Below are 72089 nucleotides of genomic sequence, written 5' to 3' on the forward strand. Positions count from 1 at the left end.
CCATACCACTCTGCACCTTGGTCCGAGTCTTATAACAACAATCGTGACAGAAGACCCCACCACCCACGGACCAAGCAGCGTGCCCAGGAGGAGCAGGGATCCTGGGCCTGGGAGGACATCCTGGACTTGGGACGAAATAATGGGCGGAGACAAAAGCCTGCCAGGGAAGCAGGTGGAAGCAGCGAAGGAGGGACAGCAATGACACCGGGTTACGCGGCCACGACGTAGGCCCAAGAAGCAGCCTCAAAAAATTTGGGGGGCACACGGGGTGGTCTGTGGAGCCGAGGGGTGAAGAGTCTGGGAGAGGAAGGTGAACTTGGAGGGGAGTGAAGGGAGTGAATCAGAGACAGTCAGTGAGTTGATGGGAAAATTGGAGGAGAGAGTTATGAGAGAGCTGTTGTGTTGGTGCATGAGGCACGACATTCGCCCTAAGGAGCGTGTCCTCAGTTTAAGGATACTAGAGACACGACACCACATTATTATTTCCTCATTAATGACGAGACTGCAAATGGAAATGTCAGAAATGTTAGAATGTTAGAAATATTGACGTAGTTGGATGTGACAGGCGGGAGACTCTGGCAGCGCTGGACAGGCGGGAGCACCTGTAGGGAGTAGACAGAGAGACAGCCTGGTGCGTGGGGCTGCCAAAGGGCCCACCAGGCTGGGGAGACCTACAGGAGGCCTGGTGCATGGAGGAGGCACCAGATGGACCGGGCTGTGGGGGAGCACTGGAGCTCTGGTGCGCAGCCGTGGCACCACTCCTCCAGGCTGGATGCCCACTTTAGCCCGGACCCTCCCGAGTGCAGGCACAGGTTGAACTGGGCTGTGGGTAAGCACTGTAGCTCTGGTGCATACCACTTGCACCTCTCCCTTCGGTTCAATACCCACATTCACCTGGCACGGGCAGAGCGCAGGCATAGAACACACTGCACCCTCCCAGCGCCCTGGAGACACAGCATGCAGCACCGGCGCAGGATACCCTGTACTTAAACGGCGTACTGGAGACCAAACACGCTGGGCTGGCACAACACACCCTGGCTGGATGCCTACTCTCGCTTGGCTCTTGCATGGCACTTGCGGGGGGCTGGGCGCGTACTGGCGACACCGTGCGTTTGACCGCATAATACGGTGCCTGACCAGTACTGCGCTTCTTCCGATAAGCACGAGGAGTGGGCTCAGGTCTCCAACCTGACTCTGCCCCACTCCCCGTGTGCTCCCCCCAAATCTTTTGGGGGGCTGCCTCTCGTGACTGTCGCGCTAACGTGCTGCATTCCCCTTTTCGCCGCCGCTCAGCTTTCGCTGCCTCCAGCCTCCAGCTCTGCCTTGGGGAGGCAATATTCCCCAGCCTGGGCCCAGGGTCCCTTGCCGTCAAGTATCTCCTCCCATGTCCAGGAGTCCGGAAATCGCTGCTGCCCGATACCACGCTGCTTCGTCCTTGGTTGGTGGGTGTTCCTGTAACGGATCTCGTCCTCTTCTGAGGAGGAGTAGCGAAAAGGATCGGAGGACCAAACCGAAACAGTCCTGTCTGGCGACATACACAAAGACAGAAAATAAACACCCACAAAACACAGGTGGAAAAAGGCTACCTAAGTATGATTCTCAATCAGACAACTAACGATACCTGCCTCTGATTGAGAACCATACTAGAACCATACAGGAACCAACATAGAAAAACAAACATAGACTGCCCACCTCAACTCATGCCCTGACCATACTAAAAGAAAGACAAAACAAAGGAACTAAGGTCAGAAGGACAAGGAGGTTGTTGGGTTGGTAGCAGGAGTGCCAAGTGATGTATCTCTCTGTGTCAATCTGTGCCGGGACCTGTTCCGGGACCTGTTCCGGGACCACAGGTGGCCTTTTTGAAGACTTGTGCCAAGTGCCTGCCCCCTCATCACCTATGGGACTGCACTATCGACCTACTGTCTGGTTCCACCCTCCCAAGGGGGCACATTTACCCTTTCTCTAATGCAGAGACCGTCCACCTCTCTGGCTGCCTCCAGCTTCTTTTTCGTGAAGAAGCAGGGAGGTCTCCGCCCCTGTATCGATTACACTGAATACGGCTACTGTTAAATTCAGTTATCTCCTGCCTCTCATACCCAATGTGATCGTACAGGTGCTAAGTACTTTACAAAATTGGATTTACGCAGTGCCTACAACCTGAGTCCCATCAGAGAGGGGTATGAATGGAAGACAGCCTTCAGCATCAGCACCAGTCTCCTTCATGGGCTATCGAAAATCCCCAACGGGAGTGGATATGGAATAGCAGAGGGTCACTGCGGTATGGTCGTGGCCTGTTCCACTCAACATCAAGGCGTTGCCTCGCTTCCTTTGTTTTTCCCACTATTTCAGGTGCTTCATTAGGGGTTTCAGCACGGTGCTGGCCCCTCTCACCTCCCTCCTGAAGGGAGGTCCTCAATAGCTGCGCTGGACTGGGGAGGCCAACGAAGCCTTCCATGCGCTCAAGGAACGTTTTACTAACAGTCCTGTTCTGACTCACGCTGACACGTCTCTGCACTTCGTCGTGGAGGTGGACGCCTCTGAGGTTGGAGTAGGGACTGTTCTCTCCCAACGCAACGGATCGCTGCCGAAACTCCATCCATGCGCCTTCTACTCATTTGAAGCTGTCTCTTGTGGAGTGTAATTAAGATGTGGGGGATCGTGAGTCGAGAAGGCGCTGAAAGCATGGTGACACTGGCTGGAGGGTGCTAAACACCCAGCAACTTGGAGTACATTCAAGTAGTGAAGAGGCTGAACCCGCGTCAGACCAGGTCGACCCTATTCTTTGCCAGGTTTGACTTTATTCTCTCCTACAGGCACGTGACAAAAGAACATTAACGGACATCCGTCAAGCCCTGCGACAGGAGCCCTCAACTGCCCACTGTTCCGACGGGTGTATATATGTTTCCTCTGATGTGCAGACCGTCCCCTTGCCTGGCACACACAGCACCTGTGTCGGGGCACCCGGGTATAGCTCGTACTATCGACTATCTCTCCGCCAAGTACTGGTGGCCCACCTTGGCCGGGACATCCGGGTTTACGTATCTTCCTGCTCCACCTGCGCACAGAGCAAGATACCTAGACACTTCCCCTTTGGCAAACTCCACCTGCTGCTGGATCCACAACAACCCCGGTCCCATCTCTCCATGGACTTTGTCACAGACCTTCCCCCATCAGAGGGGCACACCATCATCCTGGTCATTGTGGACCGGTTTTCCAAAGCCTGTCGTTTAATTCCTCTGCCTGGTCTCCGTACGGCCCTGCAGACAGCGGAGGCTATTTTCTCTCACACCTTCCAGCACTACGGTATCCCGGATGTCCTCAGTTCACTTCCCAGTGTCTGCAAGGCCTTCATGGAACGACTGGGGGTCACGGTTAGCCTCACCTCTGGGTACCATCCCCAATCTAATAGGAAGGTGGAAAGGGTAAATCAGGGACTGGTTAGGAACCTTCGTAGTTACTGTCAGTACCAGCAGGGGAGTGGGCTGTGTTTCTGCCTTGGCTGTCAGCTGGGCCTGGCACCCTGGCACTGGAGTCAGATCGAGGCTCCTACGGTGGACAATTGGTTCTGGCTTGCCGAGGAAGTATGGAACACAACGCCGGTCACACCAGCCTTCACTTTGGCTGGGAATTTTGGTTTACTAACTGAATTGACTAAATGTGCCCCATCTCTGATTGTCAAAATGTTCTTGATGACTGGTGGTTGATTTTTCAGTGTTGTGGCTGGTTGGTTGTTTGGGGCGCTCACCTCCAGGTTCTGATGATTTTTGTGGCTCCTGCTGAGGTTATTATTTTCCTCATAATTTCCGCTGTAGAACTTAGAATACACCTTGCAGAAGAAGCATGTCTTGGGAACCAGAAACTCCAAGCTTGATAGTGATCAAACAGACCAGAAACAAAACAAGCTTCAAGTATACAAATGACGTGATTATACTATTGGCCCTACTGTATGTAAACATACATACATACACACCACACCTAGCACCACACCTGATAATAGATCATCTTAACTATTTTATCATTAGAAATGCCCTAATCAATTTGAACATTTGTTGATTGTCAAAAGCAGCATTCTTTGCGTCTCAACGACAGGGCTGTGAGGGTTGAAAGGAGGGATGCTGCACTCTTTATAAAAGAAAGGTTTCTTGCTGTCTCCTCCTACCCCTCCTGAGATCTCCTACTTTGCTTCGACTCCACTGAGAGATGAAAGAAAAGATGAAGGAAGGTGCAGGGTCGTCACTGAGTTGTGACTGATCTGTTTTTTTGTTTTTTTTGTTGCCAGCATAATGTGACTTGCAGGCATGATGTGGCCTGTAAACCAGGATATTCCTAACACCACTGTGTTAGTGTATAACTAGGCCCTCAAAGAAAGGCCTTATATTTGCATTGTCATATGTCATTAAAGGTTAATAAGGCTGGTGGAACTGTTCATAGATGGTTCTAGGGAGAACCTTTAGATGATAAATTGGTTCTTGGCAGAACCCTTCATAGACAATTCTAGGTAGGACAATATACACAGGGTTATTTGACAAACATTACGTTGAGGATTCTAGATAGAACCCTCTGCAAAGGGTTCTACCCAGCACCAAAAAAGGTTCCTCTATGGTTCTACTTAGCACCTTTTATTCTAAGAGTGTACCACAATTGATTTGTCTGAGATCTCTTCTACCACAGTTTAACATCTAGTAATCTAGTGATTACCATAGCTACCACTGTTTAGCATCTAGTCATCTAGTGATTACCATATTTTCCACAGTTTAACATCTAGCCATCTAGTTGTTACCATATCTTCCACTGTTTAACATCTAGTAATCTAGTGATTACCATATCTTCCACTGTTTAACATCTAGTAATCTAGTGATTACCATATCTTCCACAATTTAACATCTAGTAATCTAGTGATTACCATATCTTCCACTGTTTAACATCTAGCCATCTAGTTGTTACCATATCTTCCACTGTTTAACATCTAGCCATCTAGTGATTACCATCTCTTCCACTGTTTAACATCTAGTAATCTAGTGATTACCATATCTTCCACTGTTTAACATCTAGTAATCTAGTGATTACCATATCTTCCACTGTTTAACATCTAGTAATCTAGTAATTACCATATCTTCCACAGTTTAACATCTAGTAATCTAGTGATTACCATATCTTCCACTGTGTAACATCTAGTAATCTAGTGATTACCATATCTTCCACTGTTTAACATCTAGTAATCTAGTGATTACCATATCTTCCACAGTTTAACATCTAGTAATCTAGTGATTACCATATCTTCCACAGTTTAACATCTAGTAATCTAGTGATTACCATATCTTCCACAGTTTAACATCTAGTAATCTAGTGATTACCATATCTTCCACAGTTTAACATCTAGTAATCTAGTGATTACCATATCTTCCACAGTTTAACATCTAGTAATCTAGTGATTACCATATCTTCCACTGTTTAACATCTAGTAATCTAGTGATTACCATATCTTCCACAGTTTAACATCTAGTAATCTAGTGATTACCATATCTTCCACAGTTTAACATCTAGTAATCTAGTGATTACCATATCTTCCACTGTTTAACATCTAGCCATCTAGTTGTTACCATATCTTCCACTGTTTAACATCTAGCCATCTAGTGATTAACATATCTTCCACAGTTTAACATCTAGCCATCTAGTGATTAACATATCTTCCACAGTTTAACATCTAGCCATCTAGTGATTAACATATCTTCCACAGTTTAACATCTAGCCATCTAGTGATTAACATATCTTCCACAGTTTAACATCTAGCCATCTAGTGATTACCATATCTTCCACAGTTTAACATCTAGCCATCTAGTGATTACCATATCTTCCACTGTTTAACATCTAGCCATCTAGTGATTAACATATCTTCCACAGTTTAACATCTAGCCATCTAGTGATTAACATATCTTCCACAGTTTAACATCTAGCCATCTAGTGATTACCATATCTTCCACAGTTTAACATCTAGTAATCTAGTGATTAACATATCTTCCACAGTTTAACATCTAGCCATCTAGTTGTTACCATATCTTCCACAGTTTAACATCTAGCCATCTAGTTGTTACCATATCTTCCACTGTTTAACATCTAGCCATCTAGTGATTAACATATCTTCCACAGTTTAACATCTAGCCATCTAGTTGTTACCATATCTTCCACTGTTTAACATCTAGCCATCTAGTGATTAACATATCTTCCACAGTTTAACATCTAGCCATCTAGTTGTTACCATATCTTCCACTGTTTAACATCTAGCCATCTAGTGATTAACATATCTTCCACAGTTTAACATCCAGTCATCTAGTTGTTACCATAGCTACAACTTATCTAGCTCCCGTTGGTTATCTGACCTCACCACAACCACTCATCTACAATGACCACAACCACTAATCTATGTAAACCAGGTTAACATTCATTGACCACTTATCAACAAAAAGCGGGTGGCCACCTCAACCGCTACTACGCATATGCAGTGGGCTGGCTACCATATCTCAACCACTACTATGCATATGCCGTGTGCTGGCTACCTTATCTCAACCACTACTATGCATACAGTGGGCTTGGCCACCATATCTCAAGCACTATTCTACCTAAGAGCTGGCTAGACTGTTGCCTTTCCTCCTGTGGCAAGGAAGAGGCTAGTTACATCAGAATAAAGGGCTCATCAGGGTGGTTTTCATTGGGCACCAAATGGAAGTGAATGAACTGAATAAGGGAGGGACAACCTGGACTTGTCCTGTAAGACACAATCCTGACTGACATAGAAAGTCCTCCTGTTTAGTATCGACCCCTGTCCATGTCTCCACCTTTAATCCTGACTGAGACAGTGAGTCCTCCTGTTTAGTATCGACCCCTGTCCATGTCTCCACCTTTAATCCTGACTGAGACAGTGAGTCCTCCTGTTTAGTATCGACCCCTGTCCATGTCTCTACCTTTAATCCTGACTGAGACAGTGAGTCCTCCTGTTTAGTATCGACCCCTGTCCATGTCTCTACCTTTAATACTGATTGAGACAGTGAGTCCTTCTGTTTAGTATCGATCCCTGTCCCTGACTCCACGTTTAATCCTGACTGAGACAGTGAGTCCTTCTGTTTAGTATCGACCCCTGTCCCTGACTCCACGTTTAATCCTGACTGAAACAGTGAGTCCTGTCAACCAGAGATCGTAGTTACAACAGTCTGTCCTTGCCACCAATTGTAATCGTAGAGCCGGCCGATGAGATGTCAAGTTTCGGTCTATCAGTCTTAAGATCAAGCTTAGGATCAGGTTTACACCCCAATCAAGTCACCTGCGTTTCTCCTGTCTGTAAACTGATGCTGCTCATCACCTCACTAGATGGACCACACCTGACATGCAAATGTTTTCCACTGGTTATGACAACACAAAGTGATGATCAGTATAGTTGAAGAGAATATGCGTTGTAGATTGTGTTGTGGATGGATAGGGCACTGAGTTTTCTCAAATCAGCTAAGGTTAAAAGTTAATGAAAAACTCCAGTCGCTAGTTACACAATATGGCAGTCGGTACATAAGTATTCAATATTATTTAATGCAATTTTTTGACACCATAATAGTTGGACCTGATCATTGACTTTAAGAATAAGTATGTTGAATATTACTGTTTCATTTGTTAATGTAATTTTTATTATTATTTATTATAAATATACAGACATATCATTTATGTATCATCTTTAAAGTAGTCAGATAGACAGGGAGCACCTTAATAAGTGTATTTAATCACATCAATACAACAATATCTACATTGTAACTTTCAACGCAATCATCATCCATCATTTCAAGAGAAAATACATGTAAATGTTTGGTGCCATCTGTTTATGCATTAGCCAGCAGAATGGTATGTCTTTCTGACAATATAACATCACGCAAATATTAAAACAGAATGACACCAGCTCAATTTGCAAACAATATTATGCAAAACCATAATATTGACATTGAAAGGTACTTTCAGTGTAGCCGACATGTGCAGCGTTTACAATGAATGCGATCTCTGTGAACATGGTTCCGTTGCCTTTATAATCTGCATTGTCTACAAGCTAGATCGGTTTGAATCTTGGCCTATATATCTAAATATTGACAATTTGAAAAGTTTGTGTGCTGCTTTATACTGTGTGAGTAAATAAACTGCAGACTCAACATTATCAAAACTAAATCTACAGCGGGAGGAATCCAACCATCATTTTCAAGCAGGGGTTGGTACCAAAATCATTTTACAATTGTTTCGTTCTGAATAGAATCATATTTTTTTTGTTCCTATTCCACTTTTCCGACCATCAAAATAAAGTTCTTAGCAGGTTGGACTAAAAAAAGTTATGTTTTTTATCGTTAATAAAAAAAATTAAACCTCTGATTTGTAGAGTTGTTTTACATTTAGATCGACATTAAATTACTAAACCAATCAGTGCGGAGAGAGCAGCTTGCTATGGAGCAGGCAAACATCTGACATGTATTGGACAAATGTGTGTGGAAGGCGCGAGATACATCTGACATTTTGCAGGTATGGAGAGAGCGAGAAATGTTGCAGCAGGAGGAAGCTTGGCTTGAAGCGCTGTGCATCTTTTTGTTAAGACATGCATTATCTGAAATAGACCCACAGAATTATACCTATGGAGGAGAGGCTTCTATGAAGGAATTGTGTCTTTGAACTCCACAGAGTTAGCTTAACGATGCACCAGCTAGCTAACAAACTTTTAACAAAGCGCCACCCGAATTGACTATAAAACCCTACAAACCTTTTGGTAGTTAATGAATCCATTGTGAAACGTGATATCTACAGTATTCTTAACTAGCAATGAAATAGTTCATTCATTCTTCTCTAATTAAACATCTCTCTCCCTAAGCTTTGTTTTGTTTTTGCGGACATAATAAAAAAGAATCTCGGAATGTGAAAGAGCATTATTAATCAGTTCTCATGCTGTTTCTGTTCTAGAACAGTATAGATCAGTTGCGTTCCCGGTTTGGATTCTTATTTTTCTGTTCTGTTCTATGAACTGGTTCCAACCCCTGCTTTTTAGGTCACTGATTACATTGGAAATACATTCAGACACCAGGAATTGGAAAACAATGAAATCTGTATGTGAAAAAATCATACATTTCAAATCACAAATGATTATGGAAAAACATAAAACATAATTATAATGACATTTCCTACATTTTTAAAGGCACTAATGGGGTGAACATATTTTACTTTTTATCTTAAAGTCTTCTGATACAGGGCAGCTTTCCAACCCTTTGGAGGTAGAGGAAGGGCTGCACAAACCCAGAGATGACATGGAGGCAGAAACAAAAGGCCATGCCTGAATAAAAGTCCATTACAGGAATGTGACTTTGAGTCAGTGCCATCAATGCCAGTGGGAGTTGAGACACCACAGCATACACCAGGATAATCAAAATGATCTTAAAGGCCTTCATCTTAATGCTGTTTGTCCCCTCCCTGTCCCCATCCCCCGGCCCTGGACGTTTCAGAGCCCAGAGAACTGAGAGGCAGCAGAATGACATCAGAGAAAAATAGATCATTGTCTGGACAAAGAGAGAGTAAACAAAAGGTGGTGAAAACAACTCAAACAAACATAGACAGCAAGACCCAAGAACCATCAGCCAGACAACACTACAACACCCCACCCTGTATCTCAGGGGTTTGTACTTCAGGAAGACCACAGGATGGACCACCGCCAGGTAGCGCTCCACACAGATACAGCACTGGAACAGGGGACGACCAGAGAAAACGAACCCAAAAGAAAAATGAGAAGCTTTGTTGACAAAATCAGACTGGATGTAGAGATCAGACATGCTGAAGGCATTAAAGAGGCAGAAGATAATCTCAGACAGGGTCAGGTTGAGAGAGAAGAACTCTGAGGCCATTGTGCCTCCAGCTCCAGTCAGTATCAGCCACAGGATGTAGACATTTGTGGGGAGACCCAGGATGATGTTGATTGCATAGGAAGCAGTTAGGATGGGGACAAAATGTGCCACATGTACACCCTGTACACCTGGTTCAATGAGGAAGATAGTAGGAGGGGTGGACCTTTCATTGACTTCAGAAACATTCATCTCAATGATACATCTAAAAAAAGTTATTGTGAAAGTTCTTGAGATCTGTAAGGGGAAAGAGCCAAAGAGAGTGAGAGGGAGAGAGATAGAGGGATGGGGATAGAGCGAGAGAGAGAGAGAGGGTGAGTGAGACAGAAACAGAGAGAGAGAAAGGGGGAGAGAGAGAAGCAACATGATTATGCAAAGTATTTATTCTCGATATATAATATCAGTCTTTATACATCTTATAAATGCACATATAATCATTTTTTAACCACTGCAAAATCAAATCAAGTTTTATTTGTCACATACAACAGGGGTAAACCTGACAGTGAAATGCTTACTTACAAGTCCTTAACCAACAATTCTGTTTTAAGTAAAAAAAAAAAAGAAAATATAGAAATAATAAAATAACAGTAACAAGGCTATATACAGGGGTTACGGGTACAGAGTCAATGTGATGAGTCACAAGTTAGTGGAGGTAGTTGAGGTAATATGTACATTTAGGTAGAGGTAAAGTGACTATGCATAGATAATAAACAGAGAGTAGCATAAAAATGGGACACACACACAATGAAAAAAGCCCAGGTAGCCATTTGATTAGCTGTTCAGCAGTCTTGTGGCTTGGGGGTAGAAGACGTTAAGAAGCCTTTTGGACCAATACAGAGTAAAAATAAAAGTGTTAATTTAACTCCTGTAGAGTTGAATTCAACACTTTTTCAGACAACATTTGGTCCCAGCCAGAGAGAGAGAGAGAGAGAGAGAGAGAGAGAGAGAAGCAACATGATCATGCAAAGTTTTTATTCTCAATATATAATATCAGCCTTTATTCATCTTATAAACAGACGTATAATCATTACAATCTTTCAATCCTTTGTAGATAACATATTCAATAGAGATGATCACTTTGTCAATATCACGAAATATCAACATTTGTCCATATATGTGCATAAATTGCCAAAATTCAAATGAAATATATACTTGTTTTACATCTAATGTATTTGCTCATAAACCACATAATTCTATATCAATTGGGGTTTACATTTGAATTTAAAACGTTTTTAAATATGATTATTTTTTGTACAAAAGAAAGGTTTTGCTAACCTGTGTTGACGCAGCGTCCTTCTCCCCAGGGGTGTGGTGTGGTTGTGTCTGTCACTGGTGCTGTAATAATACTGTATATACAAATCTCTGCCTGACCCTGCCCTGCTCTGACACACCTGAGACACGTGAACGTCGTAATTTAGACTACGATGCATCCAAATTGACACCCAGTTCCCTATGGGGCCTGGTCAAAAGTAGTGCACTATAGAGGGTATAGGGTGCCATTTCAGACGTCGACTAGAGCACCAACAAGAGGAGTGTCAGTTTGTAGGCATATAAGATGCACTGTTGGTTTAAAGCAGGTATATGACAACTTGGTCACTCAAGACCCTCTTAAAAACCTACAAATAATAATAAACTAAAGAAGAAGCAGCACATTTCACTCCAATTAACAAATGAACAGTTAGAAAATAATTTATAGAGAAAGTGGAATCCAGGAAATATTGGAGGTAACAAACTAATGTGAAACTAAATTAACAATTGGAGGTATTTTATTGTAAGTATAGATTAAACAAGCTGATAAAAATCTAAATTGATTTACAATCAACGATTAAAGATGAACATCTTCAGTTTCTATCTGCTCTCGGTGGGCCTGATTAGAGATTAGACTCAGCTTGCCAACAGACCTGGGTTCAAATGCTAATTTAAATATTTTGCATGTTTTGAACTTTGCTCTAAACCAGGGCTGTTCAATTATGGTCCTGGAAGACAGAAACACGTCTGTTCTTTCTTTCTACCTGGTAGTTAATTGCACTCAACTGGTGTCCCAAGTCTGAAATAGTCCCTTATTAGAAGGTGATGATGAAAACCAGAAGTGTTTAGTTCTTTCAGGACCGACATTGAAAAGCCCTGATGTAGATGAAGGTGGGAGGAGGGTAAATTTGCTCCTAAACACTAATCTTGGCTCAGTTTATATTTTTTTCCAAAAAACGGTTAAGGTTAGGATTGGGGTAAGGCATGCTTCTCAGATTTCCCAATCTAAGTTTCTGTCTATGAAAATAATGAAGAGGTTCAAATAAATGTGAGACCTTGTGTCACCTCTTCCTCAGAGACCTCTGATACAGGGTGGTTTCCCAGTCCTGTGGAGATAGGGGAGGGGCTGCACCAACCCACAAGCACAAGAGAAGAACATGGAAACACTGTTGATGACACAGTATACATAATCCTTTACGTTTCCAAACAGGAAGTGCATGATGATGAACGGGAGCAGGCACATTCTTCCGCTGAGTCCACTCTCCTTCTCCCCTTCATCCTCCTTTTCTCTCCATCTCTCCCTGCCCGGACTCGGGGTGCTTCAAGATGAGGATGGAAGGAAAGGCTGCAGAATAGATCAACTATCACCAAGAGGATGTTTTATCCAGAAACAGGAACTCAGGGAGGTAAGTGTCAAAAACAGGTGAATGCTGCTACATCTCTTTGGACCATTGTCACCGACCTCACCGTGTACCTCATGGATTTGAACTTCTGGAAGACCACAGGGTGGACTACCGCTAGGAAGCGCTAAAAACATATACAGCAGTAGAACGGGGGCGGCTGCAGTAGACGACAGCATAAGGGAAGACGATGGTTTCTACCTAGTGCAGAAGGTCAGAGAAGAGAAGTGGACAGTGGTTACAACCAGAAATCACAGGCAGATGATGAGCTAAGTGGCAGCCATGTTTGAAATGAAGATCTCAGTGACAAAGAGTTGACAGTAGCGGTCAGCTACATGACGAATAAGAAGATGGGTACGCCGAGCACAAAGAGATGCTGATGGAAACTTAAACATGAAGATGGGTACGACGAGCACAAAGTAGACCATGCTGATGGTGTCATGTATTGTCATGTTGTGTCTTTCTGTCCTTTCCTTTCACCCTGTCTCCCTCTGCTGGTCGTATTAGGTTACCTTTTCTCCCCCGCTTTCCCCCAGCTGTTCCTTGTCTCCTCTTGACTACCTCGTCACCCCTTCTCCCACCTGTTCCCCTTTTCCCTCTGATTAGTCCCCTATATCTCTCTCTGTTTTTGTTCCTGTCCTTGTCGGATTCTTGTTTGTTGTGTTTCATGCCTGAGCCAGACTATCGTCATGTTTGCTGTAACCTTGTCCTGTCCTGTCGGAATCTGCCGGTCTATCTGAGCCTACCACAGTTTGGTTATTAAAGAAGCTCTGTTTAAGTTAGTTCGCTTTTGGGTCCTCATTCACTCACCGTAACAGAAGAATCCGACCAAGAATGGACCCAGCGACTTCGGATCCTCTCCACTCAGCCGTCGAGATCCAGGGAGCGATGCTAGGCAGACACGAGCAGGAATTGTCTGCTGCTCGACATGCCATTGAGACCCTGGCCACCCAAGTCTCCAACCTCACAGAACAGGTTCACCATCTCCGCCTCGATCCACCGGCCACTTCCAGGGCTTTCGAATCTCCGGAGCCCAGAATCAATAACCCGCCGTGTTACTCTGGGGAGCCCACTGAATGCCGCTCGTTCCTCACCCAGTGTGATATTGTGTTTTCTCTCCAGCCCAACACTTACTCCAGGAGCACTGCTCGTGTCGCCTACGTCATATCTCTCCTTATTGGACGGGCTCGTGAGTGGGGCACGGCAATCTGGGAGGCAAGGGCTGAGTGTATTAACCAGTATCAGGACTTTAAGGAGGAGATGATACGGGTTTTTGATCGATCTGTTTTTGGGGAGGAGGCTTCCAGGGCCCTGTCTTCCTTATGTCAAGGTAATCGATCCATAACAGACTACTCTATTGAGTTTCGCACTCTTGCTGCCTCCAGTGGCTGGAACGAGCCGGCTTTGCTCGCTCGTTTTCTGGAGGGTCTCCGCGCAGAGGTAAAGGATGAGATTCTCTCCCGGGAGGTCCCTTCCAGCGTGGATTCCCTGATTGAACTCGCTATTCGCATTGAGCGACGGGTTGATCTTCGTCACCGAGCTCGTGGAAAGGAGCTCGCGTTCTCCGTTGCCCCCCTCTCCGCATCACTACCATCTTCCTCTGCCGGCTCGGGAGCTGAGCCTATGCAGCTGGGAGGTATCCGCATCTCGACTAAGGAGAGGGAACGGAGAATCACCAACCGCCTCTGTCTCTATTGCGGTTCTGCTGGTCATTTTGTCACTTCATGTCCAGTAAAAGCCAGAGCTCATCAGTAAGCGGAGGGCTACTGGTGAGCGCTACTACTCCTGTCTCTCCTTCAAGATCCTGCACTACCTTGTCGGTCCATCTACGCTGGACCGGTTCGTCAGCTTCCTGCAGTGCCTTAATAGACTCTGGGGCGGAGGGCTGTTTTATGGACGAGACCTGGGCTCGGGAACATGACATTCCTCTCAGACAGTTAAGGGAGTCCACGGCCTTGTTCGCCCTGGATGGTAGTCCTCTCCCCAGGATTCAGCGTGAGACGCTACCTTTAACCCTCACTGTTTTTGTTCCTGTCCTTGTCGGATTCTTGTTTGTTGTGTTTCATGCCTGAGCCAGACTATCGTCATGTTTGCTGTAACCTTGTCCTGTCCTGTCGGAATCTGCCGGTCTATCTGAGCCTACCACAGTTTGGTTATTAAAGAAGCTCTGTTTAAGTTAGTTCGCTTTTGGGTCCTCATTCACTCACCGTAACAGATGGATACTTAAACAGGAAGATGGGTACGCCGAGCACAAAGTAGACCATGCTGATGGATACTTAAACAGGAAGATGGGTACGCCGAGCACAAAGTAGACCATGCTGATGGCTACTTAAACAGGAAGATGGGTACGCCGAGCACAAAGTAGACCATGCTGATGGATACTTAAACAGGAAGATAGGTACGCCGAGCACAAAGTAGACCATGCTGATGGATACTTAAACAGGAAGGTTACTGGCACGGAAATCCCAGCGTTTTCAGAGGAAAAGGAGGAGGCATTCCACTTGGGTATTAATATCTTCAGAGGAAGGACTGGAGAGAATGACAGATGACTTTAGTTTAGTTTCAGTATGCATGGCAGCTAAATGCTGAATACGTTTACATCAGGAAATCTAAGAAAACTAAATAAATCAAGAAAGGTAAGCAGATAGCTAATCAATGAAGTTCAGAAGTCATGGATGGATCATGGATCAGGGATGAAGATGGAGAGAGATAGCAAGTGAGAATTCTATACCATGATCCATTAGTGCAAATTCACATCACTGAAACTGTTTATTGGTGGAAGAAAATATCCCCCTTTCCTTCTCTGAAGTATGAAGATAATTTAACCCTTGTGTGGTGTTCGGGTCTGTGGGACCCATTTTCAATGTTTACTAAAAGACAAATGATACAATTAATGATTTTTTCAACCTGAGACTCATTCATCTTGGCTCATTTTCTGTGAACATGTAAAAGAACACATTTTCATTGAGTACACACTGTGCACCCTCCTACACATTTATATTACATATGTTGCCTTTGGGTCAACATATGGACCAGAGGGTATTAAAAGTGGGGAAAAGTATGTGTGTAGGTGAAAACTAATGAGAAAAAAAAAGGTTTGCTGTTGGCCTTCACTCTGTCTTCCTCCTTCCTGGTTCTGCTGTTTAAACATAGCACCAAGAACATGTCTGTCTCCCTGCTCTCTGCCTGTCTCACACTTTTCTCGCGCTCTTTACCCTTTGTAGGGTGTAAAACTAGAAAATGTCTTGCGGGAACTTGCACAATGTTAATACAATGCATTATGTCGACACATTAAATTTATATATTGTATAAAACAATCTGTATATTATTCCCTCACTCTCCAGCCAGGTGCAAATTGGGTGAGGGACAAAACAGTTAAATAGCTTTGCATGTGTGGCTCCTTACTACAGTTGGTCTGGCAAGAATTTTCTCAGCTCTGGGGGCCCAGAAGGAGGGTCTTCCACTTTGGAAGATGAAGAATTTTCCGAATATGAGAATCATGTCTCTTTCAATTCGGATTCTGACAGTGAGTTAGAACAAGAGGATGAGATTGACCCTCAACCAGCTCATCAGCAGCCTGCAGGAGGAGGAATATGGATGGTGAAATAGAATGGTCATCTTGCTCAAGGAAAGAGCCACCCCGCATGGCTGCCAACATGATAAGGATGCAACCAGGGACATTGCGGATGGCGGTTACTCATCTGCAGGACATAAAGTCTTCTTTTGAACTGTTCATCCCAGGCAACATCCAGAAACAAATTCTGGACCTCACTAATTTGGAGAGGCGATTCCAGGATGCTGGCCTTTAAGGCAGAGTTCCTCTGTCCAGTGGCTGTGTTCTTTTGCCCATCTTAATCTTTTATTTTTATTGGCCAGTCTAAAATATGGCTTTTTCTTTGCAACTCTGCCTAGAAGGCCAGCATCCCGAATACAAACATCAGGCAGGTCCCAATAATCATGGAAGCTAATGTTTTAATGCAATGGGTCCTGTTTGGGTTTGAATATTTCATAGTGGTTAAACAATTAGCCAAGCCATGTGCATTCATTACTGAAGGGGGACACATATTTGTTGACATTGTGCAATCATAAGTGAGACAGACAAGGACCTGAACTGTTGAATCAGATTAGCTTTAATCCACACTTCTTTTTAAAAAATACAGCAATACGTTTCAACGTAGAACACCACTCAATAGTTAGAGAAGCAACTGCTATGCAAGATGTAAAACAAGTTAAAATATTATTTAGAAAGATAAAATAGTGGTATATACAGTAATTAGGGGGTTACAATGTGTCAAAACAAGCAAAATAGTCAGGAATAGCATATAACTGTGAGCATGAGGTTATAGTAAAATCTCACAATTTGTCTCCCTAATTTCACAGAGATTAACAGCTATACAACAACAATTGAATGGCAATTTCACACACACATCAATCAACCCATTTACCCTTCTGTACACACTGTTTAATTTAACCATAAACAACTTATTACAAATGTCAAACCTCTAAATAGCATGAACAATATGATTAAAGGGAGTGGAACAGAATGATAACCTGAGAAATTCAAGACAACCTTTCCCCTACAGTGTAGGTATCCTTCTCTTTACCCCCCGATGCAGGGCAGTTTTCCAAGCCCTGCGGATGGATAGGAGGGGCAGAGTAAAGCTAACCAACACGCTGAAATTAAAAGTAAGAGGGGTCACAATTTAATTTAACTTAAGGAGATCAAAGAAGTTTAGTTTAGTTCAGCATCAAGGTCAGCAGGATGATCTGGATGGAAGGGAAGGCTCTCTTCTTCATCATTTTACCTCCCTCCTCTGTTTCACCCTCTCTCTCCTTCCCTCCATCCCCTGGACCAGTCCTGCTCATCATCGTCAGTAAGAAGACACTGCAGAACATGTCGAACCGGGGTGAAGATACCATCATTGAATTTGATGCTGCCATGGGTAGCACCCTTTGACACAAGGAAGCAAAGTGTCAGCAACCATGCTATGATCACACATGCCACCCTGTGCCTTAGGAGTCTGTAATTGAGGAAGACTACAGGCTGGACAACAGCCAGGTAACACTCCCCACAGATGCATCACTGGAAAACTGAAACCTTATGGGATCAGGAGGAGTTTGGTTCCTTCATTGCTGCATGTCCTCTGTTACTTTAGTCTCTGAATAACAGGAAGAGCTGCATTCTAAGATAAAGAGGGAGAGAGAAAAACAAAAGGAGAGATAATTAGTGGATCTGAAGAAGTAGAACAATTAGTGTAAATAAGTTTAATCATCACAGAAATAGAGGTGAAATACTCAGAGATAGACAATGTTATTGTTACGAACTTATAGAAGTTACTGGGGGTTTTCAAGAAAAGGTAAGACAGAGTTTTCACTGTACCTGCTGGGGCTTCATCTTATTGGAGGAGAATGAGTGTGTATACCTCTGTCCAGGGGTTAGGGTTTGGCTTCTACAGTATGCTATGAAGATCACTCCAAACAACATTATACTTATCTAGACTAGATCATAGTTGACTGATGTATTGACTTGGTATTGACGTGCATCTGCCATTAAAATAGCCACATTTACAGGGATAGTTCATGATGTTCTTTTGCTAGTTCCCGGGAGTGACATGAACTCATGGATAACATTTTTATATATCTGAGTCCAATATGAAGGATTTTAGAGCTAGTTCGGCAATCCAATGCTAACTTGCTAAACAAAAATATGGGAAGTCATAAAAATGGTATCCACGAGTTCATCTGACTCTCGGGAAGTAGATAAAGTGCCTCATTACCAAAATCTTGAACTATCTATTTTACATCAGGGGGTTCATGGTTTTTACCAATCTGGATGGAACCTAATGACTTTCTAGGAGTGTGCCCTGTCTGGGTTAGAATGTTCAGCAACGATGACATTATTTGCCAACTCTCATGCACTTTCAGTCCCCATACAATTGAACAACATTTTGTAATCTTTGTGACAGACAAGGAACCTAAATTCAATAGAAAACATACCATGATGAACAAAACAATCATGACTTAACGCTGATGCTAAATGATTGGGCCTAATTAAAAACCTATCCACCCAATCCTAATATACATTTTACAATTCATCAAACGAACCACATTCAATATAAATGCTAAATTAATTGTCCTAATCCCCTATCTAGCCATCCCTTCCTAATACTAATTGTATAAACCCAACATTCACTGTAAATGCTAAACAATTGATAAAGCTATAGTTAACAACAACTCTAATGGTAACGTACAGTATCCAACAAAATTATATTGCTACATGCCACCAGATAAAATAAACTAAAAACAAAAAAAGTACAATGTATTATACGCCTATGCCTTGTCTATGTTCAACCTACAGTTGCAGGCACAAAGAAGTTAGGGTGCGCCTCGGTGTTGCTAGAAGAATTGTAGTTAAATGCGTATTTAACACAACGCTCCACCATCATTTAGCCATTTAGTCACAAAAACCTGTACTTTTAGTGCCCACAACTGTCAGTCTAACGTGTCTCTGTCCCTCTTCGGCATGGCAGCCTTCCCTCTCTGTAGAGGTGCATCAGGGGTGAGACCATGACACTGAGGATGTAAATAATCATTAACAAGGGGAAGACATTGCAGAAGTAAACAAGACTAGATAACAGAGTGGTCCAACCAACAACCACCGGGATGGAGCTCGCCAAGATGATCACCAGGTTGGTTGAGACAATCCTAAAAGCTCTCATTTTATGTGGGTCTGTCGTTCCCTGTTTCTTCTTTCCCCCTCTGCCCCCCTCTACATCTCCTGGACCAGGCTGCTTCAGCACACGCAGGATGAAGAAGCAGCAGAGAGAAATGACGGCCACCCCAAGGCAATAGACACTACTGATTACATAACTTCCAGCTTCATCATGACCCATTGAAGTGACAGGAGAACATGCAAATGCGAGAGACAACAGCCAGAACATGGTTGAACACCCCACCCTGTACCTCCGGAGCCTGTATTTGAGGAATGCCACAGGTTGGGCCACCGCCAGGTAGCGCTCCAGACAGATGCAGCTCTGGATCAGGGGCCTGCAGGTCCAGACGAGGTAAAACAGTACATTAATATTATTCCGTAACATGACGTCCTTGCTGAGTAAGTAGGTGATCACCTCAAGGAGACACTCGACACAGAACACCAGCTCCACTGCAAACAGGTTAACAGGGAAGATCTGGGTTGGTTTGAGACCTCCAGAGAGACTTCCACTCAGAGAGAGCCAGAGGCACCAGACCAGAGCTGGCGTCCCCAGTAGGAAGCACAGGGCATGGACAGCATGGCCAAGCACTGGCACAACATAGCCCTGGTCCAAGCAAACATCCCATCTGTCAAAGTAAGTGTGATTTCCTGAAGAGGCATTCATCCTTTTGTAACAAGAGATATGAGAGAGGGGAGATCACACGATTCATGACTTATTGATTCAATATATTGTTGGCAAAAAAAAATAATTGATGCAAACATACATAAAAAATATTTTGATACATGTAAGTCTCCTCTTATGTCAGTCTAGACATTGTGAATTGTCTCAGAAAGTCTGAATGAAAACATGAAGAGGAGATGTAAAACATTTAGGCTCAATAAGGTTAAAATGTAAATGAACCTACCTTAGTTGTTTTGGTAACTCAGAACTTGCTTTGTGATATTTGTACTTCTCTCTCCTTGAGAACTGTGAGACCAACCCGATGGTACAACACCAACATGTATGAGTGATTTCAGCCAAAGCTCTCTGTCCTGTGTTCTTCCTAACAAGTCACGTGTTCTGTTATTTACATAAAAACGTTGATGGGAGTTGATGTATTGAGCACCATTGTATAACTCGTTGACTGCAAGTCATTTTATTTGACTAGAATTCCAATCAAAGCGTGTCATGAACAAAACAAAGAAATGCATATGCTGCACACACACACACACACACACACACACACACACACACACACACACACACACACACACACACACACACACACACACACACACACACACACACACACACACACACACACACACATGCACACACACCAACACACACACACACACACACACACACACACACACACACACACACACACACCAACACACACACACTTGCACACACGCACACACACACACACACACACACGCGCGCGCTCAGGGATTTGCATTCTGGCATTGTAGGAAATGGAAGCATCATCACTCAGCACCTGTCTGTCCCAGCCACAGGTTAACCCAGCCACCTGCAAGGCCTGACTCTTTCACCTTACATAATCAAGTCATATGGGCTCCAGACATGCACAGTATTAGTCTGTTGTTTTGATTCAGGATCTCTCTCTAATTGCATAGTGTAAACAGTATAGGTCAGGATTCCCCAATAGGTGGCCCACGGCCAATGTTCTTTATTTGTAAATATATTACGATGTTCCCATATATTCCCAATTACAAATAGAGAGACATATTTGATCCTATCCCGATCTAATCAAGGTTTGAAATGATTGGGTACAATTTTTGTTAGACGTCTTTCTCAAAATCCACATTAAATTATTTGACATAGTTGCACGCTATGGATCGCTACATGTTAGCTGTCCTCAAAAGATAACCTGACCAGCTGGCCACATTATTATTTCCAATAAAAGATTCTGCATCAGCAAATTAGAAATGTTGATGGGGAGGGCGGGGAGGGTAGTTAAACCAGTCAAGAGACTAATTGAGTCAATCCACCAGGAGGTGCAAGTTTAACATAGTACAGAGAGGTGATTTAGTAGAGACTTACAGTTTTTTAAGGCTAAGAAGGTAGGTATAGTGTAAGAGGCACTATGCATCTAGGGGCAGTTGAAGGCCTGACCAACTTTCCCTTGCCCTGAATCCTATGGGTAGCTTTGAGCTGAATTCAGAATTAAGCCTTGAGCTTAGTAGGTTATTTTGTTGCTTTAAAAGGTTGGTGAAATTCAGGAGGGTTGAATGTAACAGTTGTTAAAGTACTATGTGAATTTCACCAGGTTCATATATTAATATGTCATGTTGATTTGTTATTATGCATGCCTGCATCCTGGGAGTAGGGGAGTGTGTACTTACGTTTTGCCCTGCGTGCTCATGCTCAAATCATTTTGATGCACTATGAGAGGTAGGCACACTTTTTCTGTCTTCAGAAAAGTTTGATTCTTTAAATACAAAGTCATACACACGGTGTTTTGTTCATGAATAGTGATGTATATTTAGAGGTTACTCATAAGTGGATGGTATTGTTAAGATGCACTTGTAACTGTACTTTTTAGATATTAAAATTCTGAATTCAACATGTGGTTAATAGCTAGCTAAGGTATTAGCAGGTTATTGTATGTGTGAACGATGGCTGGCTCCTCGAATGATCCCAGTCCCTTGTATTGTGCATCTGCTGTAGAAAGAGGCGATGATTGGCAGAACATGTGTGATCTACAAATGTTTTATTTCCTTTTGGATGCAGATGCAGGATGCAGAGAGTGAATTCTGCTTAAAACAACCCGATCTCCAAAGTCCACGTCTATAGTCTCAATCAACCACACACAACGCAGAGCTACAGCGGTGCAGTACACAACCGGTTACACAGACAAAAAAATAATGTAAAAGAGCATTATTAATCAGTTCTCGTGCTTTTTAAAATAAAGTTTTTGTTCTGGAACAGTATATATCAGTTTCATTCTCAGTTTGGATTCTGTTTCTCAAAAAATGTCTTATTTTTCTGTTCTTTACAATGAACTGGTCCCAACCACTGCTTTTTAGGCCACTGATTACATTGGAAATACATTCAAACATCAGGAATTGGAAAACAACAAATCCATATTGGAATAAAATCATACATTTCAATTCACAAATGATTATGGAAAAACATAAATATAATGACATATCCTACATTTTTATGTCACTAATGGGGTGAAGAGATTGAACTTTTTCTCTTAGAGTCCTCTGATAAAGGGCAGCTTTCCAACCCTGTGGAGGTAGAGGAGGGGCTGCACAAACCCAGAGATGACACAGATGCAGAAACAAATGGACATTCCTAAAACAAACTCTACATATGGAATACAACTTCGAGTCAGTGCCATCAATGCCACTGGAAGATGAGATATCACAACATACACCAGGAGAATCAAAATGATCTTAAAGGCCTTCATCTTAATGCTGTTTGTCCCCTCCCTGTCCCCATCCCCCGGCCCTGGACGTTTCAGAGCCCAGAGAACTGAGAGGCAGCAGAATGACATCAGCAAAACATAGATAATTGTCTGGACAAAGAGAGAGTAAACAAAAGGTGGTGAAAACAACTCAAACAAACATAGACAGCAAGACCCAAGAACCATCAGCCAGACAACACTACAACACCCCACCCTGTATCTCAGGGGTTTGTACTTCAGGAAGACCACAGGGTGGACCACCGCCAGGTAGCGCTCTAAACAGATGCAGCACTGGAACAGGGGACAGCCAGAGAATACTAACCCAAAAGAAAAATGAGAAGCTTTGTGGACAAAATCAGACTGGGTGTAGAGATCAGCCACGCTGACGGTATTAAAGAGGCAGAAGAGGATCTCAGACACGGTCAGGTTGAGAGAGAAGAACTCTGAGGCCATCGTCCCTCCAGCTCCAGTCAATATCAGCCACAGGATGTAAACTTTGGTTGGGAGACCCAGGATGATGTTGATTGAAAAGGAAGCAGTGAAAATGTGGACATATTGTCCCACATGGTCACCCTGTTCACTCAGATCAACGAGGGAGATCGGAGGAGGGGTGGACGTATCATTGACTGTAGATACATTCATCTCAATGATGCATGTAACTGTAATGTGTGAAAGTTCTTGAGATCTGTAAGGGAAAGAGCCAAAGGGAGAGAGAGGGAGAGAGAGAGAGGGAGAGAGAGAGGGAGAGAGAGAGGGAGGGGAACAACAGGTTCATGCAACAGGATCATGCAAAGTATTTATTCTCGGTATAATATCAGTCTTTATTCATCTTATAACCACTGCAGTTTATAATCAAATCAAATATTATTAGTCACATGCACCGAATACAAAGATATAGAGCTTACATTGAAATTCTTACTTGCAAGCCTTACAAGCCCTTTTACCAACAATGCAGCTTTAAGAAAAAACAAGTTTGCTAACTATGAAAAAAATGTACTAAATATGAAAAAAATGTAGAAAATAGAATATTAACTAATAATTAAGCGCTACAACAAAATAACAGTAGCGAGGCTATATACAAGGGGGTACTGGTACAGAGTCAATGTGCATGAGCACAGGTTAGTCGAGGTCATTGAGGTAATATGTACATGTAGGTAGAGGTAAAGTGATTACGATTAGATAATAAGCAGTGAGTAGCAGTAGCATAAACATGTGTGTGTAGTGGGGGGCATTGCACATAGTCCAGGTAGCCATTTGATTAGCTGTACATGATTCTGATGGCTTGGGGGTAGAAGCTGTTTAGAAGCCTTTTGGCGCATAAGGGTGTTAAGTCGCTCTGCTTTTTGAAAAATATTTGTAAAACGTTGAGTACCATAGGCAGCTGAAAACCTGATGGAGCTAAATTAAGAACGATATTCTCTTAAAATCCTTTGTAGGTTATATATGCAAAAGAGATGATCGCCTTGTAAACTTGATGAAATCTCAAAATGTGTCTGCAAAATTGACACTATTCAAATAAATATTTATATTTTTTATTTTAATCTAATGTATTTGGTCATAAGGTACGTAAATTGATAGAAATCAAAGGTTTTGCTAACCTGTATTGATGCAGCGTCCCTCTCTCCTGGGGTGTGGTGTGGTTGTGTCTGTGGTGCTGGATCTAATACTGCATATACAACACCCTGCCGTGCTCTGGCACACCTGAGAGACACGTGGACATTGTTATTTTTCAGACATCCAAAATGGCACCCTATTCCCTGTGGGTCCTGGTCAAAAGTAGTGCACTACATAAGGTATAGGGTGCCATTTCAGACGTCAACCAGAGCACCAACAAGAGGAGTGTCAGTTTGTAGGCAAATAAGATGCACTCTTGTTTTAAAGCAGTGAAATGACAGCATTGTCAGCCAAGACACTCTTAAAAACCTACAAATAATAATAAACTAATAAAAGAAGCAACACATTTCACTCCAATTAACAAATTAACAGTTGGAAAAAGTATTGCTTTGAGAAAGAGTAATCAGGGGAAATCCTTTAGGCAACAAACTACAGTGAAATAAAATGAACAATTTGCGTGTTTTCTTGATAGTACAGGATAAAACAAGATGATAAAAATCAGATCATAAATGATTTACAATCACATCTTCAGCTTGTATTGTTGAAGTCAGAAGTTTACATACACCTTAGCCAAAAACATTTGAACTCAGTTTTTCACACTTCCAGACATTTAATACTTGTAAAAATTACCTATCTTAGGTCAGTTAGGATCACCACTTTATATTAAGAATGTGAAATGTCAGAATAATAGTAGAGAGAATTATTTATTTCAGCTTTTATTTCTTTCATCACATTACCATTGCGTCAGAAATGTACATACACACAATTAGTATTTGGTAGCATTGCCTTTAATTAGTTTAACTTGGGTCAAACGTTTCAGATAGCCTTCCACAAGCTTCCCACAATAAGTTGGGTGAATTTTGACCCATTCCTCCTGACAGAGCTGGTGTAACTCAGGCAGGTTTGTAGGCCTCCTTGCTCGCACACACTTTTTCAGTTCTGACCACATATTTTCAATAGGATTAAGGTCAGTGCTTTGCGATGGACACTCCAATACCTTGACTTTGTTGTCCTGAAGCCATTTTGCCACAACTTTGGAAGTTTGCTTGGGGTCATTGTCTATTTGGAAGACGCATATGTGACCAAGTTTATACTTCCTGACTGATGTCTTGAGATGTTGCTTCAATATATGCCCATAACTTTCCCTGCCTCATGATGCCATCTATTTGAATCACCACTCATGATGCACTAGTCCCTCCTGCAGCAAGCACCCCCACACCATGATAATGCCACCCCGGTGCTTCACGGTTGGGATGGTGTTCTTTGGCTTGCAAGCATCCGATTTTTTCATCCAAACATAACGATGGTCATTATGCCCAATAGTTCTATTTTTGTTTCATCAGACCAGAGGACATTTCTCCAAAAAGTACTACCATGTCCCCATGTGCAGTTGCAAACCGTAGTCTGACTTTTTTAAGGCTGTTCGGCAGAAGTGGCTTCTTCCTTGTTGAGCGGCCTTTCAGGTTATGTCGATATAGGACTCGTTTTACTGTGGAAATAGATACTTTTGTACCTGTTTCCTTCACCATCTTCAAAAGGTCATTCGCTGTTGTTCTGTGATTGATTGGCACTTTTTGCACTAAAGTACGTTCATCACTAGGAGACCATACGCATCTTTTTCCTGAGCGGAAAAATGGCTGCTTGGTCCCATGGTGTCTATACTTGCATACGATTGTATGAACAGATGTTGTTCCTTCAGGCATTTGGAAATTGCTCCCAAGGATAAACCAGACTTGTGGAGGTCTACAATTTATTTTCTGAGGTCTTGGCTGATTTCTTTAGATGTTTCCATGATGTCAAAAAAAAGGCACTGAGTTTGAAGGTAGGCCTTGAAATACATCCACATGTACACTCCAATTGACTCAAATGATGTCAATTAGCCTATCAGGAGCTTCTAGAGCCATGACATCATTTTCTGGAATTTGTCAAGCTGTTTAAAGGCACAGTCAACTTAGTGTATGTAAACTTCTGACCAACGGGAATTGTGATACAGTGAATTATAAGTTAAATTATCTGTCTGTAAACAATTGTTGGAAAAATGACGTCCTAACCGACTTGCAAAAACTGTAGTTTGTTGACCTCTTTCAGCTAGTGGGCAGTATTTTCACGTCTGGATGAAAATTGTGCCCAAAGTAAACTGCCTGTTACTCAGGCCCAGAAGCTAGGATATGCATTTAATTGATAGAAACACTCTAAACTTTCTAAAACTGTTAAAATAATGTATGTGAGTACAATATAACTGATATGGCAGGAGAAACCCAGAGGACAAACCATCCCAAAAAATAATGCATACAATGGCTAGTACTGTAATTATAAGCTCAAGTCCTCCCAAATTGCAGTTCCTAGGGCTTCCACTAGATGTCAACAGTCTTTAAAAAGAGTTTCAGGCTGGTTTTTGGAAAAATGAGCCAGAAATTGTAGTTTTTCTAGGTGGCTCCCATTTTGGCTGTAGTGTTTCCAAGTGTGTGGAGGAAAGCGCGTTCTTTCCTAATTAATCTCAGGTAAAGACAATAACGATTCTCCGTCTTAATTTTTATTATTTATTTGCGTATTAGGATACCTAAGGTTTAATTATAAACGTTGTTTGACTTGTTTGGAAAAGTTTATTAGCAACGTTTGGTATTCACTTAGTATGCATTTTGACAGAGGGAAACAGTGGAATATTGACTGAAGTGTGCCAGCTAAACTGAGTTTATTATGGATATAAAGGACATTATCTTCACTGGGATAGGGGGCAGCATTTTCACGTTTGGATGAGAAGCGTGCCCATTTTAAACGGCCTGCTACTCTGGCTCAGAAGCCAGGATATGCATAATAGTAGATTTGGATAGAGAACACTCTGAAGTTTCTAAAAATGTTTGAATGATGTCTGTGAGTATAACAGAACTTATTTGGCATGCGAAATCCTAAAGGACAATTTTATTTTTCTGAGGACACTCTCACTTCAATGAGCTTTAATGGGGAATCTAGAATTAGAAAGAAGTTCCTTGCAGTTCCCATCGCTTCCACTGGATGTCAGCAGTCATGAGAATTTGACTGAGGTTACTTATTTGTGTAATGAAGAACAACGGCCGTACAGAACGAGGAGTGTGCTGTTAGATAGTTGCGCATGAGCAGAAATCCTCTCTCCACTTTGTTTTCATCCGGTATTGAACGCTGTTGGTCCCGTATTGAATTTTATCGATTATTTACTTTAAATAATACCTAAAGTTGTAATAGAAAAATTGTTTGGAATGTTTGGAACAAGTTTACAGGTAACTTATGAGACATTGTGTAGTCATGTTTGACGAGTTGGAACCAGTGTTTTTCATGATCAAACCCACCAAATAAATGGACATTTTGGATATATAACAACGGATTTAATCGAACAAAAGGACCATTTATGATGTTTATGGGACATATTGGAGTGCCAACAAAAGAAAATCTTCAAAGGTAAGGCATGAATTATATTTTATTTCTGAGTTTTGTTTCGCGGCTGGCGGGATGAAATATGAAGTATGCTTTTCTGTGCTTGTTTGTTGTGATACCTCTGATAAATGCTTTGTTTGCTTTTGCCGAAAAGCTTTTTTAAAAATCTGACACGTTGGCTGGATTCACAAGAAATGTAACTTTTATTTGGTATCTTACATGCATGTTTCATGAAAGTGTAATTCTTTAGTAATTTATTTGAATTTGCTGCACTGCATTGTGACTGGATTTTGGCCAGGTGGGACGCTAGCGTCCCAGTAGCCCAGACAGGTTATCGAACAAAAGGACCATTTGTGATGTAACTGGGACCTTTTGGAGTGCCAACAGAAGAAGATCATCAAAGGTAGGCATTTTTTAAATCACTATTTCTGACTTTTGTCATGCATTTGTATGATGGGGCGCTCTTCTCAGACAATCGCATGGTTTGCTTTCGCCGTAAAGCCTTTTTGAAATCTGACACTGCGGCTGGATTAACAAGAAGTTAAGCTTTATTTTGATGTATTACATTTATATTTTTGTGAATCTTGAATATTGATATTACTGTAGTTTGAATTTGGCACTCTGTAATTTCACTGGATGCTGTAAAATCGATCCCATGAAAGGGATTGGCGTGCGAAGGGATCGCTAACCGGATAACTCGTTGTTTTTTCAACCTGAGCCTCGTTGGCCTTGGGTACCACTTTCTGTGGAGAACATGTAAAAAACACATTTTCATTGAGTGCACACTATGCACACTTCTACACAATCATATTACATACATTGTCTTTAGGTCGACTGGACCAGAGGTATTTAAAACTTTTGCTGTGTGCCTTCACTCTGTATTCCTCCTTCCTGGTCCTGCTGTTTCAACATAGCACCAAGAACATGTCAGACTCCCTGCCTGTCTGCCTGTCTCCTGCTTTTCTCATACTCTTTAAACTTTGGAGTGTGTGAAACTACACAATGTATTGCAGGAACCTGCACAATGTTATTACAATACATTATTTCGCTACATTATATTGAAACATTGTAAAACAAATCTGTATTTTCCCAAACTTTACCTTAGGCACGTGCAAGTTGGGGGAGGGACACAGCAATTAAACAGCTTTGAATGTGTTGCTCCTTACCACAATCAGTTTATCAAAAATAATCTCTGCTCATAGGCCCTTAGAAATAATTTTTGCGGAGAGAGAAGCTAGTGTGGATGGAACGTCTTCCACTTTGGAAGATTAAGAATTTTCAGAATATGAGGATCATGTCTTTTTCAACTCGGAGTCTGACAGGACCAGCCCATCAGCAACCAGCTCATCAGCAGCCTGCAGGAGGAGAAATATGGATGGTGAAGTTGATTGGTCTATTTGCTCATGGAAGGTGCCACCCCGCATAGCTGCCAATGTGACAAGGATGCAACCAGGGCCGACGAGGATGGCGGTTACTCATTTGCAGGACATAAAGTCTTGTGTTCATCCCAGACACCATCCAGAAAATAATTCTGGACTGCACTAGTTTGGATGGGCGACTCCGGGATGCTGGCCTTCTAGGCAACGTTCGTCAGTCTATTGTCTGTGTTCTTTGGCCCATCTTAATGTTTTATTTTATTGTCCAGTCTGAAATATGGCTTCATCTTTGCAAGGCCAGCATCCCAGAGTTGCCTCTTCACTCTTGACGTTGAAACTGGTGTTTTGCAGGTACTATTTAATGAAGCTGCCAGTTGAGAAATTGTGAGGCGTCTGTTTCTCAAACTAGACACTCTAATGTACTTGTCATCTTGCTCAGTTGTGCAACAGGGCCTCCCACTCCTCTTTCTTTTCTGGTTCGATCCAGTTTTTGCTTTCTGTGAAGGGAGTAGTACACAGCGTTGTACAAAATATACAGTTTCTTGGCAATTTCTCTCATGGAATAGCCTTCATTTCTCAGAACAAGAATAGAATTTAAAATGCTTAACTTGGATTAGCTAACACAATGTGCCATTGGAACACAGGAGTGACGGTTGCTGATAATGGGCCTCTGTAAACCTGTGTAGATATTCCGTAGAGCATCTACCGTTTCCAACTACAATAGTCATTTACAAAATAATGTCTTCTCTGTAATTCTGATTATTTTGCTGTAATTTTATTGGACAAAAAAATGTTCTTCAAAAACAAGGACATTTCTAAGTGTCCCTAAACTTTCGAATGTTAGTGTTTATCAGTATATATATTTGCAGAAAAAGTATATGGTGGATTGGAAGTGAAGCAGACAATTACATTGATGGAAGTTACAATCTATCTACAAAATTAAAGTTGATATACGCTGTAAACAAAATCAAAAAGAGGGTTACATATCACAACATTTTGATTTGATACCTACGAAGTGGGTTTGAAATGTGGCTTGAAATATCTGATTCCATGTGCCTTTGGATCGTTCAGACTGCAGGAAAAAGAACATATTTGAATCAGCTATGCCAAATAATTGGATTTGAGTCACTTCAAACTGCTAATGTGATCAAGAAGTGACAGCCCCTGTGCAGAAGCTGGGGACAGGAGACTTCATAACCATTTGAACGTTGTTGCAAAAAATAGAAAAAAAACAGATATAGTTTACAATTTAGTCATTTAGCAGAAGCTCTTACAGTAGTGGGTGCACATTACAGTAGTGAGCTTAACATTTTTCGTACTTGTCCCCCGTGGGAATCTAAACCACAGCCCTGGAATTGAGAGTACAATGCTCTACCAGCTGAACCACACAGGACCATAGTTTAGTTAACATACAACTTATACAGTTAGTTATGTGACCTCACCACAACCACTCATCTACAATGACCACAATCTCTAATCTATGTAAAACAGGAGACCATTCATTGACCAATTAACACAAAAATGCAAGTGGCCATCTCAACCACTACTATGCATAGGCAGTGGGCTGGCTACCATATCAACACCTCTACTATATATATGCAGTGGGCTGACTACCATATCTCAACCGCTACTATGCATATGCAGTGGGCTGACTACCATATCTCAACCGCTACTATGCATATGCAATGGGCTGGCTACCATATCTCAACCGCTACTACGTATATGCAGTGGGCTGGCTAAATATCTAAAGCACTTTTCAACCTACTGTAGGAACTGGCAAGTCAGTTGTATTTCCTCCTGAGGCAATGCAGAGGCTAGTTAGATCAGAATAAAGGGTACATCAGGGTCATGCTCATTAGAATCCAAATGGAAGTGAGTGGACTGAATAAGGGAGGGACAATCTGGACATCCCCTATAAGAAACACTCCACACTGAGACAGTGAGTCGTCCTGTTCAGTATCAACCCCTGTACCTGTATCCACCTTTAATACTGACTGAGACAGTAAGTTCTGTCAACCAGAGATCGTAGTTCTCATGCTCTGTCCTTGCCACCAGTTGTAGTCGTAGAGCCGGCAGAGGAGATGTCGACTTAATGTGTATCAATCTTAAGACCAAGCTTAGGATCAGGTTTACACCACCAATATAACTGTGATGCTCCTGTCTGTAAATTAATGCTGCCCATCACCTCACTAGAGGGACCACACCTGACATGCAAATGTTTTCCACTAAGTGATGTTTAGTATGGTTGAAGATAATATTGCTGTGCTGAGTAGAATGTGCGATGGGTGGATAGGGTCCTGAGTTTTCCCAGACTAGGTCAGGTTAAAAGTTCAGGAAAAAACTACAATCCCTTTTAGACTGTCAGTTCTGATGTATTCTAAGTCATTTAATGCAATTTTATGACACCATATCTGCAGGAACTGATCATTGACTTTAATGGTAAGTATAATGAAATGTGATCATTTTATTTGTTATTTTAATTATTGTTATTAATTATTATACATATAAAGTACATGTCCTTCATGTATACTCTTTAAAGAGGACAGACAGGGAGATCCTTATAAAAAATGTATTTAATCTCATAAACCCAACAATATCTCCACTGTCAATCTCAAGCCCAATCATCCTCCCTCATTTCAAGAGAAAACACATGTAAATGTTTGGTGCCATCTGTTTCTGCATTAGCCAGCAGAATGGTCTGTCTCTCTGCCAATAAAACATCCCACTAATATTAAAACAGAATGACAGCAGGTCAATTTACAAACAATACATTATTGCCAGATTTCAGTGCGAAACCATGCTACTGACATTTAAAGGTCATTTCCAATTGAGCCGACATGTCCAGCGATTACTTTGATTAGAGATTATCTTGAATGACATCACGGTTAGCGCGGTTCTGTTGACTTTTAAAGCTTAATTTTCTACAACATCAACTGTTTTGAAGCTCGGCCTATATAAGGCAATACTTTTGCTACATATGGACCATTTGAGAAGTTCTTGGGCTGGTTTATGTTCTACGTGGGTCTCTAAACTGCAGACGCAATATTATCAAAATAGTATCTACAAATCATACCAACACATTCAAACATCAAGAATTGGACAAGAATACATCTAACTAGATGAAAAGTGTAAATTCTATTTCACAGATTAATATGAAAAAACATATAATATAAACATAATGACATATTGTACATTTTTTAAGCACTAACGGGTTGAAGAGATTTGAACTTTTTGTCTTAGAGACATTTGAAACATGGCAGCTTCCCAACCCTGTGGAGGTGGAGGAGGGGCTGCACCAGTCTTAAGATCAAGCTTAGGATCAGGTTTACACCGTCACCAATACACCTGTGCCTCTCCTGTCTGTAAACTGATGCTGCCCATCGCCTCACTAGATGGAACACACCTGACATGCAAATGTTTTCCACTGGTTTTGACAACAGTAAGTGATGTTTAGTGTGGTTGATGAGAATATGCTGAGTTTTCCCAGACCAGGTGAGGTTAAAAGTTCACGAAAAACTCCAGGACCTAGTGACACAATATGGCCAGTCTGTTTCTGCATTAGCCAGCTGAATGATCTGTCTCTCTGCCAATAAAACATCACACTAATATTAAAACAGAATGACACCAGGTCAGTTTACAAACAAGTACTTTATTGCCAGATTTCAATTCGAAACCATGCTTTTGACATTTTATTTTATTTTCCAATTGAGCCGACATGAGCAATGATCTATTGTCTTTAAAAAGCTGCGTTTGTAATGATTTTCCTCCTTGTTTTAGAGGCATTTGATACAAGGCAGCTTCCCAACCCTGTGGAGGTAGAGGAGGGGTTGCACAAAGCCAGAGATCACAACGATGCAGAAAAAAATTGACATGCCTGAAGAAAAGTCCATTAATGGAATGTAACTTTTAGTAGATATCACCAGTACTAGTGGCAGTTGAGACACTGCAGCATACATCAGGATAATCTAAATGATCTTAAAGGCCTTCATCTTAATGCTGTTTGTCCCCTCCCTGTCCCCATCCCCTGGCCCTGGACATTTCAGAGCCCAGAGAACTGAGAGGCAGCAGAATGACATCAGCAAAAAATATATCAGTGACTGGACAAGGACAGGGTACTGCTGTCTTTTTCAAACAGAAATAGACAGCAGGACCTAAGAACCATCAGCCAGACAACACTTCACCACCCCACCCTGTATTTCAAGGCTTTGTACGACAGAAGACCACAGGGGGGACCACCGACAAGTAGCGCTCCGCACAGATACAGCACTGGAACAGGGGCTGGCCAGAGATTAGACACTATCTCTACTTAGTGTCTATCTGCTCTAGAAGGGCCTGTGATTAGAGATTACACTCAGTTTCTTTCTGCTCTATAATGGTCCCTGATTAGAGAATGGACTCAATTTCTATCTACTCTAGAAGGGTAGGGTTAGAAGTTTTGGAACTATTCTACTAGTTCCCCCGCCTAGGCAAGACAGAAAGTATTTGAAATCATTTCTTTGTACATGACAGGTAAATCCTGTTTTGAAAATGTAATGAATCAGTAAATGTAAATATTTAGCTAATAAAGACATATTTAAGCCATGGATGGAATCGTTGATCAGTGATGAAGTTGGACATAGATAGCAAGTGAGAATTCTATACCCTATCACTGACATTGTTTATTGGTGGAAGAAAATATCAAATGTTCCTTCTCTGAAGTATGAAGACATCTTCAAACCAGTTAAATGGAACTAAATGTAATTGAAAACGTAATTGTTACGTCCGTCGTTAGATGAATGAGACCAAAGCGCAGCGTGGAAAGTGTTCATCATGTTTAATACTGCACTCCAACAAAATAATAAACCGAACGTAACATTCTGCAGGGCTAGACAGCAACTATGCAAAAAGGGCTGCCTAAGTATGATCCCCAATCAGAGACAATGATAAACAGCTGCCTCTGATTGGGAACCATACTAGGCCAACAAAGAAATAGAAACATACATTTGCCCACCCAAGTCACACCCTGACCTAACAAAATAGAGAATAAAAAGGATCTCTAAGGTCAGGGCGTGACAGTAATCTACGTAATCTCCCAAAGTTATTATTTATCATGAGAGAGCTATAAACAATAACTAATACATCTGCATACTCAAAGAAAGGTTAACATTTCACCTTTCTGGTAAAAATAGATATACATTTATGAGGTTTAGTCACTTTTGATGACACAAGCTCAAGTACACTACAAAATGATAAAACATGCACATATTAAATATTTCATATGATGTATTTCCTGTCCAACAAAAGTGTATGAACAAGGCTTGAAATGATTTACATGCTTTCTAAATATAGTTTAATCAAATTGTAAAATGACTATAACATTTTGCTTCCTTATAACTGTAAAATGCATATTTGTATGTTTAGTGTAAGAGGAATGTGCATATTTTCAAAAGGTCTATCTTGATGAAAACATTTGTCCCCTACGCTGTGAATGTTGCATAAAGCTCTTGCTTGGCTTCCTGAACTCATTAGGAACTCCCCTTTCATCTTATATTAATCTTGTCTATCTATGACATTATTATATTTGAGAGCATACAGTTAGTGCATTCATCTTAAAATAGCTAGGCAGGACAACCACATATCACAGGCATAGTGAGTACATTTTTCCTCAATAAAGTTGCCATCGGCAGAGTCAGAGCTGGGGGGTCGAGGTGAGGAAGGGGATTATTTAATCCCCTAAAGTCGATGTCCGCACCCCGCGGAAATGTATTTAGCATAATTACAAATCCCCTTCAAAATCCATCAGTTTAAGCTTGAGATATTGGATGCTTCTCAATCTATCACATCTGCCAATGTCGCACGTCCGCATCTGTGGTGAAAGGTGACAGAGCTAGAGCGGTGTTTTTCTGACAATGAGACATCCCGAAAATCGGTCTTTTCACAACACCGTCTGTTGTGTCAGAAAACAGTTTGGCCTACTACTGAGAACCAATTATGGAAAAGGTGAGACTCTCACGAACACAGGCCTCACAAGACTCACCTGAAGGTCCCGTGGTACCAGTTGAAAATAAGAATGGAAGTACAGTGGGGCAAAAAAGTATTTAGTCAGCCACCAATTGTGCAAGTTCTCCCACTTAAAAAGATGAGAGAGGCCTGGATTTTTCATCATAGGTACACTTCAACTATGACAGACAAAATGAGAAAAAAAAATCCAGAAAATCACATTGTAGGATTTTTAATGAATTGATTTTCAAATTATGGTGGAAAATAAGTATTTGGTCAATAACAAAAGTTTATCTCAATACTTTGTTATTTACCCTTTGTTGGCAATGACAGAGGTCAAACGTTTTCTGTAAGTTTTCACAAGATTTTCACACACTGTTGCTGGTATTTTGGCCCATTCCTCCATGCAGATCTCCTCTAGAGCACTTTCAACTCCCTCCAAAGATTTTCTATGGGGTTGAGATCTGGAGACTGGCTAGGCCAGGACTCCAGGACCTTGAAATGCTTCTTATGAAGCCACTCCTTCATTGCCTGGGCGGTGTGTTTGGGATCATTGTCATGCTGAAAGACCCAGCCACGTTTCATCTTCAATGCCCTTGCTGATGGAAGGAGGTTTTCACTCAAAATCTCACGATACATGGCCCCATTCATTCTTTCCTTTACACGGATCAGTCGTCCTGGTCCCTTTGCAGAAAAACAGCCCCAAAGCATGATGTTCTCACCCCCATGCTTCACTGTAGGTATGGTGTTCTTTGGATGCAACTCAGCATTCTTTGTCCTCCAAACACGACGAGTTGAGTTTTTACCAAAAAGTTATATTTTGGTTTCATCTGACCATATGACATTCTCCCAATCTTCTTCTGGATCATCCAAATGCTCTCTAGCAAACTTCAGACAGGCCTGGACATGTACTGGCTTAAGCAGGGGGACACGTCTGGCACTGCAGGATTTGAGTCCCTAGCGGCGTAGTGTGTTACTGATGGTAGGCTTTGTTACTTTGGTCCCAGCTCTCTGCAGGTCATTCACTAGGTCCCCCCGTGTGGTTCTGGGATTTTTGCTCACCGTTATTGTGATAATTTTGACCCCACGGGGTGAGATCCATTCTGAACCACACAAAATCTGCCAGTCATATGTTCACTACATACGGGTATAAATTTGTTATCTCATCATTCCACACTCTGTTGTCAAGTACGAATTAGCATTGTCAATATCGTTTCCTGGCCAAGGGTGCTTAGCATTTCTGAGGATAATTTGCAAACCAAGTACGCAACAGTTTTACATGTAGAATAGGGTGAAAAATGTAGGCAGTCAGATGTCTTGGCTTGATTGGCTTGATGTGTCTAAGTATTTAAGGGATAGGGATTAAAGGGATAGTTTTATCATTGGGCAAGTAATCTCTTTTTTCGACTGGAAGTCTATTGTTTTAGCTAGATGATTGCGCTAATGCTATCTTATCCAACAGATTTCAAGTCATTGCGCTAATGATAGTTAGCAATCACTCCAGAAAACTACCTTGAACTTCTTTCCAACTTAAGGAATTGCCAACATCTAAAACTTTGGCCTCGATGGAGTCATATAGCAGGTATATGACCGCTGTGGGAAGGGTGTTGATCAACATCATGGCCATAACGACAGACGGTCGCTCTCTTCTTCATGGCGTTCTTCCCTGTTATAACTCTTAAGGATTAGCCCCCTTTTTTCAATTTTCACCTAAAATGACAGACCTGAATCTAACTTCCTGTAGCTCAGGCCCTGAAGCAAGGATATGCATAATATTGGTACAATTTGAAAGGAAACACATTGAAGTGTGTGGAAATGTGATTTGAATGTAGGAGAACACAATAGATCTGGTGGACGAAAATACAAAGATAAAACAAACAGTGTTTTTTTTCTACCATCATCTTTGAAACGCAACAGAAAGGTCCTACATCTAGCCATCACTCTGATGGTGTCCACAAGATGGCAGCAGTGTATGTGGAAAGCTTCAGACAGATAACTTGAGGTATGAGAAAACTACATGCCATTTAGTGTGAAGTCACCCAGGTACATCTGGGCAAATCGTGAAGGAGACATTCACATTCACATTACATTTTTCTGCTAGAATATTGTCAAGTCTTGCACTTTAATTGAGCGTTTCCAGTATTAGTAGCCATATTATAAGTTCAACATTTGCAAAACACCCAGTTTTCATAACTTCATAACTCTCCATATTCTTATAATTATTGTCCAAAAGGAAAAGGCTGGCAGTCGCACAAGGTTAACACCTACATCGTGCAACAGATACAGAGTTTTCAGATACTTCCGTAAGGCACAGCACATTGGTTATCTAGCTAGATTTATTTGATTGGTGCTTATTTGACAAAGTTACAGTCGATCAAGTGAAGACCGCCCGTGTCATCGACATGTCATGAAGGCTTTGTTCTCTGACCAAATTTGGTGTCCTATAGGATATACTACACCCCTAATGATATAGGGAAGTCTGTTTACGTTCTAGGATCTTTGAGGAATACATACAAACATTATTTGGCTGGTTGAAATAACGTTTAGCGTTAGATTTTCACAGATTCCTTTCTTTGCAAATTGAATGAGTGGAAATACAAAATCAATTGTGCATGCTATACGGACCTTTTTAGGATATGAAAAAGGATTTAATCTAACAAAACAACACTTCATGTTATCTCTAGGACCGTTTGGATGATAAATCAGAGCAAGATTTCAGAATGTAAGTACACATTTCACCTTCATAGGTGATTTTATCAAACCTATCGCTGTGAAAAAAGTGTTTTGTTGTTAGGAGCTCTCCTCAAACAATAGCATTACGTTTTTTTCTCGCAGTAATAGCTACTGTAAATTGGACAGTGCAGTTATATTAACAATAATTTAAGCTTTTAACCAATATAAGACAGTTGCATATACCGACATTTGCTGTTTCTCTAAAATCTGCGATCAAGGCGCTGCATGACTTACAACTGGCCAATGTATATCTTACTTCATCAGTGTTCATTGAATATCGTCTGTGTTCAGGAAAAACCTGGGAACCTCAAACAGACATTAAAATATGTTCTCTCTCTCTCTCTCTCTCTCTCTCTCTCGGCTGCATATATCACACTGTGTAACTCTCTCTTTCAACCACATCATTGCCATTCACTCAGTTAATATATTTTCGAAAGAAATTCATTTCACATAAGTAAACTCTTCTCTAAACCTCTTCCACCCTGAAGACCTAAACATAGAGTACACTGGGTATCCTGTAAGGACCTAACCTCAGTGTTCCTTGCCTGTGAACTCACAGCTTTGACTCTGGTATTCCTATAGCTTCCAAAATGGGGGCAGGGAGAGATGTAGAGAAGAGGAGGATAGGAGAGGGAGATAATGGAATTTTATGACACCATAATAGTGGGAACAGATCATTTACTTTAAGGATAAGTATATTGAAATATTATTATTTATTTGTCGTCGTAGTTATTGTTATTGTTTGTTACAAATATACAGACATATCCTTTATTTGTCACATTTTAAAAAGTCAGACACACAGGGAGCTCCTTAATAAGTGTGTATTTAATCTGATCAACCCCAAAATAACTACATTGCAACTTTCAAGCTCAATCATTGCAAGAGGAAACACAAGCAAATGTTTGGTACCAGTCTGTTCCTGCATTAGCCAGCAGAATGGTTTGTCTCTCTGCCAATAAAACATCATGCTATTGTTAAAACAGAATTACACCATGTAAATTTACAAACAAGTACATTAATGCCAGATTTCAATGTGAAACTATTCTGTAGCGCTATTGACAATTAAATGTATTTTCCAATTGAGACAACATGTGCAGCGTTAACCTTGAACGCCGTCACAGTGAAAGCTGTTCTGTTGACTTTAAAAAGCTACATTGTCTACAACCTCAATCGGTTTGAATCTCGGCCTGTATATGGCAATCATTTTGCAACATATGGACGATTTGAGAATTTCTTGGGCTGGTTTACACTCTATGTGGGAACATAAACTGCAGACCCAACATTATCAAAACATAAACATACAGAGGGGAAATCAAACCAACACTTCCCATGCTACTGATTATATCGGAATAACATTCAAACATCATGTTTGGAAAACAACAAATCCGTATGTAAGAAAACCATACATTTTGTATTCACTAATGAACATGAAAAAACACAGAACATATATCTAATGATATGTACTACATTTTTCAAGCAATAATGGGTTGAAGAGATTTTACTTTTTGTTTTAGAGGCATTTGTTACAAGGCAGCCTCCTAACCCTGTGCAGGTAGAGGAGGGGCTGCACAAACCCAGAGATCGCAACGATGCAGAAAGAAATGGACATGCCTGAAGAAAATGCCATTAATGGAATGTAACTTTTAATAGATATCACCAGTACTAGTGGGAGTTGAGACACAGTAGCATACATCAGGATAATGAAAATGATCTTAAAGGCCTTCATCTTAATGCTGTTTGTCCCCTCCCTGTCCCCATCACCTGGCCCTGGACGTTTCAGAGCCCAGAGAACTGAGAGGCAGCAGAATGACATCAGCAAAAAATATATCAGTGACTGGACAAGGATAGAGTAGAATGACACTGGTGTAAAACTCATAATCAAAAATAAACAGCTGGACCCCAAAACCATCATCCAGACAACACTACAACACCCCACCCTGTATCTCAGGGGTTTGCACTTCAGGTAGACAACAGGATGGACCACCGCCAGGTAGCGCTCTAAACAGATACAGCACTGGAACAAGGGACGACCAGAGAAAATGAACCCAAAAGAAAAAGCAGTAGCTTTGTGGACAAGATCAGATTGGGCATATTGGTCAGCTATGCGGACGGCATTAAAGACGCAGAGGAGAATCTCAGACACGGTCAAGTTGAGAGAGAAGAACTCTGAGGCCATTGTCCCTCCCGCTCCAGTCAGTATCAGCCACAGGATGTAGACATTGGTGGGGAGACCCAGGATGATGTTAATTGCATAGGAGGCAGTAAGCATGGGGATATAACTTATCACATGGACACCCTGTACACCCGGATCAATGAGGGAGATAGGAGATGTGGACGTGTCATTGACAGTAGATACATTCATCTCAACGATGTATGTAACTGTAAAGTGTTATAATTCTTGAGATCTGTAATAAAAGAGACAACGAGATAGAGGTAGGGAGAGAGAGGTAGAGAGAGAGAGCAAGAGAGAGAGAGAGAGAGAGAGGGGGGGGGGAGAAAGAGAGAGACAGAGAAAGAGAAAGAGAGTCAGAGAAAAGGGTGGGAGGGAGGGTGGTGGAGGAGAGAGACAGTGATAGAGAAAGAGGGAGGGACAGAGAGAAAGATAGAGATTGAGAGAGAGAGAGAAAGAGAGAGACAGAGAAAGTGAGAGAGAGAGAGAGAGTCAGAGAAAAGGGTGGGAGGGAGGGTGGAGGAGGAGAGAGACAGTGACAGAGAAAGAGGGATGGACAGAGAGAGAGATAGAAATTGAGAGAGAGAGAGAGAGAGAGAGAGAGAGAGTGTTACTGTAATTTAGTTATTCCAATATGTTTTCATTAATTGCATTCCCTTAATCTATTTTAAGAGAATTTGTAAGATTCTTGTTTGCATAAAATAGACGGAGACCAGTCTTATCAATAATAGGTAACAGAATTTATTCTCGGAGCGTGCTGCCACGTTACCACGAGCAACAGTTTATATACAGTAACATGACGTCATTTCATTGCTTCTAGAATGAATCCCCTCCTCCCGACCTAGAATTAAGTGAGTTTAAAAGTTCATTCCAACTCACTAACACACTCACAGGTCACACAACATAACTGAATTAACTCTTGACCCCTTACCATTATCGATCACCACTTAGCTGACAGCTCTAATTAACAGAAAACCTAGGAATGTACTCACTGCCTTATCTAAAACACCCCAGAGATCAGTTTTGTCGGTTCAACCTTAGGTTAACGACCCTATCTGCTTACTTAACCCACTCCTCTCCAGACTAGTTTGGAATGGTGTTCGTTATATTTCACACAATCCCTTCTTATGAACTCATATTGTTAATCACATATAATAAAATAGAGTATAAGATTACTTAGTTACAGTTCCATTTAAAATTAGAATATAGTTTAGTCATTTATTCATAATATTCCTAACAGAGAGAGAGAGGGCAGAGGTGGAAACAGATTGAGGCAGAGAGAGAGAGAGAGAGAGAGAGAGAGGCAGAGAGAGAGAGAGAGAGAGAGAGAGGGGCGGGAGGGTGGGACAGAGAGAGAGAGAGAGAGAAAGAGAGAGGGCGGGACAGAGGGAGAGAGGGCGGGACAGAGAGAGAGAGAGAGAGAGAGAGAGGGCGGGACAGAGCGAGAGAGAGAGAGAGGGCGGGACAGAGAGAGAGAGAGAGAGAGGGCGGGACAGAGAGGGAGAGAGAGGGCGGGACAGAGAGGTAGAGAGAGAGAGAGAGAGAGAGAGAGCGGGACAGAGAGAGAGAGAGAGGGCGGGACAGAGAGAGAGAGAGAGAGAGGGCGGGACAGAGAGAGAGAGAGAGAGAGAGAGGGCGGGACAGAGAGGTAGAGAGAGAGAGAAAGTGGTAAAGAGTTAGTGAGAGAGATAGAGAGTTAGATGTATATATATTTATATATTTAAAGGGAGAGAGAGAGACAGAGAGACAGGTAGAGATAGAGAGACAAATTGAGGCAGAGAGAGAGAGAGAAAGAAAGAGAGAGTGAAAGAGAGAGAGAAAGAGAGAGAGAGAGAGAGAGAGAGAGAGAGAGAGAGAGAGAGAAAGAGAGAGCAGAGAAAGGGAGGGGGAGAGGATTGTTTTACAAGCAAAAGGATCATATAAAGTATTTACCTCACTATAATATCAGTCTTTATTCATCATATATACCCATATAGAATCATTCTGCAACCAATGCAATAAACTGTTAGTTATTACTGTGGTAAACTCTTTTTTTACCCTGGGTGAAAAATCACTCAGTCAATTAGGTGTGCAGCCTTGCTAGAATCAACATAAAGCACAAAAACAACCTGAGGAAGCTAAATTAAGAAAAGTGCTCTCTTACAATCCTTTGTAGATAATGTATGCACTAGAGATTATCACTTTGTCAATATGCCGAAATATCAAAATGTTTCCATATATTTGCAAAAATTGCCAATATTCAGATTTTTTAAAAAATATATAAATTTCTCCATCTTCTGATTTTTTTCAAAAACTACATCAGTCTTCATTAATTTACATTTGAATTCTAAATGATAAAAATGTTATTTAAAAATAAAAATGAAACCTATTTAACTCACCTGTAGGCTATTGATGAGGTATATCTGTTCTCTGAGGTGTGGTGTGTTGGAACTGGTGCTGGAGCTGATAACCTGGTGCTAAATATCCATATTCTGCCCTGCCCCACCTGAGTGTTCTGTCATCACAACCTGGTGATGTAGACCACGCAGCATCCAAAATAGCACCCTATTCCCTATGAAGTGCACTACCTTTGACCAGATCACTATAGGATAAAAGTTAGTGCACTATATTCTATATGGTATAGGGTACCATTTTAGACATAGAGCAGAGCACAGACAAGAGCGGTGTCAGATTGTAGGCAAATCATTTCAACAACAAAAACATTCAGCTTGCATGTAATTTCCCCTCCCTGCTGCTCACAACAAGCTTCCTTTCCTCCTGTCACAAGGTTATGGCTGATTTAAGATGAAATGGGCCTCTCTGTTATGGTCAACCCTGTTTCTTTCATTGTACACTTTTATAGTCATGTTTCTTAGTTTAACCTCTCTAGATGGGAAAACATTTAACATTTTTACGTTGAACGTGTTTTTAAAAATATTGTTACTAAATTACACTCAGTCACCTCTTCCTCAAAGACCCCTGATACAGGACAATGTCCCAGCCCTGGGCATAAAACCCAAAGATCACAATGATGGAAAAATACATGGATAGTGACAAAACAACACAACCTGATCTAGGACACTTTAGAAAGACATAATTACAATCATACAGAGTGAGGTCACCATCATAGACACCATGATATTTATAATGAACATAAACCCCCGCATCATCATGTTATATGTCCCCTCCCTCTCCCTGTACCCCTTTCCTTGGTCAGGGACATTGCAGAGCCCTGAGAACGACATGACATGACGAACATCAGGATGAGACAGTCAACCAAGAACGCCTAGTAGTATGTTGATGTACCAAGCAGATGTTCCTCCCTTCCTCCCAACCACCCACCTACTCTCCCTCCTCCTTTCCTAATACAAGACACCCCCACCAAGACACCTGTGCTGCTCGGGTCTGTAAACAGATGCTGCCAATGACTTCACATGAAGGACCACACCTGACATGCAAATGTTTCTCACTAGCTATGACAACACTAAGTGTGGTTAAGTATGGTTGACGAGAATATGCTGTGCTGTGTAGAATGTGTTGTGGATGGATAGAAACATGATTATTTTAAGTTTTATTATAATTATTGTTATTATTTATAATAAATATACCGATAAATATTATTTTTTCCATTTAAAAGAAGACAGACGGACAGACAGACAGACAGACAGACAGACAGACAGACAGACAGGGAGCTCCTTATTAAGAATGTTTTGAATCACATCAAATCAATAATATCTACAATATCACTTTCAAGCACAATCATCATTTCAAGAGACAACACATGCCAGTCTGTTTCTGCATTATCCAGCTGAATGATCTCTCGCTCTGCCAACAAAAATATCACACTAAAGTTGAAACAGAATGACACCAGGTCTATTTGCAAACAAGAACATATCACGCTTGATATTTAAAGATCATTTCCAATTGATCAATTGATCATTGTCTGGACAAGAGAGAGTAGATGAAAGTTGGTGAAAACAACTCAAACAAAAATAGACAGCAAGACCCAAGCACCATCAGCCAGACAACACTACAACACCCCACCCTGTATCTCAGGGGTTTGTACTTCAGGAAGACCACAGGATGGACCACCGCCAGGTAGCGCTCTACACAGATACAGCACTGGAAGAGGGCCAGCAAGTGAAAATTAACCAAATGGAAAAATGAGCAGCTTTGTGGACAAAATCAGACAGGACGTAGACGTCAGCTATGCTGAATGCTTTAAAGAGGCAGAAGATGATCTCAGACACAGTCAGGTTGAGAGAGAAGAACTCTGAGGCCCAGTCCCTCTTGCAGCAAAGCACCCTGACAACATGATGCTGCCAACACCGTGCTTCACGGTTGGGACGCTGTTCTTCGGCTTGCAAGCCTCCCCCTTTTCCCTCCAAACACAACGATGAGCATTATGGACAAACAGTTATATTTTTGTTTCATCAGACCAGATGACATTTCTATAAAGTATGATCTTTGTCCCCATGTGCAGTTGCAAACAGCAGTCTGTTTTTTTTATGGCGGATTTGGAGCAGTGGCTTCTTCCTTCTCCGGTTATCTCAATATAGGACTCATTTTACTGTGGATATAGATACGTTTGTACTTGTTTCCTCCAGCATCTTCACAAGGTCCTTTGCTGTTGTTCTGGGATTGATTTGCACTTTTCACACCAAAGTACGTTCATCTCTAGGAGACAGAACACGTCTCCTTCCTGAGCGGTATGACGGCCGCGTGGTTCCACGGTGTTTATACTTTCGCACTACTGTTCAGGCATTTTGCAATTTCAGGCATTTTGAAATTGCTTCCAAGGATGAACCAGACTTGTGGAGGTCTACAATTTTTTTCTGAGGTCTTGGCTGATGTCTTTTTATTTTCCCATGATGTCAAGCAAAGAGGTGCTGAGTGTGAAGGTGGGCCTTGAAATACACCCACAGGTACACCTCCAATTGACTCAAATTATGTCAATTAGCCTACCTGAAGCTTCTAAAGCCATGACATAATTGTATGGAATTTTCCAAGCTGTTTAAAGGCACAGTCAACATAGTGTATGTAAACTTCTGACCCACTGGACTTGTGATACAGTGAATTATAAGTGAAATAATATGTCTGTAAACAATTGTTGGAAAAATTCCTTGTGTCATGCACACAATAGATGTCCTAACCGACTTGCCAAAACTATAGTTTGTTGACAAGACATTTGTGTAGTGTTTGAAAAATGAGTTTAATGACTCCAACCTAAGTGCAGATAAACTTCCAGACTTCAACTGTATATGCCCAGTTCCATAGGTGAGCAGCTAGATTTGCAGTCGTGCAAAAAATCACACTGAAGCTTACAAAATACCTGCTGAATCTAAATTAAGATAGATAATATCTTACAATCCTGTGTATGTTATACACTACATTATCAAAAGTATGTGGACACCTGCTTGTCAAAAATCTCAATCTAGATCATGGGCATTAATTTGGAGTTGGTCCCCCTTAGCTGCAAAACCAGCATGTACTCTTATGTTAAGGCTTTCCACTAGATGTTGGAGCATTGCAGCAGGGACTTGCTTCTATTCAGCCACAAGTGTATTAATGAGTTTGGGTACCGATGTTGGGCGATTAGGCCTGGCTCACAGTCGGCGTTCCAATTCATCCCAAATGTGTTTGATGGGGTTGAGGTCAGGGCTGTGCAGGCCAGTCAAGTTTTTACACACTGATCTCGACAAACCATTTATGTATGGACCTTGCTTTTTTGCACGGGGCCATTGTCATGCTGAAACAGGAAAGGGCCTCAAACTGTTGCCACAAGTTGTAAGCCCAGAATCACCTAGAATGTCACATTTCCCTTCACTGGAACTAAGGGGCCTACCCCGAACCATAGAAAACTATGCATTCTGTCAGGTAGTGTTCACCTCTTATCCATCAAACCCCAATTCATTGGTCGGACTGCCAAATGGTGAAACGTGATTCATCATTCCAGAGAACGCATTTCCTATGCTCCAGAGTCCAATGGTGGCAAGCACAACTCCAGCCGATGTTTGTCATTATGCATGGTGATCTTAGGCTTGTGTGCGGCTGCTTGGCCATGGAAACCTATTTCATGAAACTCCCGACTAACAGTTATTGTGGTGACGTTGCTGTAATAATACTGTATATACAAATCTCTGCCTGACCCTGCCCTGCTCTGACACACCTGAGTGACACGTCAACCTAATGATTTAGACCAGACTGCATCCATAATGGAACCCTATTCTCTATGGGTCCTGGTCAAACGATGTGCACTATATAGGGTATAGGGTGCCATTTCAGAATTCAACTAGAGCACCAACAAGAGGAGTGTCAGTTCGTAGTCAAATAAGATGCACTCTTGGTTTAAACCAGGGATATGACAACTTGGTCAGCCAAAACCCTCTTAAAAACTTTTAAAAAATTAAAAAAATAAGTTGCAACATATTTTACTCCAATTTACAAATGAACAGTTAAAACATGTTTGTTTTGATAAAGAGTAATCAAGGGAAATCATTGGTTTACAAAATACTATGAAACAAAATGAGCAATCTGTTTTTTCTTTCTACCTTATAATTAATTGACGTACCTGTTGTCCCAGGTCTGAACTAGTCCCTTATTAGAAGGAGAGGATGGAAACCAAAAGTGTTTCGGCCCTCCAGGACCGACATTGAACAGCCCTGGCATAGAATACCTTGGTGGGAGTATGGTAAAGTTGCTCCTAAACGCTGATCTTGGGTCAGTTTAGTATTTTCTCCAATAACGGTTAAGGTTAAGATTGGGGGAGTGGAAACTTCACCCCAGAGCCCTGGGGTGCCAGATGGATGGGGTTTGTAATTGTGGAACTATTCTACCAGTTCCACTGACCAGGCAAGACAAAGTATTTGAGATCATTTCAAAAAGTGTTTGATCCCAATTCTGCTTCTCAGATTTCCTGATCTATGTTCCTATCTATGAAGAGAATGAAAAGGTTAAAATGACTGTGAGTTGGTGCTACCCCTTCCTCTGAAACCTCTGATACAGGGCAGTTTCCCAGCCCTGTGGAGGTAGAGGAGGGGCTGCACAGGCACAACTGAAGGACATGGTAACACTGTCGATGACACAATACACATAATTCTCTACGTTTCCAAACAGGAAGTACATGATGACTAACAGGAGCTGGTCCATCAGCATTGTCAGGAGAACCACAAAGACTACAAAGAAGGCTTTTCTCTTCATGGGGCACATCCCTTCGCTGAGTACTCTCTACTCCTCCTCTTTCTCTTCCTCCTCCTTCTCCTCTCTCCATCTCTCCCTGCCCCCGCCCTGTACCTCAGGGGTTTGTACTTCAGGAAGACCCCAGGGTGGACCACCGCCATATATCACTCAAAATATACACAGCAGTGGAACATGAGGCGGCTGCAGCAGACAATGTCATTAGGCAAGACGATGGTTTCCACATACTGTTGAAGGCAAATGACGATAAGTTGGACCGTGGTTACAACCGGAACCCACAAGGAGAAGACAAGTTCGGCAGTGGCCATGTTAAAAAGGAAGATCACAGAGGCCAAGGCATTGTCTAACATTGTCTAACAATAACAACATAAAAATATGAAATTGTTTATATGAGGTATTTCCTGTTCTACAAAACTATATGAACAAGGCTTGAAATGATTTATATGCATTCTAAATATAGTTTAATCAAATTGTGAACTATAACATTTCACCTTCCTTTTTACTGTAAAATACATATTTGTATGTTTAGTGTTAGAGAAATGTGACTATGTTCTGAAGGATTATCGTAATAAAAAAGTCTGTCCCCAAAGCTTTGAATGTCGCATAGAGCTCTAGTGTGGCTTCTTTAAATCATGAGGAAACCCCCTTTCATCTTGTATTATTCTTGTCCATCTATGACATTATTATGTTTTTATTTAATTTTACTCATTTAGGAGACACTCTTATTCAGAGCAACTTACAATTAGTGCATTCATCTTACAATAGCTAGGCAGGACAACCACATATCACAGGCATAGTGAGTGCATTTTTCCTCAATAAAGTTGCCATCGGCAGAGTCAGAGCAGGAGGGATTGAGGTTAGAGGTGGGATTATTGAATCCATTAAAGTCCATGTCCACGCTCCCGAGGAAATCTAACTAGCATAACAACAAATCCCTATAAAGCTATATATTTATCTATATCTATTTGCGTCTCAATCCACCGCATCCGCCAATGTCGCACTTCCGCATCTGTGGTGAAAGGTGACAGAGCTAAAAGGACAAGTACATGAGAGTGTCTAGTTACAGAAACAGACGCCTCACAAGTCCTCAACTCAACAGCTTCATTAAATAGTACCCGCAAAACACCAGTCTCAACGTCAACAGTGAAGAAGCGACTCCGGGATGCTGGAGTTTAAGGACAACCACCCAAGCTCTAACTGTTCACCCCTCTATCATCCAGAAGGTGAGGTCAGTACAGATGCATTTTTCTCACCATTATTAAACCAGTTAGGCCAGTTGAGAACAAGTTTTCACTTACAACTGAGACCTGGCCAAGATAAATCAAATCAGTGCGACAAAAACAACGACACAGAGTTACACATGGGATAAACAAACGTACAGTCAATAACACAATAGAAAAATATGTACAGTATACAGTGTGTGCAAATGAAGTAAGCAGGTAAGGCAATAAATAGGCCAATAGTGGCGAAGTAATTACAATTTAGCAATTTGGACTGGAGTGATATACAGTTGAAGTCGGAAGTTTACATACACCTTAGACAAAAACATTTAAACTCAATTCTTGACATTTAAGCCTAGTAAAAACTCCCTGTCTTAGGTCAGTGAGGCTCACCACTTCATTTTAAGAATGTGAAATATCAGAATAATAGAGATCATTATTTCTTTCAGCTTTTATTTCTTTCATCACATTCCCAGTGGGTCAGAAGTTTACATACAGTCAATTAGTATTTGGGAGCATTGCCATTAAATTGTTTAAAGTTATCCCTTCATGCAGGGATTGATTTGGCAACACCCAGTGAAATAGCAGCGTGCCAAATTCAAAAACAGAAATACTCATAATAATAATTCATAAATCATACAAGTGTTATACATCGGTTTAAAGATGGACTTCTTGTTAATCCAGCTACAGTGTCAGATTTCAAACAGGCTTTACGGCGAAAGCAAACCATGCGATTATCTGAGGACAGCGCACAGCATAACAACACATGAAAATCACATTTCAACCCGCCAGGCACGACACAAAAGTCAGAAATAACGATACAATTCATGCCTTACCTTTGAAGATCTTCTTCTGTTGGCACTCCCATATGTCCATTAAACATAATAAATAGTTATTTTGTTTGATAAATTCTGTCGTTGTATCCCCAAAATGTCAAGTTATTTGGAGCGTTTGATTCAGAAAATACACCAGATCCAACTCGCGCAACTTGACTACAAAATATCTAATACGTTACCTGTAAACGCTGCCCAAACATTTCAAACAACTTTCCAAATCCAACTTTAGGTATTTTAAAACGTAAATAATCTATAAAATTTAAGATGGGATAAACTGTGTTCCATACAGGATAAAACACAGGGAAAAGCGTGACCTGGAGCGCGCATCAAAACATTAGAGGCTGGACCCTCATTCTGATTAGCTGAACTTCTTAATTTCTCTAAAGAAAAACATCAACCAATTTCTAAAAACTGTTGACATCTAGTGGAAGCAATAGGAACTGCAACCAAGTGCCACAGAAATCTAGGTTCCCATAGTGAAGAAATTGAATACAGAGTCACCCCCCAAAAAAATATTCCTGGATGGTTTGTCCTCCGGGTTTCGCCTGCAAATAAGTTATGTAATTCTTACAGACATAATTTTAACAGTTTTTAAACTTCAGTGTTTTCTATCCAAATCTACCAAGTATATGCATATCCTAGCTTCTGGGCCTGAGTGGCAGGCAGTTTACTTTGGACACACTTTTCATCCGGACGTGAAAATAGTGCCCCCTAGCCTTAATTTCACAACATATACCCAATACACACAAATCTAAGTAAAGGAATGTAATTAAGAATATATAAATATATGGATGAGCAATGTCAGAGTGGCACAGACTAAAATACAATAGAATAGTATAGAATACAGTATATACACATGAGATGAGTAATGAACAATATTTAAACATTATTAAAGTGGCCAGTGATTTTAAGTCTATGTCTATGCAGCAGCCTCTATGTGCTAGTGATGCCTATTTAATAGTCTGATGGCCTTGAGATTGAAGCTGTTTTTCAGTTTCTCGGTCTCATCTTTTATGTACACTGTGTTAACAAACCTCCAAACGAACTTCAATGCCATACATCACTCCTTCCGTGGCCTCCAACTGCTCTTAAATGCTAGTAAAATGAAATGCATGCTCTTCAACCAATCGCTGCCCGCATCCGCCCACCCATCTAGCATCACTACTCTGGACTGTTGGCATCTGGCTAGACTGTAAACTCTCCTTCCAGACTCACATTAAGCATCTCCAATCCAAAGTTAAATCTAGAATTGTCTTCCTATTTCGCAACAATACCTCCTTCCCTCATTCTGCCAAACTTACCATCGAAAAACGGACTATCCTACCGATCCTTGACTTCGGCGATGTCATTTACAAAATAGCCTCCAACACTCTACTCAGAAAATTGGATGCAGTCTATCACAGTGCCATTCGTTTTGTCACCAAAGCCCCATATACTATCCACCACTGCGACCTGTATACTGACGTTGGCTGGTACTCGCTACATATTCATTGCCAAACCTACTGGCTCCAGGTCACCTATAAGTCTTTGCTAGGTATATCTCCATCTTATCTCAGCTCACTGGTCACCATAGCAATACCCAGTCATAGCACGCGCTACAGCAGGTATATTTCACTGTTCACCCAAAAAACAACAACACCTCCTTTGGCCGCCTTTCCTTCCAGTTTTCTGCTGCCAATGACTGGAACGAATTGCAAAAATCACTGAAGTTGGAGACTTATATCTCCCTCACTAACTTTAAGCGTCATCTGTCAGAGCAGCTTACTGATCGCTGCAGCTTTACTCAGCCCATCTGTAAATAGCCCATCCAACCAACTACCTACCTCATTCCCATATTTGTTTTTGTATTTCTGCTCTTTTGCACACCAGCATTTCTACTTGCACATCCTCATCTGCACATACAGTTGAAGTCGGAAGTTTACATACACTTAGGTTGGAATCCTTAAAACTAGTTTTTCAACCACTTCACACATTTCTTGTTAACAGACTATAGTTTTGGCAAGTCGGTTAGGACATCTACTTTGTGCATGACACAAGTCATTTTTCCAACAATTGTTTACAGACAGATTATTTCACGTATAATTAAATGTCTACCAATTCCAGTGGGTCAGAAGTTTACGTACAGTAAGTTGACTGTGCCTTTAAACAGCTTGGAAAATTCATGAAAATGATGTCATGGCTTTAGAAGCTTCTGATAGGCTAATTGACATATTTTGATAAAATCATTGGAAAATCCAAAGAAATCAGCCAAGACCTCAGAAAAAAATGGTGGACCTCCGCAACTCTGGTTTATCCTTTGGAGCAATTTCGAAATGTCTGAAGGTATCACGTTCATCTGTAGAAACCATAGTACACAAGTATGAACACTGTGGGACCACGCAGCCGTCATACCGCTCAGGAAGGAGACGCGTTCTGTCTCCTAGAGATGAACATACTTTGGTGCGAAAAGTACAAATCAATCCCAGAACAACAACAAAGTACCTTGTGAAGATGCTGGAGGAAACAGGTACCAAGTATCTATATCCACAGTAAAACGAGTCCCATATCGACATAACCTGAAAGGCCGCTCAGCAAGGAAGAATCGCCATAAAAAAGCCAGACTACGGTTTGCAACTACACATGGCGACAAAGATTGTATTTTTTGGAGAAATGTCATCTGGTCTGATGAAACAAAAATAGAACTGTTTGGCCATTAAGACCATCATTATGTTTGGAGGAAAAAGGGGAGGCTTGCAAGCTGAAGAACACCATTCCAACCATGAAGCACGGGGGTGGCAGCATCGTGTTGTGGGGGTGCTTTGCTGCAGTAGGGACTGGTGCACTTCACAACATAGATGGCATCATGAGGCTGGGAAATTATGTGAATATATTGAAGCAACATCTCAAGACATCAGTCAGGAAGTTAAAGCTTGGTCGCAAATGGATCTCCCAAATGGACAATGACCCCACGCACACTTCCAAAGTTGTGGCAAAAAGGCTTAAATATTACTTGTTAGATATTATTGCATCGACGGAACTAGAAACACAAGCATTTCGCTACACTCTCAATAACATCTGCTAAACACGTGTATGTGACCAACACAATTTGATTTGAACCTCATTCAAAACATGTTCTATTTGGTGTGTACTGAACATAAGTCAGGTCTATTGGGCACACCTGTGAGTCACAAACAGGTGCAGCAGGTCATTACACCTATGCAAATGATTGTTTGACAGGACCTAATGGCCATAAGCAGTCTATGATTGATTGAGGGTTTTTTGTAAAGCCTTGTTTACACTTTAATAATCAAATCAGTTTTGTTTTTCAAATGTGTTTTGGAACACTGACTGTTCAAACAGCAAATTACAAGTGACCAAATTGTACTTCTGTGCGATCAGACAGCAGTCATTTGCTGACATTTCTATGCTACTTGTCATAGTAACCACAGGTGTGTGTGTGCAGTTTCCTATCAGATTGGTGCCCTGTTTCCTACCACTCAGAACTTATGTTTCAAGCTAAAGTGATAACAATTCCTGTCATGGATGTTTCCCAGTTGCTTTGACTGTCCAAAAGCGTAGCGTAAGACAACTTTTAAAGCATCAAAGGATACAATGATCCATCTTTCAAAACAAGTCACTTTTGGCTACTCACAGCAGTCAACTAGTAAGCTATGTAGCTGTTCAGCTTTGAAGCATATTCACTCATTTGTTTGTAAACAGTTTCCAAGCTAGTTTTGCTAGTACAGAGTGGAATAGGTTCCAGGATTCATCCAATGGCATTGAGGAATACACCACCTCAGTCATCGGCTTCATCAATAAGTGCATTGATGACGTCCTCCCCACAGTGACTGTACGTACATATCCCAACCAGAAGCCATGCATTACAGGCAACATCCGCATCAAGCTAAAGGCTAGAGCTGCCGCTTTCAAGGAGCAGGAGACTAATCCGGACGCTTAGAACAAATCCCACAGTTAAAGTTTTTGGCAGATAAGCCCTTTTTTCAACTTGAAGTCTATGGGTTTAGCTAGATGAATTTCACATGGAATGACGCTGGAGAGACGAAGGCGGTATGAGGAGTCAAACATTTAATAAAGAACGGACACAGAACGAGACAGGAACAGCGTCAGCAAACTAGTAATACAAACAAAAAACAATCAATGCAGAAGCGGGGAACAGAGCAGGGAACTGACAAATATAGGGGAGGTAATAACAGGTGATGAGTGAGTCCAGGTGAGTCCAATATCGCTGATGCACGTAACGAGGAAAGGCAGGTGTGCGTAATGGATGACAGGAGTGCGTGATGCAGGGCAGGCTGGCACCTTCAAACACCAGGGGGGGAACGGGAGCAGACGTGACAATGAATGTGCCAATGCTAGATTAAGTTAGTTAGCAATCTCTCCAGAAAACTACCTCCAGCTTCTTTCAAACTTAAGGAATTGCCAAAATCTCAATCTATCCCTTTAATATATACAAAGTACAGTACAGCACCCTTAGAAATGTAATTACTAGAACAGACAATCCCAATCAACTCAATGGTCTGTGATGGGTTTACTGGCGGCCATCTTGAGTGTGCCCAATTATATTTCTATGGTTGTGCCACATCTCACTCACTGGCCCTTGAAGCAGCAGGGTAGTTTCCCACTCCTGTGCAGGTAGATTAGGGGCTGCACCAACCCACATAACACCAGGAGTAACATGTTGAGTACATCGAGCAGGCAGAACACTTTGGCCGCGATGGAGTCATACAGCACGCTGAGGGAGTGATATTCAAAGTCATGATCATCATTTTAAATGACAAGTATACACATAAAATTCGGAACAGTGATTAAAATTGATGTGATTATGTGGCTTGGGTTCATTTTAGGTCTTTATTTGAAGGTAAATGCACTGATGTCCCAAATGGCAACCTATTCCCTATACAGTGCACTGTTTTAACCAGAGCACTTTGGGCCCTGGTCAAAAGTAGTGTACTAAATAGGGAATAAGGTGCCATTTAGGAAACAAATGTGTTCTGATTAGACAGTCAAAGTGTCTGAGCTACAGGGAGAAACAAACACGGCCAGCAGCTGAGGCTGTTGATGCAAATGACTGGAGCTGTGAGGTAAAACTCTGGGTGTGTCACAGAAGTCAAGGGATCATTTAGGTAAATGTAGTCTTTGAGAATCTTTTTGTGTTGAAAAGTGCTACATTGATTAAATATATTATTATTAAATGTTGTTTTTCCATTATGTATTATCAATATTATTATTTATTTTTTTAACATTTTTTTTGTTGACAGAATTCCCTTTAACAGAAATCAACTGTGTCAGTGAAGTAGTGTCATTGAAATATATACAGTGGATTTTAAAAAGCTACTGTACATGAAAGAGCAAGACCCTCTACTCAAGCCAAGCCTTATACTTTCCAGATGGTTAGCTGTTTTAGCACAGTGGCTAGCTATGCTATTGCTGGGGTGAAGCTAATGGTCCATGCATGAGTTGAACATGGAAATCAGTACATTTCCCTTGCGCAAGGACATCTCGGGAAACCACACTGCTGAACTAGCAGTATTCAAATCAGAAGAATGTTGCATAAGTCGGAAAACACAAGGGTAAAAGTTGACATTTGAATTTTCTGGCACACATCTCTGTCTTTAAATGATCAAACACTTGCTTCAGTTACAAAACATAAACACACTGATTGAATAAAGAACACTTTAGTTTCAATGTATACTTGTTTCTATTTTAACTTCTCTCTATTGAGTCTCTATTGAGTCTTCTATATCATGAGAAAATAACTCTCTAGCAGAGAGATAGAGAGAGAGAGTGAGAGAGAGAGAGAAAGGAAGAGAGAGAAAAAGAAAGAGAGGGATGAAAGGAAGGAAGGAGGGGGGAAGGAGGAAAGAAATGGAGGGGGGAGAGAGGAGAGAGGGAGGGGAGAGGAGAGAGAGAGGGGAGAGAGAGAAGTGAGAGGGAGGTGGAAGAGAGGAGGGAGGTTGGATGAGAGGATAGAAATTGAGGGGAGAGGAGGCAACATGCAAAGTATTTCAAATCAAATCAAATTGCATTTGGCAAATGCGCCGAATATAAGTGTAGATCTTACAGTGAAATGTTTACTTACAAGCTCTTAACAACACAACAACAACACAACAACACAGTTTTAAGAAAAAATAAGTGTTAAGTAAAATATATAGGTAAAAAATGTAAAATAACAAAAACAAGGAATTAAAGAGCAACAGAAAAACAACAGTAGCAAGCCACAGTGATGTACTGGGTCGGACGCACTACCCTCTGTAATGCCTTGCGGTCAGAGGCCTAGCAGTTGCCATACCAGGCATGATGCAACCATGCTCTCGATGGTAAAGCTGTAGAACTTTTTGAGGATCTGAGGACCCATGCCAAACCTTTTCAGTCTCTTGAGGGGGAATATGCTTTGACGTGCCCTCTTAATGACCGTCTTGGTGTGTTTGGACCATGATAGCTTGTTGGTGATGTGTACACCAAGGAACTTAAAACTCTCAACCTGCTCCACTACAGCCCCGTTGATGAGAATGGGGGCGTGCTCGGTCCTCCTTTTCCTGTAGTCCGCAATCACCTCCTTTGCCTTGATCACGTTGAGGGAGAGGTTGTTATAATGGCACCACACGGCCAGGTCTCTGACCTCCTCCATAAAGGCTGTCTCATCGTTAATGATGATCAGGCCTACCACTGTTGTGTCACCTGCAAACTTAATGATGGTGTTAGAGTCGTGCCTGACCATGAAGTCATTAGTGAACAGGCACTGAGCAAGCACCCCTGAGAGGCCCCCGTGTTGAGGATCAGCGTGGCGGATGTGTTCTTACCTACCCTTACCGCCTGGGGGCGGCCCGTCAGGAAGTCCAGAATCCAGTTGAAGAGGGAGGTGTTTAGTCCCAAGGACCTTAGCTTAGTGATGAGCTTTAAGGGCACTAAGGTGTTGAACACTGAGCTGTAGTCAATGAATAGCATTCTCACATAGGTGTTCCTTTTGTTCAGGTGGGAAAGGGCAGTATGGAGTGCAATAAAGATTGCATCATCTGTGGATCTGTTGAGGCGATATACAAAATGGAGTGGGTCTAGGGTTTCTGGGATAATGGTGCTGATGTGAGCCATGACCAGCTTTTCAAAGCACTTCATGGCTACAGACATGAGTGCTACGTGTCGGTAATCATTTAGACAGGTTACCTTAGTGTTCTTGGGCACAGGGACTATGGTGGTCTGCATGAAACATGTTGGTATTACAGACTCAGTCAGGGGACAGGTTGAAAATGTCCATGAAGGCACTTGCCATTTGGTCAGCACATGCTTGGAGTTCACGTCCTGGTAATCCGTCTGAATGTTGACCTGTTTAAAGGTCTTACTCACATTGGCTACAGAGAGTGTGTTCAGACAGTCGTCTGGGACAGCTGATGCTCTCATGCATGCTTCAGTTTTGCTTGCCTCGAAGTGAGCATTAGTGTAACTTAGCTCGTCTGGTAGGCTTGTGTCACTGGACAGCTTGTGGCTGTGCTTCCATTTGTAGTCTGTAATAGTTTGCAAACCCTGCCACATCCGACGAGCTTCCGAGCCGGTGTAATACGATTCAATCTTAGTCCTGTATTGATGCTTTGCCTGTTTAATGGTCCGTCGGAGGACATAGTGGGATTTCTTAAAAGCTTCCGGGTTAGAGTCCCGCTTCTTGGAAGCATCAGCTCTACCCTTTAGCTCAGTGTGGATGTTGCCTGTAATCCATGGCTTCTGGTTGGGGTATGTACGTACAGTCACTGTGGGGACGACGTCATTGATGCATCAGAAGAATCCCGGAACATACTCCAGTCTGTGCTAGCAAAACAACCCTGTAGCTTAGCATCTACGTCTTCTGACCACTTCTTTATTGACCATGTCACTGGTGCTTCCTGCTTTAGTTTTTGCTTGCATGCAGGAATCAGGAAGATATAATTATGGTCAGATTAGCCAATGAAGGGTGAGAGAGAGCTTTGTAGACGTCTCTGTGTGTTGAGTCAAGGTGGTTGAGAGTTTTTTTCCCCTCTGGTTGCACATTTAACATGCTGGTAGAAATGAGGTTAAACAGATTTCAGTTTCCCTGCATTAAAGTCCCAGGCCACTAGGAGCGCTGCCTCTGGATGAACATTTTCCGGTTTGCACATGGCTGTATACGGCTCATTGAGTGCGGTCTTAGTGCCAGCATCAGTTTGTGGTGGTAAATAGACAACTACAAAGAATATATATGAAAACTCTCTTGGTAAATAGTGTGGTCTACAGCTTATCATGAGATAGTCTACCTAAGGCGAGCAAAACCTTGAGACTTCCTTACTATTAGATTTTGTGCACCAGCTGTTGTTTACAAATATAAACAGACCCCCACCCCTTGTCTTACCGGAGGCATCTGTTCTATCTAGCCGATGCAGCATAAAACCCAATAGCTGTATGTTTTTCATGTCGTTGTTCAGCCATGACTCTGTGAAACTTAAGATATTACCGTTTTTAATGTCCCGTTAGTAAGATATACATCATAGTAGATTGTATATTTTGTTATCCAATGATTGTACATTGGCTAATTGGACTGATGATAAAGGCAGATTACCCACTTGCCGCCGGATCCTTACAAGGCACCCCGAACTAAGTCCCCGAAATCTTTGTCTCTTGAAAGCCTTGTCAGGTGTCTGAAGTAGATCCTTCCTGTCCGACTCGTTACAGAAAATATCTTCTTCCAGTACGAGGTGAGTGATCGCTGTCCAGATATCTAGAAGCTCTTTTCGGGCATAAGAGATGGTGGCAGAAACAAGTATCCTATTTCAGGTTCAATGTATAAACAATTTGGACCAATGAGAACTTGCATGAAGCTATGAGTCCCAGACTGAAAATCTTCCCATGTCTCTGACCCATTGATATTACAGAAAAAAACACTACTTCCATTGATCATTAGTACTCCACTGACTTCTCGTCCTGTGCACTGTGTATTGCCTTTAAAATATTCCCTACATTACCATATTTACAACTTCAATATATACAGTTGGTTATGTGACCTCGCCACTACCACTCATCTACAATGACCACAGCCACTCATCTACAATGACCATTACCACTAATCTATGTAAACCAGGAGACCATTCATTGACCACATAACAACAAAAGGCGGGTGGCCATCCAAACCACTACTATACATACGCAGTTTGCTGGCTACAATATTTAAATCACTTTTCTACATAAGAGTTGGCTTGACTGTTGTCTTTCATCCTATGGCAAGTTAGCTCAGAATAAAGGGTACATCAGGGTAGTGTTTATTAGGCACCAAATGGAAGAATGGACTGGAAAATGAGGGCTGAACAGGTCCCCGTTAACATCGACGGGGCTGTAGTGGAGCGGGTCGAGAGTTTCATGTTCCTTGGTGTCCACATCTTTTCAATTGTTTTTATTTCACCTTTATTTAACCAGGTAGGCTAGTTGAGAACAAGTTCTCATTTGCAACTGCGACCTGGCCAAGTTAAAGCAATTCGACACACACAACAACACAGAGTTACACATGGAATAAACAAAACATACAGTCAATGATACAGTAGAAAAATAAGTCCATATACAATGTGAGCAAATGAGGTGAGATAAGGGAGGTAAAGGCTAAGAAAAGGCCATGGTGGCGAAGTAAATACAATAAAGCAAGTAAAACACTGGAATGGTAGATTTGCAGTGGAAGAATGTGCAATGTAGAAATAGAAATAATGGGGTGCAAAGGAGCAAAATAAAAATAAAAATAATACATTAGGGGTAAAGATAGTTGTTTGGGCTAATTTATAGATGGGCTATGTACAGGTGCAGTAATCTGTGAGCTGCTCTGACAGCTGGTGCTTAAAGCTAGTGAGGGAGATAAGTGTTTCCAGCTTCAGAGATGTTTGCAGTATGTTCCAGTCATTGGCAGCAGAGAACTGGAAGGAAAGTCGACCAAAGGGGGATTTGGCTTTGGGGGTGACCAGTGAGATTTACCTGCTGGAGCGCGTGCTACGTTTGGGTGCTGCTATGGTGACCAGTGAGCTGAGATAAGCCGGGGCTTTACCTAGCAGGGACTTGTAGATAACCTGTAGCCAGTGGGTTTGGCGACGAGTATGAAGCGAGGGTGACAAAACGAATGGCACTTTGATAGACTGCATCCAGTTTGTTGAGTACAGTGTCGGAGGATATAGATGACATCACCGAAGTCAAGGATCGGTAGGATGGTCAGTTTTACGAGGGTATGTTTGGCAGCATGAGTGAAGGATGCTTTGTTGCGATATAGGAAGCCTATTCTATAGTTAATTTTGGATTGGAGATGCTTAATGTGAGTCTGGAAGGAGAGTTTACAGTCTAACCAGACACCTAGGTATTTGTAGTTGTCCACGTAAGTCAGAGCCGTCCAGAGTAGTGATGGTGGACGGGCGAGCAGGTGCGGGCAGTGATCGGTTGAATAGCATGCATTTAATTTTACTTGCGTTTAAGAGCAGTTGGAGGCCACGGAAGGAGAGTTGTATGGCATTGAAGCTCGTCTGGAGGATAGTGTTCAAAGAGGGGCGAGAAGTATACAGAATGGTGTCGTCTACATAGGGGTGTATCAGAGAATCACCAGCAGCAAGAGCAACATCATTGATGTCTACAGAGAAAAGAGTCGGCCCGAGGATTGAACCCCGTGGCACCCCCATAGACACTGCCAGAGGTCCGGACAACAGGCCCTCTGATTTGACATACTGAACTCTATCAGAGAAGTAGTTGGTAAACCAGGCGAGGCAATAATTTGAGAAACCAAGGCTGACCAGCTCTGAAACCAGATTGCATAGCGGAGAAGGTACGGTGGGATTTGAAATGGTTGGTAATCTGTTCGTTAACGTGGCTTTCGAAGACCTTAGAAAGACAGGGTAGGATAGATATAGGTCTTTAGCAGTTTGGGTCCAGAGTGTCACCCCCTTTGAAGAGGGGGATAACCGCGGCAGCTTTCCAATCTTTGGGAAATCAATCTTTGGGACATCACCATCGAAGTATCATGGTCCAAACACACCAAGACAGCTGTGAAGAGGGCAGGAGACTGAAAGGATTTGTCATGGGTCCCCAGATCCTCCAAAAGTTCTACAGCTGCATCCTGACCAGTTGCATCACCACCTGGTATGGCAACTGCTCGGCATCTGACAGTAAGGCGCAACAGAAGGTAGTGAGTACGGCCCAGTACATCCCTGGGTGCAAGCTTCCAGCCATCCAGGACCTATATAATAGGCGGTGTCAGAGGAAAGTCCCAAAATTTGTCAGAGACTCCAGTCACCCAAGTCATAGACTGTTTTCTCTGCTACCGCACGGCAAGCTGTTCCGGAGTGCCAAGTCTAGGACCAAAAGGCTCCTTAACGTATTCTACCCCCAAGCCATAAGTCTGCTGAACAATTAAACAAATGGCCCCAGGACTATTTACATTGATCCCCCCTATAATCAAATGACCACCTAAATATTTACATTGACCCCCGCATAATCAAATGACCACCTGACTATTTACATTGACCCCCCCATAATCAAATGACCACCTGACTATTTACATTGACCCCCCCATAATCAAATGACCACCTGACTATTTACATTGACCCCCCCATAATCAAATGACCACCTGACTATTTACATTGACCCCCCCATAATCAAATGACCACCTGACTATTTACATTGACCCCCCCATAATCAAATGACCACCTGACTATTTACATTGACCCCCCCATAATCAAATGACCACCTGACTATTTACATTGACCCCGCCCCATAATCAAATGACCACCTGACTATTTACATTGACCCCCCCATAATCAAATGACCACCTGACTATTTACATTGACCCCCCCATTTGTTTTGTACACTGCTGCAACTCGCTGTTTATTATCTATGCCTAGTCAGTTCACCCCTACCTACATGTACAAATTACCTCGGATAACCAGTACCCCTGGTATATATCCTTGTTACTGTTATTTCATTGTGTTACTTTTTTATAATTGTATTATTTAGTTTATTGGGAAAATATTTTCTTAACTCTTCTTGAACTGCACTGTTCTTCATGTTAAGGTCTACACTTCGGCGCATGTGACAAATAAAGTTTGATTTCATTTTGATTTGATTTGAAAGGAGACAAAACACTCATTTGTTTTTCATTTCAATTTTTTTTGTTAATGAACACCGCCCAGTCTCCTCATAGGCAAATATGTTGCATATTGACTTAACAACAATCTTCAGTGTCTTTGACATATAAATGATATGATGATCGTGACTGAGACAGTGAGTCCTCCTGTCAACCAGAGATCGTATTTACCACAGTCTGTTTTTGCCACCAGTTGGAGCCATAGAGCCAGCAGAGGAGATGTTGACTGAAGGTGTATCAGTCTTAAGGTCAAGCTTGGGATCAAGATTACACCCCCACCAAGACAACTGTGTTGCTCCCGTCTGTAAACTGATGCTACCCATTATCTCACTAGATGGACCACACCTGACATGCAAGTGGTTATGACATCACTAAGTGATTTTCAGCATGGTTGAAGAGAATATGCTGTGCTGTGTAAAATGTTTTTCCAGACCAGGTCAGATTAATAGGTAAGGAAACCTCCAGGCCCTAGATACACAATATAGTACTCAATGCAGAAGTATTCAATGTTATTTCATGCTATTTTATGACACCACAATAGTGGGACCTAATCGTTGAATTTAAAGATAAGTGTATTGAAATATTTTGTTATTTTGTTATTGCAATTATTGTTATTATTTAGTATAAATATAAAATACATAAAAATCCTTTATTTTTCATCTTTAAAGAAGACAGAGAGACAAAAGATCCTTACTAATAATGTATTTAATCTCATCAACCCAACAATATCTACATTGCAACTTTCAAAAACAGTCATCTATCATTTCAAGAGAAACACATAAATGTTTGGTGCCAGCCTTTGTCTGCGTTATCCAGCTGAATGGAAACGACATGTGCAGTGTTTACCTTGTTACCTCTGCCAACATGGAACCAATACCTTTATTAAAAGCCTCATTGTCTATAAGCTTGATCAGATTGATTCCAGATAAACCATTTCCTTGCTAAATATGGATGATTTGAGATGTTCTGGTTTGCACTCTGTTTGGGTACGTAAACTGCATACCCAATATTATCAAAACATCTACAGGAGGGGAATCAAACCATCACTTTCTAGGATTACATTGGAAATACATTCAAACATCATGAATTGGAAAACAATCAAATAGGGGAAAAAAATCACACATTTAAAATAACACACGATTATAAACATAGAACATAAATAAATCACATATATGTTTCTAATGCACTAATTAGTTAAAGAGATTAGACTTTGTGTCTTAGAGACCTGTGATACAGGGCAGCTTTCCAACCCTGTGGAGGTGGAGAAGTGGCTGAACAAACCCTGAGATAATACTGATGCAGAAACAAATGGACATGACTGAAAAAAACACCATATGTCCAACGTAACTTTGAGTCAGTGCCATCATCGCCACTGGAAGTTGAGACACCACAGCATACACCAGGATAATCAAAATGATCTTAAAGGCCTTCATCTTAATGCTGTTTGTCCCCTCCCTGTCCCCATCCCCCGGCCCTGGACGTTTCAGAGCCCAGAGAACTGAGAGGCAGCAGAATGACATCAGAGAAAAATAGATAATTGACTGGGCAAAGAGAGAGTAGACGAACACTGGTGTAAAGTTCTCAAAAACACATAGACAGCAGGACCCAAGAACCATCAGCCAGACAACAGTACAACACCCCACCCTGTATCTCAGGGGTTTGTACTTCAGGAAGACCACAGGATGGACCACCGCCAGGTAGCGCTCTACACAGATACAGCACTGGAAAAGGGGACGGCCAGTGAAAATGAACCCATAGGCAAAATCAGAGACTTTGTCAACAAAATCATACAGGACGTAGACGTCAGCTATGCTGAAGGCATTCAAGAGGCAGAAGAGGATCTCAGACACGGTCAGGTTGAGAGAGAAGAACTCTGAGGCCGTCGTCCTTCCTGCTTCGGTCAGTATCAGCCACAGGATGTAGACATTGGTGGGGAGACCCAGGATGATGTTGATTGAAAAGGAAGCAGTAAGCATGGGGACAAAATGTGCCACATGTTCACCCTGTAAACGTGTCTCAATGAGGGAGATATGAGGAGATGTGGACGTATCATTGACTGTTGATAAATTCATCTCAACGATGTATGTAACTGTCATTTGTCGAAGTTCTTGAGATTTCTAAGAAAAGAGACAAACGGAAATGAAATGAGAGAGAGAGAAAGGAAGGAGGTGACAGAGAAAGAGAGCAAGAGAGAAAGAGAGAGTGAGGGAGATAGAGACAAAGAGAGCGCGAGAAAAAGCGAGAGAAAGAGAGAGAGAGAGAGAGCGAGAGAGAAAGAGAGAGTGATAGAGAGAGACAAAGAGAGTGTGAGAGATAGAGAGAGAGAGACAGGGACAGAGGGAGACAAGAACAGAGTGAGGGGGAGAGAGAAGAGAGGAGGGGGGAGAAGAGAAGAGAGTAGGAGGGAGAGAGAAGAGAGAAGGAGGGGGGAGAAGAGATGAGAGTAGGAGGGAGAGAGAAGAGAGAAGGAGCTGGGAGGAGGATTGTTAAACAAGCAAAGGATTTATTCTAGCTATAATTTAAGTCTCATCTGATATATGCACATATTATATTTTTGTAACCAGAGCAGTAGGGTGTTACTTTGATAAAAAAAAAAAATGTAAACCCTGTTTGAAAAATAAACGTAAAACTCAGACTTGCTAGAATCACAATGATTCACTCAAAAATCCAGATGAAGCTAAATGAATATACTCGCTTAAAATAGTTTGTAGATAATACATGCATTAGAGATTGTCACTTTGTAAACATGACAAAATAACAAAATGTGTCCATGTGTTTTCAGAAATTGCTAACATTCTGATTTTGTTCACAAGCTACATCAACATATATATATATATATAAAATTAAAATAAATCTGATTTGCTCACCTGTAGCCTATTGATTCAGCGTCTCTGTCCTCTGAGGTGTGGTGTGTTGTGTCTGTCACAGGTGCTGGACCTGATGACCTCACACTAAATATCCAAATCTCTGCCCTGCCCTGCCACACCTGAGCGCCGTGTCAAGTCAACCTGGTGATGTAAATCACGGTGCATCCAAAATGACACCATATTCCCTATAAAACATTCCACCTTTCACCAGAGGAATAAGGGCCCTGATCAACATGTTTACACTGTATAGGGTGCCATTTCAGATGTTGTCCAGAGCACTGACCAGAGGAGTGCCAGATTGTATGCAAATAAATTAACATATATTTTTTAAAGCTTGCATTCAATTGGCCCTCCCTGCTGCTAAAAACAAGCTTACTTTCCCCCCGTCAAAAGGGGAGTTATAACTGATTTAACATGTCATCTTAAATCAAAGGGGGTACAAATCCACAGATAACAAAAGGGGAGTTATGACTGATTTAACATGTCATCTTAAATCAAAGGGGGTACAAATCCACAGATAACAATGACTGAGAAAGACGTGGGATAGTGACAAAACAACAGAACCTGATGAAGGACATTGTACAAAGACATAATTACAATCATGGAGAGTTAGGTCACCATCATAGACACCAGGATAATGTAAATGAACTTAAACACCCTTATCTTCATGTTGAACTGAGAACTGAGATGCAGCAGTATCTTGCATTGTAATTTGCACTGTTCTTTGGATTAGACCTAGATATTTTGTGTATGTACTGATGTGTACAGTATGTGTGACGTTTTAGATGTATGTCTTTCAGTCCTTGACTAATGATGTTCTGTCCTATGTATTACGTCAGGTTTCATGTGGACCCCAGGAAGAGGTGGAGTTCCTAATTAATACCAAATGAGGACCTCAACCAAGAATGTCAAGTAGTATATTGATGTACCAAGCACATGTACCTCCCTACCCTACAATCGCACGCTCACCCACCCCCACTATACACCTGTGTTGCTACCCATCTGTACACTGATGCTGCCCATCACCTCACTAGATGGACCAAACCTGACATGCAAATGTTTTCCACTGGTTATGACAACACCAAGTGATGTTCAGTATGGTTGAAGAGAATATGCTGTGCTGTGTAGAATGTGTTATGGATGGATAGGGCACTGAGTTGTCCCAGTCCAGGTGAGGTCAAAAGGTCAGGGAAAACTCTCAGACCTACTTACACAGTATGGTGGTCTGTTGAAAGGTATTCAATGGAAATTTTATGACACATTTATAGCTGGAACTGACCATTGATTTCAAGGATGAATGTATTGAAACACAGTAACTTCATTGCCCGCACTATGTAACACTGTGTGTGGGGGGAATCTATCTCCGTATGTCCCGTAGTCACACACAATACCTCACACAACACTGGCTCGATGTTGATGAAACTTGGGTGAATGATGTGTCTTGCTATGGACAGTAGTAGTAGTGACGATTCCCTATGAAAAGCCACTGGCACAGGAGAGAGCTGTCCATAACACGCCCACTAAAAGTTCCCATTCATTGCACAAATAGATATAAACAGCTCAAAAAACACATTCCTATAGAAAAGGTGCAGAGAGATGCATTCTATAAGCTGTATCAGTGATACGGTAACAACTGTATGTGCTCTCCTCTCACTTATGCTAATCCTTCCTGGTCACCTATGCTACCTATATCCACACATGACCAGTGACCCATGACCCCAACATATTTTGTTTTTTAATTTTATTTCTCCTTTATTTAAATAGGCTAGTCAGTTAAGAACAAATTCTTATTTACAATGACGGCCTAGGAACAGTGTGTTAACTGCTTTGCTCAGGGGCAGAACGACAGATTTTCGCTCGAGCCCCTAGGTTACCTGCCGCCCCATATAGTGTCCTCTAGTGTACAAAACAAGTAAAACGTAACCCTTGACAGACATCTAAAATACACAACACATAAACAGGCCAAAATGGCTCCTACATCTGGCATTTACAAAATTACACGTACTGGTCCAAGGGAGACGCATTAGCAATCAACTATACATATGTTAGTCACAAGCAATGTCCCAGGCACCTCAGGCCTCGTTTTATGAAATGTGGGTAAAGGATCCATAGAGATCGTTAATTTACATAATCACACTGATTGGTCCAATGGGGGATGGGGGGCACTGCATCATTTGTGGGGGACTACATGTTTACTCTTGCCTATTTTGATCATGGTTAGTGATACAGCCAGCAGTCATGAGACAGAACCTACTTACCAAGCTGTCTTCAAGCTCTCTGTCTCACAGCACTGACTGGAGAGGTCGTGTGGACTCATATTGGTCGTGTGGAGGGCTCATATTGGTCGTGTGGAGGGCTCATATTGGTCGTGTGGAGGGCTCATATTGGTCGTGTGGAGGGCTCATATTGGTTGTGTGGAGGGCTCATATTGGTCATGTGGAGGGCTCATATTGGTCGTGTGGAGGGCTCATATTGGTTGTGTGGAGGGCTCATATTGGTTGTGTGGAGGGCTCATATTGGTTGTGTGGAGGGCTCGTATTGGTTGTATGGAGGGCTCATATTGGTCATGTGGAGGGCTCATATTGGTCATATGGAGGGCTCATATTGGTTGTGTGGAGGGCTCGTATTGGTTGTGTGGAGGGCTCGTATTGGTTGTGTGGAGGGCTCATATTGGTCATGTGGAGGGCTCATATTGGTCATGTGAAGGGCTCATATTGGTTGTGTGGAGGGCTCATATTGGTCATGTGGAGGGCTCATATTGGTCGTGTGGAGGGCTCATATTGGTTGTGTGGAGGGCTCATATTGGTTGTGTGGAGGGCTCATATTGGTTGTGTGGAGGGCTCGTATTGGTTGTGTGGAGGGCTCATATTGGTCATGTGGAGGGCTCATATTGGTTGTGTGGAGGGCTCGTATTGGTTGTGTGGAGGGCTCATATTGGTCATGTGGAGGGCTCATATTGGTCATGTGAAGGGCTCATATTGGTTGTGTGGAGGGCTCATATTGGTTGTGTGGAGGGCTCATATTGGTTGTGTGGAGGGCTCGTATTGGTTGTGTGGAGGGCTCATATTGGTCATGTGGAGGGCTCATATTGGTCATATGGAGGGCTCATATTGGTTGTGTGGAGGGCTCATATTGGTTGTGTGGAGGGCTCGTATTGGTTGTGTGGAGGGCTCGTATTGGTTGTGTGGAGGGCTCATATTGGTTGTGTGGAGGGCTCATATTGGTCATGTGGAGGGCTCATATTGGTCATGTGGAGGGCTCATATTGGTTGTGTGGAGGGCTCATATTGGTTGTGTGGAGGGCTCATATTGGTTGTGTTGAGGGCTCATATTGGTTGTGTGGAGGGCTCATATTGGTTGTGTGGAGGGCTCATATTGGTCGTGTGGAGGGCTCATATTGGTTGTGTGGAGGACTCATATTGGTCATGTGGAGGGCTCATATTGGTTGTGTGGAGGGCTCATATTGGTCATTTGGAGGGCTCATATTGGTCATGTGGAGGGCTCATATTGGTTGTGTGGAGGGCTCATATTGGTTGTGTGGAGGGCTCATATTGGTTGTGTGGAGGGCTCATGTTGTTTGTGTGGAAGGCTCATATTGGTTGTGTGGAGGGCTCATATTGGTTGTGTGGAGGGCTCATATTGGTTGTGTGGAGGGCTCGTATTGGTCATGTGGAGGGCTCGTATTGGTTGTGTGGAGGGCTCGTATTGGTTGTGTGGAGGGCTCGTATTGGTCATGTGGAGGGCTCGTATTGGTTGTGTGGAGGGCTCATATTGGTTGTGTGGAGGGCTCATATTGGTTGTGTGGAGGGCTCATATTGGTTGTGTGGAGGGCTCATATTGGTTGTGTGGAGGGCTCATATTGGTTGTGTGGAGGGCTCATATTGGTTGTGTGGAGGGCTCATATTGGTTGTGTGGAGGGCTCATATTGGTTGTGTGGAGGGCTCATATTGGTTGTGTGGAGGGCTCATATTGGTTGTGTGGAGGGCTCATATTGGTTGTGTGGAGGGCTCATATTGGTTGTGTGGAGGGCTCATATTGGTTGTGTGGAGGGCTCATATTGGTTGTGTGGAGGGCTCATATTGGTTGTGTGGAGGGCTCATATTGGTTGTGTGGAGGGCTCATATTGGTTGTGTGGAGGGCTCATATTGGTTGTGTGGAGGGCTCATATTGGTCGTGTGGAGGGCTCATATTGGTTGTGTGGAGGGCTCATATTGGTTGTGTGGAGGGCTCATATTGGTTGTGTGGAGGGCTCATATTGGTTGTGTGGAAGGCACATATTGGTTGTGTGGAGGGCTCATATTGGTCATGTGGAGGGCTCATATTGGTCGTGTGGAGGGCTCATATTGGTTGTGTGGAGGGCTCATATTGGTTGTGTGGAGGGCTCATATTGGTTGTGTGGAGGGCTCATATTGGTTGTGTGGAGGGCTCATATTGGTTGTGTGGAGGGCTCATATTGGTTGTGTGGAAGGCTCTGTCCTTTTTCTAAAGCTTATTTCTTTCTTTTTTTCTGTTTTCATTGTGGAGGCTAAACATTGATTTCATTGTGGTGCACAGTATCAGAGGTGAGACTATGGATCTGTCTCCGTCTGTTCATAAGTTAGTCACACGCAATATCTCAGACACCACTGGCCTGATTTTTTTTAAACTTGGGTGAATTATGCGTTTTGCAATAGAAATCCAGCATTTACAAAATTACACTGATAGGCAAGAGTGGGGGCGCTAAAGTGATCAACAGAAATTCTCAACTTTGAACAGGCCCAATGGGGGGGCTGCCTCATTGTTTACACTGTTTACAACATGTTTACTGTTGCCTTGTTTGTTATCATAATTATTGTTGTTATTTATTATAAATATACAGACATATCCTTTATTTATACTCTTTACAAGCCTGATTGTCTACAAGAGTGATCGGATTGAATTCCACCCTGTATATACACATATTCTTGCTCAGTATGGGCGATTTGAGAAGTGGGAGGGAGGGAGGGAGGGATAAAGAGTGAGAGCGAGAGGGAGAGAGAGAGAAAAGAAGGGAGTGAGGGGGTGAGAGAGGTTGAGACAGAAACAGAGAGGGAGGAGGAGAAGATACAAGCAACAGGATCATGCAAAGTATGTCTCTATCTTCACATACAGTCATTCTGTAACCACTACAACAGGGTGTTAGGTATTACCCTGGTAAAGTACTATTTTGTTGGGGGCTAAAAAACTATTTAAACGCTCAGTAACGTCAACTATGTGCCCAGCTCACTAGAATCACAATTAAGCACAAAAACACCTGAAGAAGTTAAATTAAGTAAAATAATCTCTAACAATCCTTTGTAGATACTTTATGCACAAGAGATGATTACTTTAACTTGACAAAATATCGGAATGTGTCCATATATTTTAATAAATTGTCACTGTTCGAAATAACAAACATTATCTAACGTTTATGTTTACAAGTTTCATCAATACATAGAGTATATACATCAAATTGAGATTTAAATGCAAAATGAAAAAACTATTATATAAAAATAAAACTGGTTTGCTCACCTGTAGGCAATTGATGCAGTGTCTCTGTCCTCTGGGGTGTAGTGGACTGTGTCTCTCACAGATGCTGGAACTGATAACCTACTATTAAATATCCACATTTGTCCCCTGCCCTGCCACACCTAAGTGTCATATCAGGTCACCCTGGTGATGTAAACCTTTGTGCATCCAATATGGCACCCTATTCCCTTTGAAGTGCACTACCGTTGAGTCCTATTGGTGTATTATATAGTGTATAGGGTGCCATTTCAGACGTCGACCAGAAAACTGGTCCGATTGTAGGCAAATAAACTCTCATTTTTGAGAGTTGAATTCAATTGCCACAACAAGCTTCCTTTCCCCCTGTCACAAGGGAAGTCATGGCTGGTTTAAGATGAAATGGTCCACCTTGTTACGGTCAAACCTGGAACTGTAATTGTTACCTTTAATAGCAATTTTTCTACATTTAATCTCTGGAGATGTGAAAACGTGTTTTTTTGTCAAGTTGAACATGTGTTCATTATGACAGCATTTTCAAATTTGGTGAAATGAATTATTATATATTACACCAACCAAAAGGCAATCTATTCACCTCTTCCTCAGAGACCCCTGATACAGGACAGTGTCCCAGCCCTGTGGAGGTGGAGGAGGAGCTGATACAGAAGGATTTTATCAAACAAAACAACACTACATGTCATAGCTGGGACCCTTTGGGTGACAAATCAGAGGGAGATTTTCAAAAAAGTAAGTGAATATTTCATCTTTATATGTGAATGTATGAAACCTGTGCCGGTGGAAAAATATTTAGATGTTGGGCGCCGTCTTCAAACAATCGCATGGCATGTTTTTGCTGTAGCTACTGTAAATCGGACAGTGCAGTTAGATTTAGAAGATTTTAAGCTGTCAGCTGATATAAGGCACTTGTATGTACATAAATGTTTAAAATCCATAAAAATGATGATTATTTATTTGAATTGCGCGCCCTCCAGTATCACTGATGGTTTTGCCGCTAGCGGGACACCGATACTTATTGACTTCTCACTCCTTTATATACTATGCCTCTGATCTATCATGTCTTTAACTTCTTGACCATACTTGAGACGCAGACGTCTCAAGTATGCCCCTGGAAATGCAAATGCGCTACGCTAAATGCTAAATGTACTCGTTACAACTCAATCTTTGATCAAAATTCACAAGCAGGGTATTGAATTAAAGCTACACTCGTTGTGAACCTAGCCAGCAAGTCAGATTTTTAAAATGCTTTTCGGCGAAAGCATGAGAAGCTATTATCTGATAGCATGCAGCCCCCAAAATGCCAGCACGACACGTAAACAACAGATTTTGCGGTAGCCGGCTCTACCCAAAACGCAGAAATAAAATATAAAACATTCATTACCTTTGACGAGCTTCTTTCTTGGCACTCCTATATGCCCCATAAACATCACTATTGGGTCTTTTTTTCGTTTAAATCGGTCCATATATACCCAAAATAGCTTTGTATGGAAGCTGTGTCATTCAGAAAAAAACATCGTTTTTAAACGCTGCGTAATTTTTTTAAATTAAAAAAGTCGACGATAAACTTTCACAAAACACTTCGAAATCCTTTTGTAATCCAACTTTAGGTATTAGTAAACGTTTATAATCTATCAAAATGATTACAGGGCGATGCATTTTCAATAGGTCTTCGCTTGCAAATCAATGGCTGCTAATGTCTTCATCAACTACATCCGGTGAAGACTGGGAAAATGGATGCCAGATAGATGGATTTTCCAACAATTAATTCAATTGAAAATGAGGACAATGACGACATCGTGTGGAATTTGTATGAATTGCAGGCAGGTCGATATTAAATTCGGTTCTCTTTTAACAACTCGTGGAAGTGACTTATGGAAATTATTTTTAGCTTTCAGAGAGCAGTTTTTCTTGCGTTTTTCAATGAAACACACGATCTGTTATAGTCACAGCCGTGATTTAACCAGTTTTATAAACTTCAGAGTGTTTTCTATCCACACATACTAATCATATGCATATACTATATTCCTGGCATGAGTAGCAGGATGCTGAAAAGTTGCGCGATTTTTAACAGAATGTTCGAAAAAGGAGGGGGTAGAAGTAAGAGGTAGTATCTCAATGTTGAAAGTTTACCCTGAATCCAACACTTGAAAAATTTATTATTTTCAAGTTCTCAGGTCTGTTCTTTGAACTGGTTCCAATCCCTGCTTTCTAGGGTACTGATTACATTGGAAATGCATTCAATCATCAGGAATTGGAAAATAATAATATTCATATTGGAAAAAATCATACATTCCTGGAGCAGGTTTCATCAAGGATCTGTCTGTACTTTGCTCCGTTTGTTTTTCCCTCAATCCTGACTAGTCTCCCAGTCCCTGCCTCTGAGAAACATCCCCACAGCATGATG

The sequence above is a fragment of the Oncorhynchus mykiss genome, chromosome 19 (assembly GCF_057628025.1).
Source record: "Oncorhynchus mykiss isolate SJ-2025 chromosome 19, ASM5762802v1, whole genome shotgun sequence".
NCBI classification, from domain to species: domain Eukaryota; kingdom Metazoa; phylum Chordata; class Actinopteri; order Salmoniformes; family Salmonidae; genus Oncorhynchus; species Oncorhynchus mykiss.